Genomic DNA, 72,089 nt, shown 5'->3' with positions numbered 1-72,089 from the left:
CAAACTCATTCTTTATACCGCAATGCAATACTGTCTCACAAATGCATTTTACACGGTGTCAGCACACTATGCATTTATTTATAAGACTATTCATACCTAACTTCCCAGAAGAAAAACTATAAGCTTCAATGAACCAAGAATCATATGTGGTTTTCTACCACCACCTATCTCTCATTATACCTCTCTTTATTATGGTGTCTAATATCAAACATTTATAGTTAAAATCATATGATATTTATTATCATATATTTATTATAAAAATTATTAAATATGATTAAATAAGTATTGGAAAAGAAATGTAGCTTTTGTACTTAGTTCATGAGTGAGAAACAGAACTGAAATTTGTGTCTATTCGACTTTAAATAATCCATGATCACATATTCTATAATCTTGTAAGTAAGGCTATAATAGGAGAAAAATAATGATCTTGCTTGCTTTTCACAGAGCTATTTTTTCTGACATTAAGCAGTGGCCCTAGGGGTGTCACAGAGGAGTGAGCTGGCTTGTGGTTTGGCGAGAGGGAGGGGCAGACTGAGCCACACAGTCACCAGAGACGGCACCTGGAACGGAAGAGAGATTTTTTGCCCACACACTGAGTATCTGGCTTCCAGATGGATCTTGGGCACACATTTGCTCTTGTAATTTTTGTCCCTCCTCCTTATCTTTTCTTTCAGAGAAATTTAAGGACAGATTTTGTGCTATCTTGTCTCCCTTTCCTTCTTCAACTCTACCCTCTCTTTCTCATCAAAGGGAGCTTCACTGACACACCTTTCTCATGCTTGAATTTAAAGGGGAAAATAAGTGCAACTCACTCAGTCACCTTCAGCCTAGACACCTGGCAGTGTCTGAAGCTTTGGGATAGAGACTGATCTGCTCAGTTAGAAGAGCAGTAATCTAACGCATCTACCCAAACCAACTAGAAGTTCTGTGTTGAAGTTTGGCTATGTGTCCACAGACCCTTCTTAGCAAGTATTATGAAACTGACCAGTTCTATTATGACAGAAATGTTTGCTAACATCTTGCCCTCTGACTTAGGGAGCATGTCTTCATGCATTTTGTGACTTTTCTATTAATGTTTTACAAAGACTAATAAAAGATTTGCGTATCTCTTCTCAGAGGAAATCTTAGGATATTCTCAGAAAGTAGTAATTTTCTCATTCACCCACTAACCTTGGTCCTGTGTCCAAGATGGCCCTGACAGGGCACGTCTTCTCTTACAATTCTTACCAGTGGTGGGTGAAGATAGCAATGTAAATGGATCAAGGCAAATGCATTCCAGGCCTCCAACTCCCATTCCCATCAACCCAGTGCTGTGAAGACACTGCCTCTGTCTTCCTCAATCATGGGGTTGAGGAAGGATGAATGGAAAGCTCACGGAAAAATTGCAGCAAAAATTATTTCTCTGAATTCATATCTAGTCTTTGCTACCACCCTAAGTATCTGAGCTAAAAATGCCACAGTTTAAATTGTGACTAGAAGAATTTGGACTATGAATTATTGCTCCAACTTGTTTATAAAATAGTAGAGGAAGAGATTACAGCCCTATCTGCCTTCCAGTCTCACTTCTACAGTAGACTGACATTGTTATAAACATACAGTTCCTCCACATGAAAAAATGACAAATTGTTGCCCTTTCAATGTCAAATTTGGCTGTGTTGTTTTCTTTGGACAATTAAATGTGAGCAAAATCTATATGTACCACTGAGCTATCACAAAGTGTTCTTTTCTCTCTGCCATAAGACTAAAAACAGCGGTGAATAGAAATGTTCCTTTAGTCTGAGTCTTGGAATGAATATGTGATGAAGCAGAATCATAATATATGATCTGCAATGGATGTGGTTGGAAAAAGAAATAAGTTCTTGTTATAAATCTGTGAGATTTGAGTGTTGTTTTTCACTACAATATAGTTCAGTCTATCCAACTAATCTGTTAGAGCTTGATCTACATTTATGTGTACTAAAAAATTAAAAGATAAATTTATATACACTCATATCAACCTCCAGAAAACTCATTGTGCTGGTAGACATTGAAATGCTAACCTAATAGACACTGAGAGTTGCCCTAGCACTTATACAAATGGCAGTGTCTGTAATGTTATAGAGTTCTTTGGAAGTTATTTATTTATTTTTTTTAGAATTGAAAAGCATGAGGCTAGTGTGACTTCTGTACACATCAAAGCTCCTGAGCTACTAAATATCTTCTTTCAAGTATTCTAAGCCAACTTGTCTACTGAAGATTTCCAGGGAGTAACCCTAACCCCAAAATCTGTCAAGGATTTCTTAGGACAATTAAATGTGAACAAAACCTATATGTACCACTAAGATATCACAAAAAGGAAGGAGAGAGAGAGAGAGAGAGAGAGAGAGAGAGAGAGAGAGAGAGTAACAAAAACAAACAAATGAAATATGAGATATAAAGTGGAACAAACCAGGGTTGGAATAAATTTCAAAGTTTTCTAGAGATGATGGATCCTGTGAATACTCAGAGGGTAGATACAGAGGCAGATACTCAAAGAAGTAGAATTTCAACAGGAATAGGATATTTAAATATAAGACAGGAATATCAAATAAACATAGTAAATATGTTTCTGTTATGGTCCTAAATCAAAAGAGTATCAATGAAATAGACATATGGTAACCAATCCTGAAGTGTTCACAATTTCCTTGTGACAGTGAAAAGTTAAAACTGTTAAAATGGTACTGTTGAGCAATAATATACAGACAGAAAAATACATTATAGCAGTGTAGATTAATACATACATTATAACAGTGTAGATTAAGTCTTCTTTTCAAACACAGTACACCTTTGGTTATGTTATCAGATCAAGAAATAGAAAATTATCCATCCCTAGAGATCATCTTTATGAATCCTTCTAATTTCTTTCCAAAGGTAGATATTATCTAACTTCTAATGGAATAGAATAGTTTTGCCTGTTTATGAAATATAATGAAAACTCACTGTGTATATTTTTCCATGTTAGGCTTCTTTGGTTCAATATTATTTGTGTCATTTATTGCAGGTGTCTAGTGTTCATTTTCATCATTGTATAATTAGTATCCCATTGTGCAAAGCAGCTGTGCTTATTTAATTATTACATTGTTGATGCATTCAATAGTTTTCTGTTTGTAATTAGTGTTGATCTAAAAATTATAAAACCTGTCATTTGTTAACATGCATATATTTGTGTTATATAGATGCTTATAATTGCAAATGATGTGTCATAAGTGTCAATAGTAGTTGTGTAGAATCCTAAGTTTAGAAGTTTACACAAGAAAATGATTGGACAAGTTGATTATTTTCTGTGAACAATAAGGTATTGTACAAAGGCTAAGTACATGGAATCCTCAGCATTGGCAACAGTAGAATTGTTCACAATATAAGTAATTCTAGGTATAAAGTTAAATAACAATATAGGGGAATACCAGAAGTCATGGATCTACAGCTATACAAAAACTGATGATAAGTATAGTCTTAGGAGTCCTTTCAAGATTTATATTGTCTTTCTTACTTCTTGAATTGCTTTCATCCAGAGTGATGGACCGTGAGGTGGTTTTAGGAAGTAATGGGTCACATTTGCTATTGCAATCCACTTTCTCCAAGTAAGTTCTGGCTGTCAGTGAAAATATATATGAAAGATTACAAGCAGGATGAGGACAATTTCTTGGTCTCACAGTAAAAATTTGGTAAACGAAATGTATAAATGTATAGGCTTAAAAGTACTATTATTACAAATAAGAACTGCATAACATAAAAATAACAGAGAACAATAAGTAAAATATAAGGTTGGCTCTCTAAAAAAGCTAAACAAAATTGGTCAGGAACTGCGAAAAAAAAGGGAGAAGAATCAAAGTGTTAGAATCAGAAATAAAAGATTACATAATTTTCAAAGTTTAATAAATGAAAGGGATTAAAAGAATATGGCATTACTAAATGCAAACCAGTAAATAACTGAGATGAAATAGAGAATTTATAGAGATATAAATAATCAAAACTGACAGAAATAAATAAGAACAAGAGATATACAAAAAATGAAGAGATTTAATAAGTAATGAAATAATTTCCTACAAAGAAAAGCCTACATTTGGACTTACTTAACTAGTGAGCTACACCAAATATTTAAAAAACAGCTAATTAAAAAATTGAAAAACTCTTCAAAACTAGAAGAAAAGAGAGCATTTCTCATTTTATTTTATGAGGCCAATATTACTCTGATAACTAGAATCATGCAAAGATATCACAAGAAAATAAATCTATAGGTTAAAGAGCAAACCAATCTAGCATCATTGAAAAGGATTATATACCATAATTTTTCTCAGGAATGCAAGACAGCAAACATACAAAAAACAGTAATTTAATATGCCATGGTAATTGAAAAAAATGAAAGCCTTATAATAGATTAAAGAAATGCAGGGGCTGTAAGAATTTTAACAAAATATTACACCCTTTCATTATGAAAATGTTAACAAAGTAGGAATAGTAGGGCACTTTCTTAACATGATATGTATCTATCAAAAATACACAACTAGGATCAAGAACAAAACAATATAACTGTTCTCAGCACCTGTATTTACATTTGTAATGGATGTTCAAATCAGGTTTATCAGGCATGAAAAGTAAAGAAAAGGCACTTAAATTAACCAGATAAAAGTAAATCTATATTTATAAATAGTATTTTTCTGGTACACAGAAAATCCTATAATTTCCCTGAAAATTATTAGAACTAAGGCCATAAAGCAAGTAAGATATTATGCTGCATTAAAAATAATGGCAGGGCCAGGGATTTAGCTCAGTGGTATAAGTGCCTGCCTGGCAAGTGCAATGTGATGAGTTTGATCCCTGGTACCAAAAAAAAAAAAAAAAAAGCACCAAAAAAAATTCAATTGTAGTACAATATATAAATAATGAACAATCCAAAGATAAAATTAAGAAAACAATATAATTTATCATAACAAAATAAGATAATAATGAACAAGGAAAAAATTCTAAATTTGTACTCTAAATATATGACATCATTGAATAAATTTCAAAAGAATGAAATGAACCACAGCATATTTCATGATCATTGATTGAGACATATAATACTGCTAAGATAGTGATTTGATATTCCAGAAGTAAAAGATATGTATTACTAAGATATTGATTCTGTATTCTCCCTAAATCACTGTACAGGTTCAATGGGATCTCTGTCAAAAGTCTCAATTTTCATTTTTGTAGAAATTAGAAAGCTGATCCTAAAGTTCATATAGAAATTCAAGGGATCCAAGTCAGTCACAATAAAAAAAAAGGATAATAAAATTGGAGAATTTCCACTTTCTGATTTCAATTTTTTTTCCATAGATGTATAACCCAGGATACCATGAACTTACATAAACAAAGGTGGCATTAGGACAGCTTGGTTTTCGTTATGTGAACGAATAAAGCTGACATCTTTCCTAACAAAACACAATTGTCCATTTGTATCTGTAGTGATTAGTTTCAGAACACACAATGGATAACAAAAATTAAAGATGATCAAGTATTTTACATAAAATGAGGCATAATTTGCATATAAGCTGAATATTCCTGAAATGTTTTCTACACTATGATTCTTAAATACTGTATAATCTTATAGTAGTGTAAATTATATGTAAATAATTGTTGTTCTTTATTGTGTGAGAATAATGAGAAAAATATATTTGCTCAAGAATGAAGTATTATTTAGAATGTTTTTGATCCACAATTTATTGAATTGGAGAATATAGAATTGGGGGATATAGAGCACCAAATGTACACAAAAATAACTCAAAATAAATCATAGACCTAAATCTAAAAGTGTTACAGAAAACCATATAAACAAATTGCTATAACCTTGGATCACTCCATAGATGACATCAAAATTACGAACACAAAGGAAAAAAATGGATAAACTGAATTTCATGAAAATCAAATAATTTTGGCCTCTAAATTATACCATCAAAAAAGAGTGAAATTACAATCCACATAAGAGGAAAAATATTTATAACTCAAATATCTGACAAGAAACCTTACCTAAGGAACTCTTGAGACTGAGTTTGTATGTAGCTCGCTGTTAGAAAGTATACTTAACAAGCATGAGAACCTAGGTTCAATTTCCAAAACCCTACCTCCCAAAGAAACTCTTATAGGTCAAAAAAGAAAGACAAACAATTGAGTTTTTATAACTGACTTGTAAAAGCATTTCTCCAAAAGTGATATAGACAAAAATTTCCTAAACACATGGAAATTAAATAACACCCTCCTGAATCTATGACCAATGGGTCATAGATGAAATAAAAGAATAAATTAAACTGTAACTACAACTAAATGAAAAATGCAGGTACAACATACTGAAACCTATGGGATACAATGAAAACAATCCTAACAAGGAAATACATAGCAGTAAATTCTCATGTCAGAAAAATACAATGAGCACCAATAATTAACCCTCAAGCTTCTGCATAAAGAAGAACAAGTTAAGATCAAAGCTCATTTAAGGCAGGAAATTATAAAGATGAGAGCAGCAATTAATGCAACTGAGACTAAGAAAACAACACAAAGAATTAATGAAGAGTTGGTTCTCTGAAAGAATAAACAAAATTGATAAACCCTTAGCCAACCTTAACAAGAAAAGGAAAGACAAAACTCAAAATTTATCCACTAAGGGATGAAAAGGGTTACAGTTAGGGTTAGGGTGATTTTGTGGAAATTCAGAAGATTACCAAAACCTACTTTGAAAACCCTTAGTCACACAGGATGTAAAACACAGAAGGAATGGATAGATTCCTAGAAATGTATGAATTACTAAAGCTAAATAAAATTTTGAATAACCCATTATCAATTACGGAAATTTAAAACATAATGAAAAACTTTCCAACAAAGAAAACTCAGGTCATGATGGATTCACAGCTGAATTCTACAAGAAATTTAGAAAAGATTTAATGCCAATGATCCTCAAATTCATTAATGATATTGAAAGGGAAGCAATTCTCCCTAACTCATTTCTAGAGGCAAGTATTACTCTGACACCAAAACCAGAGAAACATGCAACCCAAAAGGAGAACTACAGGTCAATCTCCCTGACAAACATAGATGAAAAAAGCCTCAATAAAATACAAGTAAACAGGGTGCAGAAAATCATAAAGAAGAATATTACACCATGACCAAGTGTAATTCATCCCAGGAATGCAGGGATGCTTCAATATATAAAAATCAATAAATGTAATCCAGCACATCAACAGAGCCAAAAACAAAAATACATGATCATCTCAAAAATGCAGAAAAAAAACTTTCGATAAAGTTCAACACTTGTTCAAGTTAAAAACTCACAGAAACTTATTGTATCTACCTCATTCTGATAAGAGCCACCTATGACAAACCAATAGCCAATATTATAGTAAATGGACAGAACCTGAAAGCTTTCACTCTAAAGTCAAGAACAAGACAAGAATGTCCACTATCACCACTCCTATTCAATACAGTTCTGCAATCATACAGAACAATTAAATAAGAAAGATAAAGGAAAATCGTAAGGATAGATAAGAAGTTAGCACTATTTGCAGACATATGATAGTGTACATAGAAGATTCCAAAAACTCTATCAAAAGACTACTAGAGTTAATAAGAAAATTCAGCAGTGTAGCTGGATACAAAGTCAGCACTCAAAAATCAATAGCATTCCTGTACACAAACAGCAAACTCAATAAGAGAGAAATTTTGGAAAAAACACCTTTCACAAAAGCATCCAAAACAATGAAATATTTAGGAAGCAACCTAACAAAAATTGTAAAAGACTTATATGTTGAAATCTGTAGTATGCTAAAAAAGAGAGAGAGAGAGAGAGAGAGAGAGAGAGAGAGAGATTGAAGAGGATGTCAGAAAATGGAAAGATATCCCTTAGAAAGATATCTTGGTTAGAAAGAACCAACATTGTGAAAATGGCCATATTTCCAAAGTGGTTCTACAGATTTAATGCAATTCTGATCAGCATATCTCACAGATCTGCAAAAGTATTCCTCAAATGGAAGAGATCTAGCATACAAAAGGCAATTCTGGGCAACAAAGGCAAAGGAGGAGGCATCACAATTCCAGACTTGAAATTCTACTACAAAACTACGGTAATAAAATAGCGTGATACTTGCAAAAATCAAAAACAAAAACAAAAACCAGACCTTCGGATCAGTAGAACAGATTAAAAGATAAAGACATAATTACAAAAGCACTCAGCCACCTTTTCTTGAAAAAGGGACCAAACATATTCGCTAGAAGGAAGATGGTCTCTTTGATAAGTAGTGCCAGGAAAATTGACTTTCCACATGTTGAATAATAAAACTAGACCCATGTCTATCATCATGCACTAAAATAATGTCAAAATGGATCAAAGATCTAAAAATTAAAAGAAAAATACTAAGTATACTGAAAGGTAAGGTTAGTAGAAATATTGAAGACATGAAGGTAGGCAAAAGTTCATGAAGAAAATTTAAACAGTATGGCAAGCACTTTAAAAAGCCAATAACTGGGATCACGTCTTATTTAAAAGTTTTTGCACATTAAAATAAATCGCTAAATCACTGACAGAGTGAAATGACAAGCCACAGAATGGGAAAAAATTTAGCCAACTGTCCTTCAGACAAAAATCTTTCATCCAGAAAATAAAGAACTGAAAAATCAGTCTCCCCAAATTCAAAGACCCAATCCAAAACTGAGAGCCTGAGATAAATACACACTTCTCAGATGAATAAATAGAAATGGCAAATAAATTTACAAAGAAATGTTCAACATCACTGTTTACTCAAGAAATGCAAGTCAAAACAACACTGAGATTCCATTTCACCCCAAAAGAATGATTGTCATCAAGAAATCAAACAATAGCAAATGCTGGCAGGACTATGAGGAAAAGGAACCCTTTTCCATTGTTAGTGGAAATGTAGACTGGTACAACCACTGTGAAAATCAGTGTGGAGATTTCTGAAATTCTAGGATTGGAGGTTCCCTTCAATCCAGCTATCCCACTTTTGCTCTTTTTCGGGAAGAACTGAAAACATCATGCCACAGTGATGTACAAACACCCATGTTTATAGCAGCACTATTTGTAAAAGCTCAGTCTTGGAAACAACCCAAATGCCCATCAAACACAATAATGGATAAAAAGAAAGATGTGGCATTTTCATATAATGGAGTATTACTGAGGTATAAAAAGGATAAACGAGGTTTTTATAGGTAAACAGATACGACTTGAGACAATACTCATAAGTGAAATAAATCAGATGCACAAGTGTGAATATTGTATTGTCTCCCTAGTGTAAAAGACTGAAAGAATAAATAAGGTTCAAGGAATACAATAGATATTGTGAAAGGGGAAAAGGAAAAACCTGCTCAAAAGGAAAGAATAACTGGGAAATGGCAAAAAAAGAAGGGAAAATATTAGTTCATCAAAAAAACAGTTTGAATTTTAATTGTTCAATTTTTTGTCATTTTTTTCATGCCTAAATCTTGTGATATGAACAACTACTTTAATGATAACAATATGCAATATATTAACCAGTGTTAATCTCCTATTATTTTGCTTTGAAGTTCTGTATCTACACGAGTCTGATTTATTTCACTTGAGTATGATCTCGAATTGCATTCATTTTATTTTGAAATTCTTTATCACCATTTTTAGTCTTTTGTTGTTTTGTTTTTAAAATAAAAAAGAAATTAAAAATTATGTTTTATCATTTTTATTTTTTGTTTTTAAAATAAAAAAGAGATATAGTAATGGTCAATGAGGCCTTTCATAAAAATACTTAGTTGTTAGTCATTTGAAAAAGGCAAATGACAACCACAATAAGATGTCATTTCTCTATCTCTGTCTGTGTCTGTCTGTCTGTTTGTCACACATACACACACACATACATCCATAACTATGGTTAATAAATATAAACAATAAAATGTGTTAGCAAGGATATGAAAAATTGGAACCTCATACATTAGATACAATAAAGAGCAGAAAAAGAATTTATTTAAAATGTTAAGCATGTATCTACCAAATGTCCCAGAAATTCTACTTCCCAAAAATTGAAAACATATGCCCACACAAAAACTTGAATTTCACACAGGTTTCTGCAAAATACTGTAAAAATGGAAAAGAATCCTGATGTCCTTCAACGGAAAACTTTGAAAAACTTGTACAAATTGAAAAAAATCAACTCATAAAAAAACATATGATTCCATTTACATGAAATCTTCTAGAACAGGAAAATTTATAGACAAAAAATAGATTGCAATTACTTAAAGTTAGGGTAGTGACTAGGAAGGAAATGGAGTGACTGCTGAAGGGCCAGAATATCTTTCCAGGGCAAAGGCAGTATTCTAAATTTAGATCATGATGTTTGCACAACTCTCTGACTATCCTAAAATCATTGAATTATATACTCCATGTGAGTGGGTTTTATGGTATGCAAATTGTATTATTTCTATTAAACATGTTTTTAAAAAGTTGAACATGATGATCATGATGATTGAAAGACTGTCCATGCAGGGGAAAAAGAAACATGTAATTACAGATAAAAGTAGACGTAAGTACATTTTGTGTTGTTTATCTAACTTAATAGGGTCAAATAGTTTCCAATTGACATTGTTAAGGTTAGATTTTTTGGTAAAAAGACACAAAATATACAGAGTAAAATATAGATTTTTGCTGCATGCAATTTCGAATAATATTTATACTCAGCCCAGAACTTTTGAAAATCTTAAAGAGCTATTAAGCTTTAATTATACATATATATGTAATTTATAAATAAGTAGTAAATCTATCAATAATCAAGATATGATTTACATGTGCACTAATTCCCTAAAACAAATGTGAAATATGTATTGAAAACATACATTAATGAAAGGGGAGAAAGAGGCTTCCTTTGTCCAGACAGTAGGAAGCTTAGGCTGGGCTGATTTACCTCTTGAGAAAGGCTTTTCTCACTTCCCTGTAACACCTACACATCTTCCAAGAGATGCTTGCTGCTGCTTGCCCCGCAACGAGTAAGTCAGCCAGATCCAACTAGTTGCTGGTGTGGACAGACTGGGTTACAGTTGGTTCCTAACTGGGGAAGCAGAAAAAAGTCTTCACTGTAGGCTTGTGTTTCCAGAGGACTCTAAAGCCGAAGTCAGTAATACGGAAATACTGGTTTGTATGCTCTGCTAAGTAGAAACTGTCCTTCTTCCCCCAACCCTTCCCTCTCATTTCGTTTTCCCTCTTCTATCTCATTTTTTGGCCTGCAACACCTTGCTAATTTTTAAAGATTAACAGGCCATTTAGTATGAGAGGAATGTGCCACAGGTCACAGATGAATAAATTAATACCCCAAACTTTACACTACGATGAAAATCAAAGCTGTCTGTTTTATTGCTTAAAATTTCTGGGCGTGCTAGGCAAGAGGAAATTGGTATCTCATTAAAAAAATGAGAAAGTGAGGTAGAGAGGAAGCTAAAAACTCGTTAAAAGCAGTGGAAAAGCCGTCTTAATTATGCTTTTCCATTTGCTAACAAGAGGACATTTGTTAGGAGTTCAGGACACTTTCTCCCAAGCAAAACAAACAAAGTTAATGACATTATTTTTGTCTTTTTAGCCAGTGGTGGTTCTGGAGTCTTGTTTCAAAATAAAGGTTTCACTGTGGGAAGTCAATTACACCAGAGAATGCTGGCAAGGGGTCAACTGCTTTCATTTTCAAAGATTGATTTGAGAGCTGCTACCCAACCTTTCACCCTGCCCCTATGTAAGGGGAAAGTGGGCAAGGGCTCCTTGTTAGTGCAGGAATCTGTGTCTGGAGAGGTGTTTAAAGGCCATGCTGAGGGCCATCCACTCAGTTATTGAAAATCAACTACTCCTTAAAGCACCATTTTTTCTCTTTTGGAAAATGGAAATGCTAATGACTCCATAGCTGATGTGATTAAATAAGACATCATATGATAAAAACTCCTAACAATAAGCTAATAGCATCAAAATGTTTTAATAGTATTGGCCACCACTTAGCTGGTTCTTACTATGAGTCTAGGATGTCACTGTACTCAGTTTTCACAACCAACATGTGTAGTACCATAGTTTCTCCTCTGGTGGAGGGTGCAGGGTGGGAGTGGTGGTATATGACTTTATACAAAGTCAACTAATAAGTGAGAGTGGGATTTTGAATTTATGTGTGTTTTAAAGTTTCCCATGGCAAGTCATGAATAAGACATGGTCTCTGACTTTAAGACCTGTAGTGGAGTAGAGATACACATTGATTAAAAAACAGACAGTGATTATTGACCACAATGATTTAATATGCTAAGGAAATTTAGTGAAAAAAAGAGTTGCTTCTGGTTGGAAACTGTCAAGAGGCAATTTTACGATGTCGAAAAGTATACAGTATAGAGAAAAATTTGTTTCAAACCTCAGATCTCTTAGTTTCTCAGCTATATACCATATATATTATTTCATCTAATTGGCCTTCTTGTATAACAAGAAAGTTGAGACATTACCTCTCTATGAGGTTATTGTGATTCTTGATAATAGTGTCTATAGAACACTCATTCATATGAGATAGTATATTAATAGAATTTTATAAAATAGTGATATGTTTTAAGAAAGATTTACACTTGAAAGACTGTGTTAACAATCTCTCATATTAAATATCATGCAATAAAATTGTCCTTTTATCTAATGAATTTATTTAACAATCATTTGAATTATATTTGTAAGTATACAATAATGTGAACTGATTTCAGATTCAATAACGGTACTAATACTGAATCACACTAATCTTCCTGCCAATAAAGATTACAGCTTATATTAATATTTCTGCCAATAACAATTGCATAAAATACAAAACTCAACAAGGCCCAAAAGAATAACTGAAAAAAAAAAATCAGAATCAGACACTGAAGAGGCTTTGACTCTGAAAAGAAAGACTCCTCACAGGGTGAGATTCGTATTTGCCAGACTTTTCTTCTAAGGATAGTCCTAAAGCTGTGTAGTGTGAAGCAGAAACTGTTCAAAGAGAAGGCTGAATCATTAGTGACCACAGGACACTGAAAACAGAGGAGAAATCTAAAAATGATTCTGCCATACTTGAAAGAACACCTATATCTACTAATATACTTTCCTCAAATCATTGATTGACCTGAGTGGGGTTTGCCTAGGGAAAAACATTAAGGGATAAATAAGTAAAAGTCTGATAAACATGGACAAAGATGTTGATGACTTTCCATTGCAGAGGAGACAAACAATTTAGAACTTGAGCCCAGCTAAAGTCTTTGTATTTTCCATTGAAACTAACAGAATGGCCATAGTCTAGGCATAAATTTATGCTATATGAATAAAAAAATTGACCCAAGGCTAAGGAGAAATGGATATAAACTAACACTTACAAACTCTAAAACCAGGCCATCATAAGATAAAAGTGATCCACCAGTAGTTTAATCAATGTAGAGAAAAAAGCAAATTTTCTTAAGAAAAAGAATGAAATCCAGAGACCAAGCAATATGACACATGATTATTGGTACATCATCAAAAACTACTATACATAAAAAAACAAGAAAATGTAATTCATAAGCAATAGAAAAAGCCAGTAATATAAATAGGCTTATGGCTTATTCCACCATACCATATGCTAGAATTAGCAAGTAAGAATTTAAAATACTTGTGGCAGACTTCTACTGCAAGTCAGGAGAAAACAAAGTGATCTGGAAATATCTTTTTGACCATTAACAGCTAAAATACTGGGTAAAATACAGGAAACTAGTCTAAAGTTTTGGACAACTCACCTCTGACCTATTTACATGCATTTTTTTTTAAACCTGGATGTAATGCCTAGATTGAAGTACAAGGGTGGAATATTCAAACACAAATTGTGTGGCTCAAGCTCAACAGAGACAAAAACTGTTAATAAAGGCATTTTGAGGCCAAATATTCAAGAAGATGGGTGTGCCAAGAGAAAAAATTCTCATAGTCTTCAGAAGGACTATGTGGCTCACTACCAATCTGTTTCCTAGAATGAAATGCTGAGAATCAAGATAAGAAGAATTTGTAGAAAAGAAAAAGCAGCAGAAAACAATGAAAGTAACAATTCCAGAACCTTCCGGGGGCTGATAATGGAGTTCTCTTCAGCCATTACTTAAGAGCCTCACCAAATACATAGGAACAACTTCCCTTGAATGAAGGTCTCTCTACATCATCTTTAAAAGATCTAAGACTTGAAAATATCAAATTAACTTCTTTTTTTTTTTTTTTTTTTTTTTTTTTTTGTCTTTTTCGTTTTTATCGGTCCCGGGGATCGAACTCACGACCGCCTGCTTGCAAGGCAGGTGCTTATGCCGCTGAGCTAAATCCCCAGCCCTAACTTCTTATTTTCATTTAATTATTGCTATATATAGAACATATCTTCTTCACATTAATATAGTTATTTGTGTTTTATTTTACTTGATCTCTCTCACCAAACATATATAATTTATTGATCCTTTAAAAGAATAAAATTTTCTTTTACTTGCTTTGCTTGTGGTTACTTGTTAAACTGTTAATTTATAATCGACATTATATTTTCTCTTCAGATATTTTTGCTTTCTTTCTGTCATTTATCTTCAGTTATACACTAGCACATCATGTCTTAATTTTCTTTTTTCCTAATATAATATTTTCCAATATAATCTTTATTTTATAATACAGCCATCACTATCAATATAATTAATACTTTAATTACTGTTTTAGCTATCTTCCAAAAAATTCACATGTAGTATTCTTATTTCTCTTTAGTGCTAATTATACTATAGGTTCTGTCATATCTTTGTCAATGTATATCTTATTTAGAAGATTTTTTCTTTTGTATATTTCTTTTGGTCAATAACTTCTAACTTATTTGGATAAAGTATAAAGTTTATATGGTACTCATTCTTGGAAATTATTTAGGCTTGTTTTTAGGCTAGTATGATCATTTTAAAGGGTGTAGTCTACAAGTGCTTTTAAACAGAAAACAGATTTATATTCACATCCAACAAGATTTAACCTAGAGTAGGCAGATAACAAGGTGAAGTTTATGATTTGAAGACTCAATTTTTAAACCTTGATTAATGTAGCTTAACACTAGTAAGAGTCCTTAAAAAAACCAGATAGCTGGTGTAAAAAAAACAAAACAAAACAAAACAAAACAAGCATCTTGATTTGGTGGTCCCTTAAGACAGGATAATGAAAGAGTCAGGAGTTTTTGGTATACATAAAAGGGATAAATGTGTAATGAGCACTATTATCTCCAGCATTACTCTGAGTTCTGACCCTGGTATTCCATTGCAATCAGCATTTATCTTTCCTCTCTGAAGGGAAATATTCTAATAATCCTGTGTATCAGTGCCACTAGCTATTCAGCAGTGCATCTAAATCCTGATGACAGCAATTAATGTATCCCATCAGCACCCATGTCTTACATACAGCTGTTTTTTCCTGAAATTTGCTAAGTTCAAAAATCAAAGAGCTACTCTTTCTTCCCAGGTCCCATCTTTCTTATCAGCTCCCTTCCTTTCCCCCAGCACTTTGGTCTGGAATAACTTTCACTTAATGATTACTGACTTTATTCAATCCATCAACACTGGTCAGAATTACATCATTCTCCTGGGAATTCAACAAAATCTGACCTGATGGAAAACAGCTTACAAAGGGAATTCTCACACTGAAGGTCAAGGGCAGCGAAAAGAATGAGGCAAAGGACAGAGCAGAGTGAAGCTGAGACACGAAGAAAGCTTTCAGGAAAGGGACTTCACATCAAATTCAGTTTATAGCCAGAATATGAAATGACATTTTTCCCGTCAAATAACAGGTAAACTGGAGCTAGATTTCAAAGAAGGAATGCTTATCTTTTATAAAAATAGGTCGTATTCTTGGTATTTTTGTTTTTGCTTTTTATGAATGCTGAGAATGTTTTTCTGCTCTTCGAGAATGACTCATTTCTACTATTTTCTTGAGCATATTTTAAAAACAGGGATTGAGTTCTACCTTGGGAGACATGGTCTTGACATGTGACACTGGACATGATCTCTGAGAGTAACTACCAACATTTTACAACCTGTGAAACTAAGGGCTGGAGAAACAAGAAGACGTGACAACTTTGCAGCCGAGATGCCAGGTTGCTTTCTTGAGGTTTGAAGGAGGTTAAGGGAAAGAGAGGTGAGTGCTCTCACACCGTGCCCATTCAGTTAGCACTCATTTTTCCAAATGGGCCACATAAGAAGTCATACAGAAGATAAAGAAAGAGAAACTTTCTTTCCCTTTCCGTGGAGTCCTAAGTTCATTGAAGTTATAGTTACTGTATTTTAACCAATAATTTGAAGCACTCTTTCAAATAGTTGCATCACCTAATTAGGTGGATCTTGTGTTAGTTTCCACTTTTGTTCTTTGGAAATTGTTCATCATCACAGACCCTAACCTGACGGAAGTCCTTATGTGCACTTAAGAATTCCAATGGGTAGTCTGTGTTTAATATAGCAGCAAAAAAGCCCATGTGTACTTTCATAATTGGGTTCTTTAATGTCTCTCAAAACTTGTATGTTGAAGATTTGATCCTCAGTCCAAAGAACTATCAAGAGGAGGTGGAAAGTTTAAGGGTAAAGTCATAGCAGAAAGAAGATAGGTCACTGAGGCTGTGGGCTTGAAAGGGAGATAAGGACTCCCTCCTTCCTGACTCTGTTTCCCTACTGCTGAGAAGTCAAAGAGCTTCCTCTGCTATGCACTACCCACCATGATGCATGGATTCACCACAACCCCAGAGTCAAATGGCCATGGGCCAAACCAGGAAACCTTTGAAACTGTGAGCCAATTTAAACCTTTTCTCCTTTTAAATTGAGTATCTTAGATACTCTGTCACAGTGATGGGACATTTAGTAACATGGCTATAATATATCAAGCTATCTACTATCTATAGTAAAACTGTATCTTTTCAGGTATGGTACATTACAAATAAGTGAAGAAGAGGGGTGAAACTTAACAAACAAGAAAGTGAAGAAAACATTTAATTTTTGCCATTTAATTTTTCAATATCATAACTGGAACAGTTACCTTGCCTCTCTATTACTTTCCTATTGGTAGAAAATATTGTATAGTCCCAATGAAGTTGATGCAAGAGGAGAGAGAATCTGTAATTTGTAAAATATACATTACTGTTTTTTAAATTTAACCATTTTTTTGTTGTTATAAAGACACAAAGTTTTGAGGCCAGGGGTTTAGCTCAGCAGCACAAATGCTTGCCTGGCTTGTTTAAAGTCATGAGTTCAATCTCCAGAACTTATCCCTCAAAACAACAAAAAAAAAGTTTTTAAAACATCATTTATAATCTTTAGACCAATATAAATTTAATTGTGAATTTTTATATTTTTATTTGTGCATATACTTATAAATTATATATGTACTATAATTTAAAAATTATAAAACACGGAAGATAAAATAATATCTATGAAGAGAGCTAAAAGTTCTTCCTAGATTTTTCTATTATCAATAAATCAACCCCTATCAGAAATGTGGGAGGGTCTGTGGGGCAAAAGGAACCCTTCCACTGTTGGTGGGAGTGTAGACAAGTGAAACCACTGTGGAAATTAGTGTGGAGATTCTTCAAGAAAACTAAAGTCAGAGATTCCATTTGACCTAGATATTCACTTTCTAAATGTCTTCCCTAAAGAATTAAAAGCAAAGTATCACAGCAAAAGAGAATATAGTTGTTTATAGCAGCAGAGTTTGTAAAAGACAAATCTTAGAAACACTCCAAATGTCCATCAATGGATGAATGGACAAGATGTGAAAGAAGATGTGATTTTGCTCAAAGCCCACATAGGAGAGGAAATTACAAATATCAGAGCAGAAATTACGGCAGTTGAGACTAGGAAAACAATACAAAGAATTCATGAACTGAGTGGAACAATCAAATAGTTGGTTCTGTGAAAGAATAAACAAAATTGATAAAACCCTAGCCAAGCTTATCCAAAAAAGGAAAGAAAAAACTCAAATTCATGCAATGAGGAATGAAAATGGTGAAATTATTATAGATTTTGTGAAAATTCAGAAAATCATCAATACCTACCTTGTTAACCTTTATTCACACAGGATGGAAAACACAGAAGAAATGGACAGATTCCTAGAAATGTATTAAATATTAAAGCTATATAAACTAAATCAATATAAATTACTGAAATTTAAAATGTATTGAAAAACTTACCAACAAAGAAAAGGTTCATGATGGATTCACAAGAAATTTAGAGATTTAATGCCAATGCTCCTCAAACTCATTAATGAAACTGAATAGGAACCAATTCTCCCTCATTCATTACTAGAGACAAGTAGTACCCTCACACTACAGGTAGAGAAAGACTTAACCAAAACAGAGAAATGCAAGCTAATCTCCTAATGAACATAGATGAAAAAAATCCTCAGTAAAATACTAGCTAACAGAATGCAGCAAATCATCAAGAAGATTATACATTATGCCAAGTGAGATCCAATCCAGGAATGCAGGGATGCTTTAAACATTTGAAAATCAATAAATGTAATATGATATATCAATAGAGACAAAGACAAAATCACATGATCATCTCAATAGATGCAAACAAATTTTTGATAAAGTCTAGCACTCATTCATCAATAAAAACCCTACAGAAAATTGTAACAGATGGTCTTTACCACAATCTGTCGAAAATCATCTATGACAAACCAACTAACATACTGAACAGACAAAAACAGAAAGCTTTCACTATAAATCAGGAACAAGACAAGGATGTCCACTATCACCACTCCTTTTCAACATAGTTCTGGAAACATTGACCACAGCTATTAGACAAGGGAGAAAAAATAATAGGAATAAGGATAGGAATAGGAGAAGTTAGATTATCATTATTTGCAAATGACATGACACTGTACACCGAAGACTACCAAAAATGCACCAAAAGATTTCCAGAATTAATAAGCAAATTAGTGTATCTGAATAAAAGGCAGCATTCAAAAATCAATAATATTCCTGTACACAAACAAAAAAATCATAGAGAGAGAAATCAGGGGAACAATACCCTTCACACTGTCATCCAAAGAAATATTTAGGAATTAATCTAACAAAGGAAGTAAAAGATCTATACATTGAATATTACAATATTCTGAAAATGGATATCAACAACAGAAAATGGAAAAATATTCTTTGCTCATGTATATGAAGAACCAACATTGTGAAAATGATCATACTCCCAAAACTACAATGCATATTTAATGGAATTCCAATCAAAATACCATTAGCATGCCTCACAGATATAGAGAAAACATTCCTAAAATTCATTTGGAAACAGAAGAAGCATAGAATAGCAAAGAAAATCCTTGACAAAAACAGTATGACAAGAGGCTTCACAATACCTGACTTGAAATTATATTATAAAACTACTTTGATAAAATCAGTATGGTATTGTCAAAAAAAAGTATACCAGAAGATAAGTGGAACAGGTTAGTTGATGCACACACCATTACAACACACTCATCCACCTTATCTTTGCAAAGGGGCCAAACATGTTCCATGGAATAAAGATAGTATCTTTAATAAATGGTGCTGGAAAACTGGCTTTCCACATGCCAAACAATAAACCTAGACCCATGCCTATCAACATGCACTAAAGTCAAAATTAATCAAATATCTAAAAATTAAAAGAGAAACACTAAATGTACTGGAAGAGAGAATAAGTAGAAGTCTTGAAGTTAAAGATAGGCAGAAAGTTCATAAATAAAAATCAAACTGCATGAAAAGTACTTCAAAGAATCAACAACTGAGGTCTCATCTTATTAAAAACCTTTTAACATCAAAATAAATCACCAAAAGAGTGAAAAGAAAGCCCTACAGAATTGGAAAATATTTAGCCACCTCTCCCTTACACAAAGGATTTCCATCTACAACATATAAAGAATTGAAAAATATCATAGCCCCCAATTCAAAGACCCAATCCAAAAATGTGCATCTGAGATGAACAGACACCTCTTAAATGAATAAATACAAATAGAAAATTAATACAGGAAAAAATATTTAACACAGATAAATGCAAATTAAAACAACACTGAGCTTCCATCTCACCCCAGAAGAATTGTTATCATCAAGAAATCAGTGAATAACAAATTCTGGTGGGGTTGTGGGAAAAACAGAACTCTTCCACTGTTGATGGGAGTATAGACTGGTACAACCACTGTGAAAATCAGTGTAGAGAATTCTCAGAAAACTAAAATTAGAGATTCCATTCAACACAACTATTCCCCTTCTAGGTACTTTCCTAGAAGAATTACAACATAGCACCATAGTAATATATGTTCACCTATGTTTATAACAGCACAATTTGTAATAGCTAAATCTTGGAAACAACATAAATGTCCACCAACTGAGGAATGGATAAAAGATGTGGTATTTTCGTATGATAAAGTACTACCCAGCTGTAAGGAAGGATAAACTCTAGGCTTTTATATGTAAATGGATACAACTAGAGACAATACTCATAAGTGAAATAAATCAGACTCGCATATGTAGACACCATATTGTCTCCCTAGTGTAAGAAACTGAAGATTAAATTTGAGCCAAAACGTACAAGAAACAATGTGAAAAAGAAAGAAACTGCTCAAAAGAAAATTGAGCATGTTTGGCATGTGGAAATCCAGTTTTCCAGCACCATTTATTAAAGAGGCTATCTTCATTCCATGGAACAACTTGGATGGGGGAAGGAGGAAAGAAGGAAGTGCCATGTAACAGGACAGCTAAGGGTCCTACTAAGGCTACTACTCATTTCTATTAGTTCATTAAAAAGGAAGGCCTGTGCTTGTGTTTTTGATCAGTTTTGCATATCTGTATCTTGCAATCTGAGCAACTACTTTGAAGATAACCATATTCAATATATTAACCATTCTAATTTCATATTATCTTGTTTTGAAATTCTGTGTCATTGTTTCTATTGTTTTCTCTCTTTAAAATAAAAACAGATGTGGATTTTTCTTTACATTTTTGAGCAGTGCTCAGCCATAAAAAATGATAAATGAGATATTTCTAGATAAATGGATGGACCTTGAGACTATACTCTTAAGTGAAATAAATTGAATACATATGTAAATATCATGTTATTTTTCTGTCAAGAGAAAACAAAAATGTATAGGACTAAAATATATAGTAGATACTATGAAACAGAAAAAAATGTTCAAATGAGAGGGTGAACTAGGGGTAGGAAGGATGTAAGAAACGGAGCAAAAAAGAAAAACTACAAGAAAAGAAGGAAAAAAGGAAACAAAGTTTTTGTAAGGAAAAAGGTGAAGATGGGTTAAAGGGAAAAGAGGGAATAGGAGGAAAAAATTCTCTGTGATGAACATGGTCATTATGTATATCTAAAATATACTAATAAAGCTAATTAAAAATTTCTTGTTTTAATTTGTAATTTTTATTTTGCTAGTACATAATTGCAACTCATGACCATCTTGAGAATGGTTACATGTAAGCACTTTGCCCTTTCCTTCCCCCTCCTCCAAAGCACTTATTCCATTTTTCATCCTTGTTGATATTATTAATCTTAGCTTATGTTAACAGCATATAATGTTTACATAATTGAGGTTATTAGGCTCTTGCACATGGAGAATTTTTATTTATTTCTGCTTTCCCTTCTCCTCTTTCATGCTTCTTCTCTTGAGTCACTTCCCTATTGGAGAGATTCACCTTCTTGTCCCCTTCAATGCATTCGTTATTATTCTCTTTTCTTTTACTTTTCCTCACTCAAGAAAGGTACCATATGTTAGTTTAAATTGAGTCTAGTTTATTTCATTCGCCATTATATTTTCCAGGTGTATTCAATTTCATACAAATGTCTCAAATCCATCATTTTTTAAAGCAGAGCAATATTCCACTGTGTATAGATATTGCATTTTCTTTAGTCATCTGTTGATGAGTATTCAATTTCTAAAACCATTTAACTTTTTAACTGTTATGAGTCATGCTCTATAAACATGCATGTATCACTGAAGCATCATGTCTTAAACACTTTGGGGAAGATATCTAGGAGAGAGATTAATGGATCAAATGAAATTTCTAATTTCCATCCTTTGCAAAATCTCCACAATGATTTTCTAATGGTTGTACTGTACTATTTTACTTCCCCACCAACAATGAAGGTGGGTTTCTTTATCACTACAGTCTCACCATCATTTGCTATTGTTTGATTTCTTAATAATGCCATTCTTTCTACAGTAAGATGGAATTTTAGCACTTCTTTAATTTGTATTTCTCTAATAGCCAAAGATGTTGAGCATTTTTTTCATATATTTGTTGACCATTTGTATTTCTTTTATGTTTGTTCATTTCTCTTGTGCATTTCTTGTGCATCTTTAATTTTAATTTTAGGTGGTTCAACTTTTTTTGAGTTCCTCATATATTTTACATACTGGTCCTTTGAGAAGTAGCTAGCAAAATTTATTTCCCACTTTTTTTTTTAATTTCCCACTCTTTACGTTGTCTCTTTACCATTTGATTCTTTTGCTGTACAGCACTCTTAATTCTGATATAATTCCAACTGTTGATTTTTACTGTTACTTCTGGTGCAATTGGGGTTTTGTTTAGAAAATCCTTTCCTGTGTCTTATGTTTCAGTGGATTCAATGTTTCTCTTTTAACGTTTATAACTTGGATCAATTTTGATTTTCATTCAGTATATGGTAAGACATAAGGATCCAGTATCAATCTTTTGTGCGCAGATAACCAGTTTCCCCAGCACCACTTGTTTAATATGCTATCTTTCCTCCAACTATGCTTTTGGCCCCTGTTCAAGGTCAGATAGCTGAATGGGTCAGGGAAATCTTCTGTATCCTCAATTCTGTTCCATTCATCCTGGGTTTGTTTTTTTTCACCAGTACCATGCCATTTTTAATCGTTTGCTTTGCCATCTACCTGGCAAAATTGCATGCCCTTTTCTGGATTTCCTCTGGTTCAATATTAATTTTAGGATTAGTATTTCAGGATCTGTGAAGTATGTTGCAGGTTTGTTGATTGGGACTGCACTGAATCTGTATAGAAGTTTTGGGAGTATTGTCATTTTGACAATATTGAATCTGCCTATCCAAGAGCAGGACATTTCTTTATATTTTTAGGTGTCTTCTATACTATAGTAAACCAAACTATAGTACTATAGTTTTCTTTGTAGAGGTCTTTCACTTCTTTAGTTAGGTTAATTCTCAAATATGTCATTTTTCTTCAAGCTACTGTGAAATGTATTATTTCATAATCTCCTCATCACATACTTTGTTGATGTGAACAAATGCTAATAATTTCTGTGTATTTATCGTGTATCCTGCTATATTGCAGAAGTTCAGTATATATTCTAAGATTAGTTCTGGTGTCTTCTATGTACAGTATCTTATCATCTGCAAATAATGATAATTTGAGTTCTTCATTTCTTCCATGTATCCCTTTCACTTCCTTTTCCTGCCTAATTGCTTTGGCTATTGTCTCAAATACGATGTTGAATAGAAAAAGCAATAATGATCATCCTTGTTTTATTTCTGATTTTAAGGAGAATGCTTTTAGCTTTTCCCCATTTTCCCCAATAGCCAGCAGCTATTGGTCACTCATATTTAACTTTTGTTATATTCAGATATGATCATTCTTTCCTGTTTCCTTCAAGATTTGTATCATGAAGCATGTTAGATTTTGTCAAAAACCTTTTCTGCATCTATCAATATGATCATACGGCATTTAAATTGCTTCTGTTTATGTGATGCATTACTTTTAATGACTTATATGTTTTGAATGATCCTTGCATCTCTAGGATGAAAACTACTTAATCATGATGATCTTTTTGAAAATGTGCCACATTCTGCTTAGTAGTATATTGCTGAAATTTTTGCATCAATATTTATTCAGGTGAATGGCCTATAGTTTACCTGTTTAGTTGGGTTTGTGACCAGGCTGATACAAGGTTCTATAAATGACTTTGAGAGCATGCCATCCCTTTCAATTTCTTTGATGAGCTTGAAAAGTATTGGTGATACACAACCTTAAAATTTTATAAAATTCAGTAGTGAATCCATCAGGTGTTGGGCTTTTCTTGGTTGGTAGACTCATTTTTAGTATATCAATTTTTCTGCTTGTTATTCAGTTGTTAAGCATAGTTATGTCTTCTTGGAATAATTTTGGTAACTTTTATGCATCTAGCAATCTGGTCTTTTCTCCAAAATTTGATAAATTTTTTGGAATATAAGTATTTAAAGTAGCTACTCTCTTCTGGATTTCCATAGTATTAGTGGTAATTTCACATTTTTATTTCTAATTGAATTGATAGGATTCTTTCCTCACCTTACTGTCACCTTTTTAATTTCTAATTGTATCGATAGGAGTCTTTTTTCACCTCAGTCTGAGGGTTTATCTATTTTATTTATTCTTTCAAAGAAAGCTGACTCCTCAGCTTGTTAATTTTTTTACTCCTTTTTTAGTCTCAATTGCATTTATTTCTACTCTCATCTTTATAATTTCTCTCCTTAATTTTGGCGTGGAGCTGGTTTGCCATTGTTTCTCAAATATCTTAATATTTCTCATAAAGTTATTTATTTGAGATTGCTGTTTTCCTAATGTGAATATTTATTGCTTGAGTTTTTCTTTTAGAACTGCTTTTATAGTGTTCCAAAGGTTTCTACAAGTTGTACTGTCATTGTCATTAACTTCCATAAATTTATTAACTTTTCTTTGATTTCTTCTGTGACACATGGGTTTGTAGGAGTACATTATTATTTTTCCAGGAGCTTTTGCTTGTTCCAAAATTTCTTATGTGATTGATTCCCAGTTTCATCCCACAGTTGTCTGATACTATATAGAGAGTAATTTCTATTCTTTTATATTTATCTAAGCAGGCTTTATGGACAACTATTTGGTCTATTTTGGAAAAGGTACTATGTGCTGTTGAAAAGAATGTATTCTGTGCTGGAGTGGAATGGGACATTCTGTGTATACCCATTAAATCCATATGCTCATGGGTGTGAGTGAGCTCTGAAGTTTGTTTACTGTTTTGTTGTTGTTGTTCAGTTTCTTTGCAAAGTGGAGTGTTAAAATCCCCTAACATGACTGTGTTAGTGTTTATTTGATCTTTTAATTTCAGCAGTTTTTGTTTTAGGAAGATATATGCTCCAATATTTGGTGCATGTATGTTTATCAACATTATCTCTTCTTGTTGGATTGTTTCTTTAATTAATGTAAATGACCTTCTTTCAGTGTTAGCTTGAAGTTTACCATGTCTCTTATTTGATTTCTACCCTGTGCTTGTTTGGGAGTCCCTGATGCATGAAATATTGTTTTCCATTCTTTAGGTTCTTGTTTACAAATATCTTTTAGGATTACATAAATTTCTTGAGTGCAACTAATTACCAGATTGTTTTTTCATCCACAATGCCTATTTAAATTGGAGAGTTGGTCATGGCTGCCCTGACCACAACGTAGTGCTGAGAATTTCTGTCCCGGCTAGACTGCTTACTGAGACTTCTACGGCCTACAGGCCTCATGGAAGGACTCTTACAGACCGGAAAGACACACAGTGATCTTTTAATATATTATGGAGGATGTCAAAGATGTAAGATCTAGCCAATTGCTCAGTACACATAATTAAGTTGCCATTTGACTCTTCCGGGAGAACATGGCGGATAGATAACAGCAACTACCGGCGGCTCTCTGAAAGACTCGGCTCAGAAGCCAGGAATGGTGCGGACTAAGGAGACATAAGCAGGTGGAGATATGCTCTGCTGACTCAGGAATGAACTGGGCTGAGAGAAGCCAACTTGGAATGCAGTCCTGGTGCTAAAACAGGAACAGAAAAGACTCGGTGTGGAGGCTGGAACCGCGCCATTGGAAGCCGCGATTTGGGTTTCCCGCCGCGCAGCGGCTGGCTGCCTCTACAGCGGCTCAGCAAGGGGAGAGACGTGCAGAAGCTCTGAGAACGGCAATCTGCGAACGGCAGGGAGGCGTGCACTGACTTATGGTGAGGTGAGTGAGAGAAACTGACACTCTACCACAGTTTGACTCCAGCAGAGGACTTTCTGGGCCCGAGCAGTCCTGCGGGAGCAGGGCGCTGTGGCAACTCCAGCCACACATCCCCCTCTCGGGCGGGATTGGTGAAAAGTGCCTGGCCTGCGTGACGCTGCCGGCGGACCTGGTAGACTGTCCCAACCCAGATCCCAGAGCCTGACGGTGGCCGGGAGGGGAGACGCGTAGGCTGCCTGGTCCGTAACTCCCTGGTGCGCAGCGGTGAGCGGGAACACCTAACTGGCGCAATTCGATCAGGCTGTGGCTGACTGGGAGAGAAGCTGGGCCTCTTATATAAGCTTGCATATATAAGGAACAGAGAAGAAGAGGCAGCATGGGAAGAGGCAGCAACAAGAAAGGCTCCTCGGCCCCCAATTCTGAGAAACAGGCAATAGCAGACACCGCACCAATACACATAAGGCACCATATAGAGAGCCTCATAGACCAATTCAGGAATGAAGTTATCAACGACCTGAAGCTAGAAGTATGCAGAATAGTCAGAGAAATGCTAAGCACCACCCAAGAAAAAACAGGTGATGGAATGGAAGAACAGAAAAAAAAAAAGGGGGGGAGAACTGTTTGATGGAGAAAACAGAGAAAGTATAGAATACGTGAAGCAGGTTCAAAGGGACTACCAAGATACTAAGAAGTCTATCGAAGACTGGCATAACAGCTTGAAAGAAACTAAGGACAGACTATCTGAACTGGAGGGCAGACTTGTAATATGGGAGAATGAAATGAAAAACTTCTTAAAAATAACAAAGAAACAAACAGCAATAATACAAAGACAAAAAGATGATAAGAGGATCCATAACTTAAGGATTAAGAACATAAAAGAAGAAGTAGGGATGCAAACAAGTGAACTACAAAAGCTACTCACAGAAATAATCCAGGAGAATTTTCCTAATTTAGCAAAAGGTAAAGATACTCAGATGTATGAGGCATACAGGATCCCAGCTACCTACAACCCAAACAGAGCAACACCCAGGCATATAATAATAAAAATTCCAGAAATTCAATACAAGAACAGAATATTAAAAGCTGTAAGAGACAAGAAACAGACCACTTACAAGGGAACACCCATCAGAATTACAGCAGATTTCTCTGCACAAACCATCAAATCACGAAGAGCGTGGGGGGAAATAATTCAAGCTTTGAAAGATAATAATCTCCAGCCAAGATTGAGATATCCTGCACAACTGTCCCTGGAAATTGATGGAAAAACAAGGTGCTTCCAGGATAAAGAGGAACTGGGGGAATTTGCAACCACCAATTCAACTCTACAGAAAGTATTGCAGGATATTCTAAAAAAAGAAAAATACAAAGAACCCAGAAATAGTGGCGGGGAGGCCACAACAAATGGAGCAGAGAACAAAATGAAGAAGACAAACTGACAGCTACTGACAGAAAAAGAGCATAACAGAAATGAGGCAGAGAAGATTGGATGATAGGAACAGCTATTTTGGAGAAAATGACATCTTAATAGGTAATACTGATTTAGTATCATCTTGTTTTGAAGTCTCATCTAGCTTTTGTCCTTCTGTCTCCAATGGTCTAAATAGGCTGTATCTTATTGGATTTTATTATGTACGATAGTATAAGCAAAAACCTTTTAAAGACAAGGAGATTATACAGAAACCATTGTTCATTTTCTGTTAGTCGATTCTAAATACTCTGTAATGCTGTCATTCTCTTGAATGGTTTTACATTGTTTTGATATACTTAATGCTACAGTATACGAAGTTGTACTCAAGGATTTCAAAGAAAGAAACAATATGGTAACTACTTTTAGGTTAGGATTATCTGGTGGTGAAACACTATTCTGCTTAAATGGTTATGTTTTGATCTGCGCTGTTTCGTTGTTATGCCCTCTTTTATCTCAATCTCCACTCCATTATTTACTTTTTTATCTTTATCCTTTTAATTAAAGGAAAAAATAGCAGGATATATTATAGTAACCCATTTTGACTTTTCATTACCTTGATTTAAAGCCCTGTATTACTCTCACCATCTGGTTTTTAACTGATGTTCCCCTATTCTGTTTTGCTGGATAGTATCAGGTTCGAAAGTTTAGGCATCAGCTGTGAAGATAATGAGATTCATTATGACGCCCATTCTTGTTGACTTTTAGCTACTTTTGAAGACCTACAATGTCTCCAATGTTTTGGTTTTGTCGGTTTTATTCTTTACTGTTTTGTTCAATTGTATTATAACTAATGATATAGGCAATTCTATTAGAGATAGCGGGAGACATTATGGTAACCATTGTTGATCACCTGTATTATGTTTTTACATTATCTATTATGTCCACCCTTTTGACTTGACCGATTCTGTTCTGTTATGTCACATTTGGTTTTACTCTCTTCCAAAAAAGTAATAAGAACCGTGGGAGCAATGAAACCCAAAATGTGTAATAGTCATGGTACAAAAGAGAGGAAAAGAAAGTACTCTAAACTATATAACTGCATGTATATTTAAGTGTATAAGATAGAAAATGATATCACAAAGTTTTATTGGATCAATGAACAGAACTGTTTGCAGTATCATTGATGGAATGTCCACTTTACAAGCTTTAATTTTGTGACTTGAACAATTATTTCTAAGATGACAATATGTAATCCATTAACTAGTGATTTCCTACTGTTCATTTTTTTTCTGTAAATCTGTATAACTTGTACCCTTTCCCTGCTTTTTTTTTTCTTTTCTCCTTAAATAAAATTAAAAAAAAAAATTAAATTGGAGAGTTGCCTATTTAAATGTGGATGCCTATTTAAATTGGAGAGTTGAGGCCATTAACAATGAGACATATTATGGAGATGTGTCACTTTTTTCATTCCATTTACTTCTTCTTTATCTGTTGGTGTATCCTTCATTTTACTTTTCCTGATGGTTTTTATTACTGTTTATCCATGGATTTTCAAGTTTCTTCTTTGTTTTTAGCTGTGTATAATTCATTGTTTTTGTTGAGAATATTCTTAAATATTTCCTTTTAAGTGGTTTAGCATTCAAAATATCTTCTGAGCTGGTCTTTTTCATGGAAACATCTTACTTTTCCATCTATTTTGAAGGGTAACATTGCTGGGTATGTTAATCTGGGTTGGAAGTTATTTGGCTTTCTGACTTGAAATTTGTTACTCCAAGCTTTTCAGGATTTGTGCTAAGAAGTATGCTGTGATTCAGATTGATTTCACTTTATATATGATTTTTTTCTTCTGGCCGTTTTTAGAATTCTTTTTTTTTTTTTTTTTTTTTGGTAATTTAATGAGGATATGCCTAGATGAACTTTTTTCATTATAATTGTTTTGTGTTCCATAAGCATCACTTACTTGTATTTTGAATGCAATAAAATTGCATTTTGAATGCAACAAAATTTTCTTATACTTGGGAAATTTTCTTGCATGATTTATGCAAGTATCCCAGTGAATCCATCTGTACTATCTTCTAATTTTTTCTCTGATTCTGATTATTCTTAGATTGCTCTTGTTATCATCTAGTAGTTCTGAATAGTCTTTTCTTCTTATTTTCATTCACAACTTCTTTGAGCTCTTTATTATAATTCACTATTTTGTCCTCAATATTATGCATTCTGTCTTCACATGAGTCATTTCTGAAATATATCAACACTGTACCATTTGGGGCTGGAGGTCTAGCTCAGCAGCCCAAGGACATACCTGCTTGGCAAGCACAAGGTCATGAGTTTAATCCCCAGAACCCCTCCCACAAATTCAATACAGTTCTTTATTTCAATTTTTTTGTCTGACATCTTTTCAAGGATTCCATATCATTGTTGAATCTGTCAGTCATATTTTAAACTATTTCGTTAGCTGATCTGCTTTTTTACTCACTTCCCTAAGATATACTGTGATTATATTGAATGAAATTGCCGTCATCTTTTGGTTCATTTCTGCTTTCAACTCATCTATTTACTTCATCTATTTTATAAACTTTTTATAGATTTCTGTGACTTGGTATTTGTTTTCTTCTCACTTTGTGACCCCTTGTTCTTTCTTGGGAAAGTTGAGGGATTTGGAGATCTGTTTGCTTGCATTCCCATTCTCCTATATGCTTCTGTATATATTCTTTTTTTTTTACTTCTGCTTTTTGGGAGTAAGTGTAACTGCAGGTTGGGGACCAGAGCAGTGAGGAGAGTTTTGGGCTTACTGGGGGTATAAAGGAGATTTTAAGAAGGAGATTGTCTCCCCATGAACAACTCAGGTTTTATGCCCAGACCTAGTACTTACTTATTCTGTTGTTCATTTTAAATGCTTTCTACTCTGTCCCTGTGTTTTGCCAAAATAATTATTTCTGTTTATAACACTATCAACAGATTGAATTTTACAATGCTTCTGTTTGATGGTTCTTGAAGTTATATTTCCCAACTTTGTCTACTCTCTGTGCATACTATGACACTTTATTGTTGTGGTTCTTCAGTTAGGTAGGAAAGGTGGAGTGAGGAGAATAGAAAGTTTGAGATAAGGAGTGTTAGACACTGAGGAGGAGACTTTATGAGGAAAGTCATGGTAGATGAGAAGAAAAGGTTGATTTGGAGTCTGATTTTATTGGAGTAGTTTTAGTTGAAGTGTTAGTGTTGAAAGTTTTCAAAGGATGTTTTGTAAGGGAAAAGATATGAGAGAACTGGGGTTTGCTTTGTGACTGAGGAAAGCTAGGGGGTAGAACTTGATGATAAGGAGAAGAATAATCTAGGTAAAATATGGTAAAGACAATGGCTTAGTTTGGGGAGTGTTGAGGAATACTACTAAAGAAGATGGGCATGATTGTGAGAGAGCTAAGCATGGGGAGTTTTAAAACTTAGGAAGAGGAGTTTATGTGTTTGGGAAAAGACTAAAGAAGTATGTCAATTATATTTTCTCAGGGTTGATGTAAAGAGATTAGACAGTGAAAACTGAGATGAGGGAGACATCTACTAAATAAGAACCATGCAAAAATAAAAACACTAAAATAATAACCTGATAAGCACAAGAAACCATATAATGTAACATTAACCCTACATTACTAAATAAGGAAACACACAAAAATTTAAGCCTGTAAAATGTCCAGTGTGAACACAGATTATATATTCTAAGGATTCATTGCGTATGTGATTCCTAAGTATATACTTTGTTAGAGAATGCCTTTGTTTACATCCCAATAACAACTCATACTTGTATTACAATTCTGCAACTAACCCAGTCTCAGAGCTTCTTTTTTTTTTCCAATTCCCTCTCTTTTTTAAATTTCATTTTTATTTTGAAGAGAATAAAACCAAATGAGAAAAAACAAAATAGGTTCAGTCAAAACAAAAGGATGGACATAGGACATGACTTAAAATCAGAATGTGAGGTGATCTACAATGGTTACCATGATATCTCCTGTTATCTTCATTAGAATTGCCCGAAAGGCACAATAAAATTTAACAAAGCAGTACAGAACAAAATTAAAAAAAAAAAAAACAAAATATTGAAAACATCATAGGACTTTAAAAGGAGGTAATAGTCAAACCAGAATGGGTATCACGGTAAATCTTATTGTATTCAGAGTAGTTGCCTATACTCTCAGACTTGATACTATCAAATATAACAGATTCCAATAAAATCAATCAAGACAAGATAGTGATCAAGCAAAACAGACTCAAATAAAATAAGTTAAAACATGACAGTGAAAGCAATATAGGGCTTCACATTAAGTTAATAAGAAATTAAAAATGGTTACCATAATACATCCTGCTATCTTTGGAATAGCTATGCATGCCATCAAATCTAGTACAAGTAGACAAACTGTATAACCAAACTACACAGAGTGATTAAAACAATATGGGTTTCAAACCATAATACAAGATTAACAATGTCCACTGCCTTCCCTTTTTAGACAATTCCTCTCCTTTCACTTTCACAGGATGCACTGTACATTTTGTATCCCACTAATTCTTTTAGTTTTTAGATTAGGGAGGCAACTCACTATTCACATAAATGGTTCTGAGTCTTTTTTATTGATCTCAAGTTGTATCCATTTACCTATAAGAGCCTCGAGGTTTTCCTTCCTTATAGCTGAGTAGTTCTCCACTGTATAAAAGTGTTATGTCTTTCCAACCTATCTGCAGCTGAAGGGTGAGCTACCCCTATTTTTTTGATTCCCTGTCACATAGTGCACTATTGATTCATCTTTGACTTTCAGTCTAAACTTTCTTTCAGGTTAATTATATTTCTAGATAGAGCATCTTAATGGACCCTCTCTCCTGATCCACTCTGCCTGTGTTTCTTTTTATTAGTGTATTGAGGCCATCCATGTTAGTGATTATGGCCAATCTTCGCTGCCTCATCTCTGCCATGCTATTTTTCTGTTATTGTTTGTCTACTTTTCCCCTTCATTCTTGGGAATGTTGTCTGCCCAAGAGATCCCTTTGCCACTGTTCCTGAAGCCATGGTCTTTTCTCTCTCTTTAGAATGTCCTTCAGTATTTTTTGTAGGGTTGAACTGGTGGTCATACCCCCCCCCCAGTTCCTCTTTGTCATGGAAGCATCTTGTTTCTCCATTAATTCTGAGAGATGGTTTTTCAGGGTACATCAATCTGGGTAGGAGGTTATTTTCTTTCAGGGCTTGGAATACTTCACTCCAAGCTCTTTTTTATTTCATGGTTTGTGTGGAGAAATCTGTCATGATTCTAATGGGTTTTCCTTTACAGATGATCTGTTTCTTTTCTCTGACAGCTTTTAATATTCTGTTCTTGTGTTGAATTTCTGGGATCTTAATTATTATATGTATGGGTGTTGATCTATTTGGTTACAGCTGGCTGGAGTTCTGTATGCCTCATATATCTGAACATCATTTCCTTGTTCTACACTTGGAAAGTTTTCTTTCATTGTTTCTGTAAATAGCCTTTGTATTTTCTTTGTATTTATCCCTGCTTCTGCACTCACATTTTTTATTCTTAAGTTATAGATCCTCTTGTCATCTTCTATTTTTTGTACTGTTACTTCTTGGTTCTTTATTTTTAGGAGATCTTTCCTTTTGCAATCACACATTGCAAAGCTGTCTTCAAGGTTTGATAGTCTATCTTTAGTTTCTTTCAAGAAGTTTTGCCAGCTTCAATGGAGTTTTTAATTTCTTGGTAATCTCTTTGAGTCTGTTTCATGTATTCTAGATTTTTAAAATATCCTTCATCAAAAGTTTCCTTCCTTTATCCTTTTATTCCGGAAAACAAGGCCACACCAAGAAGCAAGCCCAGTCTCGAACCAGTGCCATGTATAGGCTACCATCTGACTGGGACAGCCAGGCTCCAGCCCCTTCCACTGTGTAGGCTGGTAAACAAGAAGTACCAGTCCCACCACTGGTACCACCAAGACTGGCTTCTTTAGAGAAACACAGGTTGTGATGCTAGCTATTGAAGTAAAATGAAATTTGGATGCCTGTGGTGCCTTGGTGTTTCTCTAACGATGCAGGTCTAGGGCCAGTGGTCTGATCATAGGTTCAGAGGACAGTGATACTTGGTGTGGCATCTAGGAGGATCTCCTTCTGAGGGTTGTAGCCATTGTTGATTGCCTATGGTCTTGTTTTGAGGTCCTATATCATTTCCTATTGTTTTGTTGGGCTGGGTTTTACTCTCTTTTGTTTGATTATGCAAAATCCGATGGCAGAAGCAGTTATTTCAAAGACAGCAAGATATATTCTGGCAACAATTTTAGATTTGTTATTGGCTTGTTTTAAAGTCATATATTGCATTCATTGTTTTGTTTTTATTATTTCTATTCTATTCTGTTCTGTGTGATTTTTACTATGTCTGGTTATCTGCAGCCATTTTGAAGACATCAAAAGGCATTATGGCAACTATTATTGATTTCATAATGTTTTGAATTTCTGTATCTCTTATATTATATTGTTTTGGTTGGTTTTATTCAGTTTTATCCTCTTTAAAATAAAATTTAAAAAGAATAACAAACCTTTAAACAAATGGATTCAATAGACACAGTATATACAAAGTGTTTTACAAAAAAAAAAGTTTCCTTCCTTTTTCTATGCTCCTCCATTCTTCCATTTGTGTCTTCTCGAGAGGTGTTTAGCATTTCTTTTATTATTTTTCTGACATATTCATTTACTTGTATTAGTATTTCTGTTTTAAGTTCTTTTATAACTTCATGAAGATATTTCTTTATGTCAGGTGCTGTTTCTTCAGAAACTACAGATATGCAACCCCTAATCTCTTCTCTGTTTCGCTCTTCTGGCCCAGTACTGCTTGGGTTGGAGGCTGGAGACTTCCTTTTGTTTTTTCCTCTTGTCATGTTTCTAGTTTTTTCCAGACAAGTGAATAGTGGGGTCCCTGGCACTTCCTGTATTGGTTACAATTACTCTGAATTGTGCTAGCTAGGGATTGCTGCCCTCCCCAGTCTGCTGGTGACCACTGCAGTACAAGCAAGGGCAGAGAAGGCTGGCCCCTACCTTCTGAGCTGGTCAACCACTGGGAGTCTTCAACATGTTAGTGTGTACCAAGCTGTCAGGGCCAGTTAGTGATAGCTTCAGGAAAACATCAGTCTTGGGTATTGGATCACACACAGGGGTGGGATTTAGTGCAAGCAGTTCTCACCAATCTGCTCTGCATTAGGAGTGGTTGAATGAAGATGGAGTTTTGATTCCAGGCTTATCCTGCCTGACTCCAAAATGTCACCCAGCCTATTGCCCACTCCCACAGAAGGACTGAATTCCCCACATTGACCACAAGCCGGTGTGGTTCTCTGTTCCGCTGCTTCCCTCCATGACCACGTCCTCCCTCTGAGGCCCTCGGGTTTGCCAACCCCCAACTTCACTGTGACCATGCATCTTTGGATTCCAGTAGCATTTCGCACACAGTGGGTTGGCTCAGGTGAGAGCACATCTGGCTATAGCCTTCTGTCCACATTTTTCTCTTTCTTTCTTTCTTTCTTTTTCCACTTTAGTTTCTTCCTGGGTCGAGAAGAATCCTTCTGTGTGGTCTTCTCCAAGATGCTATATTCCAGCATCTGAGCTGTTTCTCTCAGAGATGCTTTTTACTTTGCTACTTAATGATTTACCATCTTCCCAGCTTCAGTCTCAGGGCTTCTTTCCAACAGATTTCAGGCATTTTTGTAGAGTCTGGTCCAATCTGAGTTCTTGAGTTAGGATCTCTTCTGGTCTCTCTTTCTGATTCGGATAGTGGAATTGATAGCTTCATTAGGATGAAAATGTTCCCTTTGTATTATGCTTATGCAATTAAATCAGCTACATTAGTAACAACCTAATCCATTACAATATTAACAATCAGGGTTAGTTAAGAAATAACCCTGCCATGAGACCATTTTTGGTGCCCTTTAAGCCTAGAAGAGAAATCTACGGTTAAACTGTATCATAACAGCTCAACTGTTGATCCACAGTTAATGTGTATGAAATGTGATGGCTCTGTTTCCTCTAATATTAAAAAACAGCATCCAACAGTTACTTGAATCAGTTATCTAAATCCCTGGGGTTCAGGACTAGGTCATGCTAGAAGGGGTAAGAGAAAAGAAGGGGGAAAAATGTATCCTTAGTCTTCTGCTATGAGATATTGGAAGGAGGGAATAGGAGGGCAGATAGGATCTTAATGATGGTAAGGGCGTGTTATATATTTAGAGAAAAATAGCAGAAAAAAGTGGGTACAAATTTGGTAGTGAGAATGAGGATGGGAAAAGGTTCTATGACTGACAAATATAGGAGAAAAAAGTTAAAGGGAGACAAATGGGGAGAGGAAAGAAAAGAAAAATTGAGAATAAATAAATAAAACACAGAAGAAATAAATTGGGTGCAGAGATATGGATAAAAGTTGGAGAGGTATAAAAGGACAAGGAGAATTCTTTTCCCCTCTATAAACTATATTTGGAGAAAAAAGGCAAGAAGAAGAGAAATATACATACACAGACAGACTCATAGAAGAAAAAAGGGTTAAGTAGTGAAATAAAAATAAGGGGTAAATATACAGAAAGAGGAAAATAGGGATGGAGATTTATCTCAGTGATACAGCACCTGCCCAGCAAGCACAACGTCCTGTGTTCGATTCCTGGTACAAAAGAAGATAAAAATTTAAAAATAATATAATCAAAGAATAATAAGAGAATGTTTTTAATTGTTTTGAACACATGACTCTCTTCCTGAGCCTAGGGTTAAGAAGGAGAGCACAACTCAGAATGTGTTCCTCCTCACGTTGGAAGTCTAGGGTGTCAGCCCACCCCCAGAACAGTGCTGGTATAAGATCTGCTTACACTGAGAACACGGTGCCAGTGTTAGCTTCCAACCCTGTGAAACTCAGGCTGAACCTGTTCTCCGACCATAAGAGCCTGGTCCCTGTTCAGCAGCCTCTGTGCTCAGTGGGACTCTCCTCTGTCTACTCTGCAACTCCTGGCCGTCTCCTATGACTGTCTTTCCCTCATCCACTCTGGGAATCTGACAGTGTAAATCAGCCAGTGGGGCTGCTGTAGAACCCAGGCTCAGACACTCTGCCCTTCCCTACAGCGAGGTCCCTGCCAGCTATTGCTCTGCACTCGTGGCTGCAGGTGCTTTTACTGAGGTGGCTCACAAACTGTTCACTGAAGAAGGTCATTCTTGAAGCAGTGACCAGTGTTTTCCTTGCTGTTTCCAACTGATGATGAAACTTTCGGTCCTGATACAGTTCTGTGGTTCTCCATAAGCAAAAAACAATTTGTTAGCTCACCTTTCCTCCCAGCTAGTTGCTAGCCAGCTATTACTGGTGGCACTGTGCAGTTTTTCATTCATGCTGTGATCTATTTCTTTTATATCATCTAACCCTATTTTCTTTTCCTGTGTCAGTTCCCTCATGGTTCCCAGATAACCTCCACTCACTTCAATTCCTCTCTACTGTTGCCCTGGAGAAGCTGAGTTGCAGGCACTCACTACTTCTTCATTTTTGGACCAGTTCCTATATTTCCCAGCACTGAAAAAAAAGATAAGTATCCATCTAGGAAATTATGTATAAAGTTAATTTTCCATTGTTACAATGACAGTCATCAATCACTTAATTTTATATCATTTCTCATCAAAACTACATCACAGCTACATGTACTTAGAGAATTAACAGTAAAGATTTCAACTGTATGACTAATTTTAAAATTAAAAAGAAAAAAATTGAAAATTTTGATTTTGGAAATTAGTATGTAAATTCACCTACAAAGTCTGTGCTTGAAATGATTCATTACACAAAAATTACAACTCAGAATAAAAGACTGAGAACAATTATTACATAAAATTGTAACAATTCCACAGGAGAAAAATCATTTTAAAGGAAAACAGAGGACTGAGAAAAATAATAGCGAAATGGTGAAACTAGAAGTCAAATTTTTAGGTGACAGATTAAAATTCAATTATGTTATTATTATTATATTAAGTGAAAAGAGACTGAATATTTTCTATTCAATAGCGAATGCCAGTCACTCAGCCTTTCCAGGACAAAGTGCATAGAGACTGGAAATAATAGTTTGGAGAGGAATTGAAGTGAGTGGAAGCTGCTTTGGGGAACTGAGAGAAGAAAAGAATGACAGAATATTTTCCACCATTATTATTACCAGACTGATGATAAAAAGCAAATAGTATATTCTTTACGAAATATACTACTACATTGAAAATACATAATCACTAAATGAATAGAAAATAAAAACAAGTACCAATTGAAACATTACAAAATTATTGAAAAAAATCAAGTAGAATTTATTTTCAGTGTAAAAAGAAAATTAAAAAGACACATTTCATAATGACAAAAGAGTCAGTTCATGAGAAATATACTTCCTCTCATACATGCATGTATACATTATATACAAGACATATATCATCAAGATATATATTCTATCATGTTGAGAATTTGAAATACATATTACTCTTATACAGTATTATATTTTATTATGTTGTATGTTTTATATTGTTATGTGCATATTTGTGTATATTTATATGAGCCTAAATATTATAGCTTAAAAAATAGAAAGCAAATATTTCAGAAGAAAGAAGAAATAGTAAAACCTATGAATTTAAATATTTGTTCACACCACTGCTTATAAGGTATATTTATCATTCAATGGAGTGCACAGATCTTAAATTATAAGTGCATTGGCAGATGCTTGTGTGCACCATGTAACCCACTCCCCTATCAGAGGGTGGAATATCTCAATCCTAGAATGTTCCTTCCTGTCAATCCTGCCTTGACAGAAACTATCAATGTTTTAATTTCTTCTATCATGTATTGTATTTTGTGTTTACAGTTTTATATAAAATAGCATCATGCTGTATTATTCTTTGCATTTTTTTCCTTTACTATATTGAGATTCAACTGTTATGTTGTCTGTAGCGATTTTTCTGTTTTTACTGCTGGGTAGTACAGCATTTCATTAAATTAATAGACTGCTTGCTTACACATCCTCCCATTGATGAACATTTGAAAGGTTTCCATTTGACTATGATTAGGAAAAAAATAGCTGCTATAACATTTTCACACAAGACTGTTATTTTTCCATATAATTCATTGAACTGTGAGTTGTAAGGTGGATGTATATTTATCTATACAAACCACTCCATTTGTTTCCAACTAGTGACTAAACCTTTGTTCCACTGTTGTTCAGAAAAAGGTGAGAGTTCTTATTCTGCAGATTCTTTGGTACTTGATACCTCAGATATTTTTCATTGTAGTCATTCTGGGATCTAAAGTAATATATATTTTTTATTTTTAGTTACCTTTCACTTTGGACTAACAATGCTGAGAACATTTTTACTTGTTCACTGTCATTTCTATATCTCCTTTTGTGAAGTGATTAGTTAAATTATTGTGCACTTCTCAGTGTGGCTGTCAATTTTTAATATTATTGAAGTAAGACCTTGAAAATTTACATATATCAAAAATATTTTTCTTAGTTTGTGTTTTCCGTGCTATTTTTCTTAATGCTGAATTTCAATGAACAAAACATTTTAGTTTCAAATGTTCCAATTTATTAATCTTGTTTCTTTTAGGGTGAGTGTTTCTGAGATTGATGTAAAAAGGTTTTGTCAAGCAAAAATTTTGAAAATATACTATTACATGTTCTAGAGGTTTTATTGTTTAGTTTTTATGTTTATAGGTCTGGTAAAGCTTGAATTAATATTGTGTGTGGTGTTGAAAAGGAATTAAGTTCATTTATGGTATCTTTCTGAAAGAATTAAAAACATCATACTGTAGTGATTTGACCATTGAATTGCTTTGTGCCTATGACAAAATCATAGAGCATATAATCATTCATCTCTATCTGGATTTCTTACTTAACTTTATTGACCAATTTAATTATTTTTTCAGTAATAATAATTACTACAGTATATTTTTCAAAACATTTAAAGGCAGGAAGTATAGATCCTCAAACTTTGCTCTTATTTTGCAAGTTGTTTTGATTAAGATAGATCTTTGGTACTCTGTTTAAACTTGAAACTATCCTGAACATTTCTCAGAAAAAGACAATTTGGTGCTCTGTTTAAACTTGAAATTATTCTGGACATTTCTCAGAAAAAGACAATTTGGTACTCTGTTTAAACTTGAAATTATCCTGGACATTTCTCAGAAAAAGAGATTTTTTTTGGAATTGTGTTAAATTCATACATCATTTAAGGGCAATAGAAATTTTATTATTCAATTGTAAAATATATAAATTTAGTAGCTTTCTTAAATATATTCTCTTTCATCAATTTATACTGAATGTTTATGAAGAAAACTTTAACACAATCTTTTTCCTTATCCTCAATGCTTTATGGCTTTTCACTGCAATATGTATATACATTTTTGTTTGTTTGTCTGTTTGTTTTTGCTTTTAGAGGCAGGTATCACTCTGTAATTCAGACTGGTCTTCCACCTACTATGTAGCCCAGGCTAGCCGTGAACTGACTCTGATTCTTCTCCCTTAGTCTCCTGAGTGCTGGGATTACAAGTGTGCACCACCATGCCAGGCTCCGTATTATAAATAACATTGTTTTCATTTAATATTTCAAGTTTAACAGTACAACAAAACTATTTGATTTTAATTTATTAACCTTGTGTCATGTGACCAAGCTACATTCACTAAAGTCAGACCTCTCTTTCATATACTTCTTTGGTGTATATCATTGTCTTATCTGTAAATACAGCTGTGGCTCTTTCATGTTGCTCTTTTTCCTCATGCAGTCACACTGGTTAGGGCCTCCAGTGAAATTTAAATTGCAATAGCATACAAATATTCGTGCTTTTCCTTATTAAGTACAAAATGTTTAACTTTTCATCACTAAATATGATGTTAGCCATACATTTTTCTTAGATACTATCTACTATTGTGAGAAAAAAAATCTGTCTGTTAGTAAGTTTAGTGTTAGTTTGTCAAGTGCTTTCTATACCGATATTTATTAGGAAAGTCATACAGATTTTCTTCTTTATTTTGGTATGATTGTCACATTGATTGATTTTTAAATGTTAGGCCAGCCTTGTATCCCTGCAATTAAGGAATCTTACTTCATCATGATATCTTATTTTTTTTTTATTTTCCTGGATTTAATTTGTTTCATCAATGAAGGATGTAGCATCTTCGTTTTGTCATGGAGAAAAAGTATGATGATGAAGCTTAATTGTGTCAACCCAATGCACTTGGGGTCCTTACAGTAGGCTGGCGAAACACACTCAGGATGGGCATGAGTGGGCCATGAGAGCATAACCTTGGCTACTGTATCTGGTCCCTGCCCCTTCCTATCTATTCCAGTGCTGCCTAATCAAATAAGCAGCTTTGCTCCCCCACAGCCGTCCATGATGCTGCTGTCTTGGAGACAGTTGACTATGGGATTGAATCCCCTTAAACCGTGAGTCCAAGTGTATCTTTCCTCCTGTAAGTTTTGAGCATCAGATATTTTATCCAGCAACAGAAAAGCTGACTAATACAAGGGATAATACTGTGTTAGATGGATTATATATAATTAAATAATGAAGAGTCTTTCACCCCATTTTGTGAAAATGTATGATAGTGTTAGCTCTTAGATAAGCATTGACAGAATTCACAAATTAAATGAATTTTAAAAAGTGCAAGTGAGAAAGTGCTTAACTGTGAATGGTTTTTTTTAGTGATGATTAGGCTTATTTAGGTTTTCTGTGTCTCTTTTTTCAGTTGCGATCACTTGTCTTTCAGAGACTTTTCAGTTCTTTAAGTTTGATCAGCATAAAATTGTTCATAGCCTTTTTTATTATCTTTTCCATACTTGACTTCATTCTTAGTATTGGAAACTTTTATCTTCTTTTTCTTTCCTCTAATTTTATGCTGAGGCAAACTAAAATTTAGCAATTTTATCGACCTTTAAAAAGAACAAGAGATTTTTGCTGTTGTCTATTGTGTGTCTTTTTTGCTGTCTTTTTATTTTCTTTCCTTCTTCTTGTGCATGGTTTAAATTTGCATTAGTAAACTTCATTATAAGTGAGATACTTCAAAATCTTATTTTAAAACATTTTCCTTTTTAATTCAAGTAACTAAAGCTATAGAAATTTCCCTCCAAACACTGCTTGTGTTTGTCTCAGTTTTGATGTTATATTTTAATTATCTTTGAGATTAAAATATTTTATATTTCCATTATTCTAGTTTCTTTAATTCATAGAAACATTACTTAATAGTTGGCCATTTTCCAGACAATTTCATTATTATTGATTTTTAAGTTGATATTATTGTTAGAAAACGTCCTTTACATGGTTTCATTTGTACTGAATTTGTTGAAATTTAGGCTAGCATATAGTTTAGCTTGGTTCATGTGCCACGTTCCACAAAGAATGTCTTTTCTTCATGTTGTGGTTTAATACTCCCTAAGTTTTGAGTGATTGATAGTAATATTTAAGTAGTCTGTACCTTCACTGAATTTTTACTTTTACCTCAAATATCGAGAAAACAGGGCTAAACTCATTGACTAGCTGTAGATTTGGCTATTTCATGCTTTGGTTCCATCAATGTTTTCTGCATGTATTTTAAATTCTATAATTAGCAGTATAGAAATTTGCATGTATTACCTTTGGTCAAATTTTTCTTTCATTGTTATGCAATATGTTTTTCTTTTGAATAATTAGGTGATTTAAATTTCATGGAGTTATTTATGTGGTTGAATCTAGATACTGCTCTATAACTCCTGTCTTTTCTATTAATTGAACAATTTCAATATCACTTTATTAGTTTTGTACCTCTTTTATTGATCTAAGAGTTATATTATACAATTTTAATGTATTGTTTTACCTAATAGCAATCTACATTGAGTTACTATTATATCACTTCTCCTATAAGAACCTATAACAGAATACCATAGCCAAGGGAATTATGAATAATGAAAGTTTATTTCACAGTACTGTCAACTAGGAAGGCAGTATCAGGATGTGGAAAGACTCAGTGCTTTTTCTTCTCAATCTACTCTCACATATTTTAAGAGATAATAAATATATGAAAAAAATATTCAACATCACTGGTCACTTGAGAGATACAAATTAAAACAATGCCGCAACTACATCTCACTTCTGAAAGAATGGCTGTCATCAAGAAATCAACCAATCGAAAATGCTGAAGGGTCTGCAGAATGCTTGTCCACTGTTGGTGAAAGTAGAGACTCATTAAAGCACTGTAGAAATCAATGTGGAGATTCCTTAAAAACCTAGGATTAGTGTTTCCATTTGACAAAGCTATTCCTTTTCCATGTATCTTCCTGAAAGACTTAAAAACATCATACTGTAGTGATATAGGTACACCCATACCTATATCAGCACAATTTGGAGTAGCTAAATTTGGAAACAACCCAAATGCCAATCAACTGAGGAATTAATTAAAAAGATATGATTTTTCTCTATACAATGAGTACTACTCAGCTATAAAGAAGGGTAAACGAGACATTTATAGGTAAATGGGTGGATTTTGAGACCATACTCTTAAATAAAGTAAATTGGATACACTTATGTAAATATAACACTGCTTTCCTAGTGAGAGAACTGAAAGCATAGATAAGAACCAAAATTACAAATAGATTTTGTAAAATAGGACTGAATTGTTCAAAAAGAAAGTAAAACTAGGGAGGAGGGAGGAAGTAACAAAAAAGGAAGAAAAGGTTAAAAAAGAATAAAATGGAAACAAAGCTTGTAAATAAGGAAAAGTAGAGAGGTTGAATGGAGGGGAGCATGTTGGGGAAAAAGAGGAATCAAAATATACCATATTCAGGTACAAATTCCCTATGATGAATATGACGAATTTTATGAATATCTAAATTAAACCAATAAATTTGCTTTAAAATAAAACATTTTAAAAAGTACACATAACATCAAATGTATTGTCTTAATCATTTTAAGTATATCATTCATTGGCATTAAATACATTCTTATTGTCATGCAAAAAAGAGAGAGAAGAAAGCTCTCTTAGGGTTTCTGCTATAAGGACATTCATTCCAGGTGGAGGGCTCTAATCTCAATGCATCATAACCTTCTGGAATCCTATCTAACACTAGCACACTGCAGGGTTAGGCTTCCATATAGGATTTTAGGGGGAACACATTCAGCCCATGGCAATGATGTTGTAACTTAACATAGTGGCTATCTTTTGCGGGGGAGGAAGCAGGCATGACAGAACTTTCTAGTTTATTCCCTTATGAAAATATTTGAATTAGACCATCTCTGTGCATTTCTGTATGTCTACTGGATGTGCATTTTTCAGTATGTCCATCATAATTAAATAGAAAGTTTAAGAAATGAAGTAACTAAAAAAGTAGAGCAATAAATGCTTGACTCCGGCTGTGCTTTGCTACTAGAGCAACATTAATTTAGAAAAAAGAATTATAAAAAATCAAAATAATTACAGCATTAAATAATTATAGTGCACAAGGAACACACACACTTTCTTCTACTTAGCCTCCTTTTAATTTTAAGTAGTAGAAGTATATATTTGGTTCACATATGCATCAAAATTTGCTCAACTTTACATGGTATTTCATCTCTAAATAGTCTATAATGGGCTTCTCCTATCTTCCAACTCCAGAAATTTTTTGTCCTTTTTGGACACAGATGTATGTAGGAGGAAGGAGGGGTGTGTGTGCGTGTGTGTGTGTGTGCGCGCGTGTGTGTGTGTGTGTGTGTGTGTGTGTGTGTGTGTGTGTGTGAAGATATGCTGGCAGAAGCTCTCCAGAGAACTGGAATGCAAAAGCAAAGCTTTTTCTCCTCCTCCTTGCCATAACCCCAACTGCAATTCCCCACCTCAGCCCACCCCCGCACCATATGTTTCAGAAGACCAGATGAAATTTGCTGCTCACTGTAGAGAAGGAATGTGAAAGAAATAGAGAAAAAAGAAATTTGCTTTTGTGAATTAGGATAGGAATAATTCAGCTTTTTTGGTAGAGTAACCTAATAAAGGCTATTTGGACTTTCAAATATCCCTTCACAAATTTTTGTGTGGTCATAAACCACTTCAAATCTGTGCTCAAAATGAATTTTCAAGTGTATTCCCTTACCTTTATTCTGTGTAACATTTGAGTACTTTAAAGAAAATATAAGAGAAAAGAATCTATGCTAATTGGAAAGTAATACAAAGAGGTTTTTTTCCCCAAAAGAAGATAAATATAAGAGTGAGAGTGACTGACTTCTCACCTTCAGAGAAAAAAACAGAAACTAAGACGTGAACTTGCAGATATTTGCTTCAGCTAGTAGTTTCTCCTGAGAGTTGAGAAAAAAATAAAATGAGCAGAGAGTTGAGAAAAAATAAAATGAGAGGAAAAATACTAACTAATCCAGGCTAAGCATGAAACTCCAAACTTAACTGTTCTCAGATATCACAAAGATTTTTTATTCTAATCTCATCTGAAACTCATCTAAAATCTCTAATATATAGCACACTTATGAAAAACTGTGAGAGGTATTTTATTGTAGTCATTTTTTCCAGGTTTAGGATTCTAATTACTTTGATTCTTCTTTTTTCTATAGCAGTGTAAGCAGCACAAATAGGAATCAAGTTACCAGCTTTAAATTAACCCTCAAAACTCGGTAATTCTTTAAAAACAAGATTTTCAGGTAGCCCTAACTTAGACAACAAAGGCACCACCTCAAGCCCAAAGTAGTTTCTTTCCATTTCCCCAGTTTAGTTCGTGAGATTAGTCTGACCTATGTCTACAAAATGGGTCTTAGTCTATTTGATTAGCTTACAAACCTAGGTACAAAAAGAACAGAGAGTGTAAGAGAGAGTAATTGGCATTCAGGCAAATGTCTGACAGGTGTTTAAGCATGGAGGCAGGAAGTGGGAGAAAAACTTGTGAAAGCGAACAGAAGGAGGCAAGATTGAGGGGCACAACTGTCATATCACAATGCAAACTCAGCAAATGTCTCTTCCAGGCCAACAAAGAGAACTGTAGCAAAGAATGACCATTATGGCAGAGGACAGAAATTGCAGGCCTCCATAATGCATTGGCTGGATGCCACCCCTAAAATAGATACGAGCTGCAGGAGAACCTTAAAGAGATAAGAGCTATAAATTGTAAATAAGTCACACTTCTGGACACTAAGAGTCCTTTTTCTTCAAAAGCGTATTTATTAATCATTCTATTTGTTTCTATTGACAAATAAAATTTTATATATCCATGGTGCACAAAGTGATTGACAATGCAAAAGTCTGTATTCTAATACTTAAGATTTATCTGAGCTGTGCAGGGAACTCTAGGAATTTAGGAGGTCTTTGTTCCCAAAGCCTATTCATTCCCTGAGAACTCAAAAAAAGTCAAGTTTAAGACTGGGAGTTAAAGGATAACCTATTTCTGTTTGCTTTTCAGTTTTAATCATCTACTTCTAGATAGAAAACAAATTGACCATGAACAAAATAGTAGAAAAGATAAATATCACATCAGTATCATTGTGTTTGCTAAATGTTTTTCATTTTCCTTTTCAAATCCACTCTTCACATTCTCCACTCTCCTTTGCACCCAAAGTGTACCTTTGTTGCCTTGGGCTGTCTCATCTTTTGGGGTCAGTCAGCTAGACACACAAGCAGGGCATTTGAGTTGGAGGTGAATGAGGTTTTAATTCTCCGCCTTCCTCTCAGCTTTCCCAAAATCCATCATCCCAGCATCTCCCTTGCACAATCACAGCTTCCATCACCACACAAGCAATTTCTTCTCTTTACACTTTCAGATCTAGGAATTCCTTAACCATTTCCATTAATTTTTGTGAGGAATTGTTTCACTAAGCTTTTGTCGAGCATCCCAGTAAATGTGACATTTGTTTCCTTCAGACACTATCTCCATGTAATTTTATGTCAGTGTGATTTGTTTTACAATTATATTAGTATTCCTTAAAGGTGGGAATTGTAATTCTTAAACTCTCTTTTATGTCCTTCCTCCATTACCAGTTTGTACTAAATGTTCTTATAGCCTTCATTTAGTCATGCATCTATAACTTTAGGCAGTATGAATAATAACAGAGAAGATGGACTAGTGCATTTTGAAGTCTAAAACCACTTGAGATGACAGATTTCTCATTTTAAGTTTCAATTTCTTATGCACATCAAGAAATATGTGTAACTGGTCATTGACAGTCCCAGGAACAGCCTTCCTAAACAGATCTACCCTACCCACATCTGAAGTGACTGATGAGACAGACTTAGGTGTCACCTAAAATTGGAAGATTTAGAAACTCTAAGCACTGGTAGTTTGTTAGTATAATAGCAGAGTAAGTATAACTATAAATAGTCACAAAAGAGATATAGATGTGATGATTAATTGGGAGACTATTTTGTCACACTTCTCATTAGAGTTTCTATGAGGCTCTAGTCTACCATGATTTTTTTTCTGGGGTTCTTCGAGAGTTCCACATTGACATTTTACAAGCAAACTTCCTTTTCTTAGGATACTTTCAGCAGCAACTAGTTCTTTACAACCAAATAAATCTGGAAAAATACATTCATTTGTCTCCATGAACTTTGAATTTGGTGTCTCTACTGCTAATGGCATCACTAAGCACATGTGGGAAGAAGCTGAGCAAGTGAAGTCCAGATTTACTCTTCTCACTGTGTCCAGTAAAGGCTGGCCTTGTCTTGCAAAGGAAAGCATTGTTTTTATAATCTGTTACTGCATTTCTTCTCAAGCAAGGCTTTTAGGCAATCCTGCTTCATGAATCATGGCCATGCAGCTTGTTTTTCCTTTCCCGACCCTCACACCCCACACGCCCTCTCATCAATATTTTTTCCTGAATGATGAAAAACTACCAGATGAGTCCCTTGCTTTGCTTGATCCCTGGATCATTTGTGCACCTGCTGCTCCCGCTGATACTTGCCACTGAAATTCTTTTGTTGAAGAGGACAGACAAGGAACATTTGTCATAGCATGCCACTTTATCACCATATTTGAAAGCTGGTCCACATCTTGAAGCATAACAATTGAAATTGCCTGTATGAGTCCCATTAAGCTCACTTCAATGTTTAAAAATATCTGAAATGACTTACTAGCTGTCTCCTTTTCATAATTTTTCAGTCTTATAGCTGAGAGGTCACTTGTGTATTCCCAACCTAGCTTCATGCTTTGGTACCAAATTTGTCAAGGTCAGGGAAAGAGTCACTGTGATAAAAAAAATTAGGCCTATGTGATCTTTGTATGTTTTAGTCTTCTCTTAACAGTCTGCTGCTAATAACTAGACTTACACTTTGCTCTAAGTCTCAGTGTTCATACGCCTATGATCTAGGAGCAACCATTTAAGTGAAGCCACTTCTGTCTTTATTGTCATGTATTTTGTGGACATTTGAGAAGTTCCATGTAAAAATTTCTTTAATTTCTTATGGTGCTTTGTGTCCATTGTATCACTTGGGTTTCACAGTAGCCCCATTGAAATCAACGTGCCTATATTTATGTTGAAATAAGTATTTTTACCTACATTTATATAGAAAAAAGCTATCATAACTCCAGAATCAGTGCTTCTTATTTTTAAGGAACATTTATCTTCTTCCTTGACATAAAGTCTTCTGGAATACATGGCACAACACACATTATGAAGTGAATATCTAAATCACTTTGTATCTGACTGTCCCATTATAAACTTGGCTGATATTTAGGGGTTTTCAATCTGTTTACAGTTTTTACATTGCTGAAGCCATCCTATACATAAAATACTGTAACCTAAAACACAACATATGACAAATGTGGAATTTTTTTGTATGATCACTTGTTGATTTTACCCTCATATGAAACAGGCTTCAAACCTACAATCCAAATCATTTTAAAATGAGAAAAGAAAACATTTAGACTGTGCTCTATTTTAAAAACTCCTTGGCCTTGGAATTGTACAGACCAAAAAGTAATAGTCTGTAAAAATAGTTCCATGAAAGAAAAAATACTATGATGGTCACCTAAGTCTTCCTAGCTCAGCATATACCTTATTCATTTCTTTAACTACATAAAATACTAATGGTTTTTTCATAGTATTCATTGCAGAGGAAAAACTGAGAAATCGTCCAAATGGTTACTATGAGATAGTGTATATAGAATGATACATGAACCAACTGAGAAAAGCCAAGCATGCCTCCGAAAGATGGATGTTCTTGACTGGGAAACTATGGCTTAATGCAGTAGAGATCTGTGAATAATGCCAATCTAAAAAGCAGGTGTAAGTAACAGTACCGGAAGAGTTTTGGAACATAATCTGTCCCATTCCAAGGCTAAGTTTCCAGTTTTCATGGTTAGTATCTCTTTTCCATTAAGGAGTTAAAGAGGTACTGCATTGTCATAATGGAAATGTGTCATCTCAGTAAACCATTGCTTCTTTTGAGCTGCCATCATTGATTATTATCTGAAGTACTATAAAGATCTAATTTATCACAACCACAGGCTCAAGACCAAGAGGACTCACAAGTAGAAAAAGGATAGAAGAGAACAGGATATAAGTATCACAGGAGGCTTTGCCCATGAGATGGGACCCAGAAGACCCTGGCAGCATGTTGATATTAAATACTCAGGAGCAGTGATAAGGACAGGAGAAAAAACAGGAGGGAAAAATGGTACCTGTAATAGCCTTCGTAGCATGAATTCTAGCCTTATAACTTCTTAGGAAGAAATGCAGATGAGGTAAAGCAACCTAACACAAGACCTTCTTTAAAAAGTAAATTTCTACTTGAAGGGATAAAAAAGAAATAAAAGGAAAAATTACAATTCATGGACCTAAGAGGAACAAGATTTTCATGCCTAGAAAAACTAATTAGGCCAATGTGTTTTTCTTGATTTTACAATAGTTTCATCTGTGGGTGAAACAGAAAACTCTCCCTGGGAGTGGCGGTAAGGTTTAATCATGGTGTAGGGTCCAGACCACTGGGCAGGGATCCTTCCCATTACTCACAACAGCCATAGGACCCAAGGCGGCCTGAAATGTGCAGACTACATAGTTCAGTAAAGAGATGGCCAACGATTTTTGGCTGCTTTTTCATGTAGCAAAAATTCCATTTTTCCCAGGATAGTTTATGTTTTAATAAAAAAAAATTAGGAGATCTTTAGTTTACTTGGCAAATCAAAGTGTGGGTAACAACAGTCCAGAAGAATAATTACAGAGCTTACAGTCCTCACTAAAGATCGCAGAGCACCCATCCAGAGCTCAAGTGACTCAAAGAATGTCCAAAATCTATTGAATGACACTTGTTCAACTCATCAAATCATGGTACTACACAAACTGTAAATTTAGATGTTAGGCCTCAGATGGTGAAAGGAGAAAACAGTTCTTCCTCAATAAATCGAAGCCCACAAGCTTCAATAGTGTTTAATCCCTATTCCTGTGCCACGCAGCTTCTACCACAATTTCTCATGGGAAACATTAATATCAGGCAAGAAAAGCTACATAATTGAGTACTAAATTAAACTGTAAGTTGATTTAGCATGTCTCATTGTATTCCTTAAAGAAACTCTATACTGCTAGCATAGATGAGCTGCCCACACCTACCCACCCCAATTCTAGCAGAAAATTTGTACTAATATTTTAAAAATTATTCTTCCAGGCATATATAGGGATCTTTTTTTCCATTTTCCAAACATAAACTTCCACTTGAACAGCAAAATTTTCTTAGGGTGAAAACATGTCCAATTTATGCTTGCAATCAGCATTCCAGCCTGACAGTGATCACAATAGGTCTACGGTGTGAATCAGCAGAAAACAACCATTTCTGTTTGTATTTTCCTTGTTTGTATTTCTTGTTTGTATTCTCCAGATGACAATATGGAAGCCACTATCAAGTATGGCATAGATTTGCCCATCACACACATCTGCTTGAAACAGACTTGTTGGCATCTGTCATTTTGTTCTTGGCTATATCAAATTAGTGCAATTTGGACTCAGATTCTTTTGCCCCATGCCTGAGTCTACTCACTTAGCAGTCTCATTTTAGACACAGAGAAAAGGTTTTAATCTTTTATATCTCAATGATTATAAATTTCTCTTCTGAATTGCTTTGAAATAATGTATGAAATCTTTTGATCAAATGTGATTACTCAAAAATGATTAAAGATTGTGTAGCTGTCACTCTCCATGGAATCGATAGTATATCCATAGCTCACATAAATGTCCAGAAAATTGTTTTAATGAATGCATGGTTAACATGACATAGTTTATGAGTTCGTTCACTTAAAATTAGTTTGTGTGTTTAAAAGACTATGCCACTATGGTAGCTATTAATCCCAAAAACCAAATTATTTCTAGTTCTTTTTAAGTACATAGAGAAATTGACCAGTGAAACTTGAGTAGAATAACTTCATTCCAGGTTTTTAAGAGCTGAGGCATAACAAACTGTTTTATTCTTGATCCTCTCCACTGGACTGGCATCAACGTTCCAGGCAGTGTTACTCCATGATCATTCTTGCCCCAGAGTGAGGATGATGCAGAATCCTAGCCAATGCGTCACAGATGTGCTATGAGAAAGACAAATAAACTTTCTTGTTTTAAGTTGTTGGTAGCTTATAGGTTCCTACTGCAACATAATCTAGCCTGTTCTGACTAGTATAGCTACTAAAGCTCTATCTTGCATATGTGAATGTAGAACAAAGAGAGGAAAGGGGCACTATTTCTTGGTTTGGGTTCCTGTTGGAATCAGATGATGTACACTTGCTGGTCTGCTAGCCCCTCTTTGGCTCAGTAGCCACCTCTGAGCATCACAGAAGCCAAACAAGTTATGACAGTGGCAGAGGAGAAGTAGGAATTAACCAGATTTATTTTCCTGGTGTCATTGTTTTGATTAAAGTAGCTACATGTACAGGAAAATTTCAATGAACCACATATTTAAGGGTTAGAGCATACCAAATATATAAGACAAGAACCATCATCAATATCATCAAAAACTTTTACTTCCAATGAAAAGATAGTGAAGTAAGTCATTTACTTCACAATGAAAATAATTATACATTTATTTTGCATAAAATATTTAAAGCTAATTTCAAAGTTTCACACAACATAGAAAAACATAAAGTAGCAATTGTCTAAAACCTACTACCTAGAGAAAGCCTTACTTACACTTAGAAATCATCTCTCTGAACATCTCTCTGTTATGTACAAATATGCATACATGTTTTATATAAACTGGAATCTGCTATTAAAGCAATATCCATTTAATTGTATCCAATATTCACAGAGCTAACAATTAAGATGCCAGTATAAACATGGTTGAAAATCTTGACGAAGGTACAGACACAGATAGTCAACAAGGATTTTCAGGAGGAGTTAGTGTTATCACAGAGAATATCTAAACTTCTATGTATGTGTCAAGGAATTTTGCCTAATCTAATGGACTAAGAACACCTTCTTGAGGAAATGACATTTTTATAAAATTATTTTGCTTTGTAGCACATCAAAATAGTTCTGCATCATAATTTTAAATAGCTGCATACTGTTTGATTTTATGTATCATAATTTCCTTCTAAATCTATGTTAGGAGAGATTCACTTTGTCTCCTGTCTTGATCTCCTAGTAAAATTCTATATCAAATGCCTTTTTATGCATTTCTTTTCCCTTATATTAAGGTAAGACACAAAAATGAAATTAAGATATCAAAAAAAGTTATACATAATTAGGTTATATATAATTGTACATTTGTACCAAATAGATAAATTCATGTATACATTATATATATGTGAATATTATATGTATGTACATTATACATGACATAGATATATACTTCTTACAGAAAGGTACCATTTTATATTCTATTTATATTATATCAATGCTTTTATGACAATTTTCCAAATCCTAAAAAGTCAAAACCATAAATCACTAAATAATTTTTAAACACTAGTTAATATATTATATATTGTTATCTTAGAAGTAGTTGTTCAGGTTACAAGATCTAGGCACAAAAATAATCAAATAATGACATTAATTTTGCCATCACTGTAGGTTGGAAAACTTTAATTTTGTGTACATGCCACTGTTTATTTGTAAATCTAAACATTGGATATAGTGAGAAGGAAAAGTTTCCTTAGATTTCCTAATTAGATAAGCTTAGGCCAGAAGTTAGGAATATTCTCATGAAAATTCAAGATCTTTCTACACTGTGAATTTTGGGGGGGTGCTATGGTACATGACACACTGAGACATCTCTATGCTAAAGTACAAATTCATGGACCTGCCACTTAGAAGTAGTGTTTTGGTGGTCCTCTATCAAATTTGAAACATGTAACAAACTTAGGGTAATGCTATAGTTCATTTATCAGGTTACTCAGAGGATGTTGGTTTTGACTGGGTTACATCCAGAACAAGAAAGGCACTCATACAGTCTTGGCCATATGAACAAGCAGAGCCAATAATTCTAGAGATAGTTAAGGTGATGATGGTATTGGATAAGGATGATGTCATGGTTTATGTCAGCGGCCCCTAAACCTCATGAATTATGGACTGGACCAAATCTAGCATTTGTGATTGGTTCATTGTCTAGTGCTTGGATTGGAGGTGTGAGTGTTTCACCCACCCAGGGTTGGAGCCAGGATATGATGTAATCACAAGAAGATTTGTCTTTCTCTCTTGCCAGCTTGCACTTGCTGTTTGCAGCCAGCCATACATGGTAGCCCACCATGCCACTCTGCCACCTGGAGCCAACTGAGTTTAGACTGAAACCTCCAAGATTGTAATAAATAAACCTGTCCTTCCTTCATATTAGGCATCAGGTATTTAGTTTCAGCAACAAGTAAAAAGTAGAAAGACAAAATTTGGTACCAGAGGAGTGGCATTCTGTGACTATACCTGACCATGTGGTTTGAGAGCCTTTGGAAATGGCTTGCAGGAAGAGTTTATAAAGGTTCAGAGATGTTGTCTGAGTGCATAGACCTGGAAAATCTTAGGCTGTTCTGTAGAGGAGATTCAGGTCAGAGCTCAGGCGACCAGAATGCAGATAAAAAGCCTGCCAGTAAAGACCAGGCTCAGGTGATTTCTGCTGGGACAAAGAACTGTACTCCAGATTGGACTGGACTCCAGTCATATGTGTTATGGCTTGGCAGAAAGTTTGTCTGCATTTTGCTGATGCCCAGAGACTTTGCCTGAGACGGAGATTAAGGGTAAGGACTGACTAATCTGGCAAAAGGAATTTCAAGGCAGCTGAATGTTGAGGTTGTGGTGTGGCTATTGTTGAGGGTTTTGGGCCAGATTTATGTTGAAAATCAAGAGCAAAGAGCCCAGCAGGATAATTTAAAACACTGAGAGTCTGGCCAGAATTAAAACTCCAGTAAAACTGTGGACTGTAAAGATAGAGCCAAAACCTCCACTGCTGAGAAGGAACAGAGAAATAAAAAAATGTCCTGGGGCATCCTAGAAAGCAGCAGGTCTCCATCCTTTGCAGCCCCAAAACTGCAACAGTGAAAGAATTTGCTCAGAGTAGCAAGCTGTAGAGCACCATGCTCGAGACTAGCATTGGAGGCCACATGAGGTTTCACAATGGTGGCAGCCATATGATGTTCCAAAATGGCGGCAGCCACGTGAGGTTCCCAATGGTGGCAGCCATATGAGGTTCCAAAATGGTGGCAGCCACACCAGGTTCCAGAATGGAGGTAACATAGAGAAGCTTTTCTTCATAATCAGGTTCACAGAGCCCAGTGATTCAAGCAATTGATCCCTACAACCAAGAGAGAGCAAAGCTTGGCTACTGCTCTAGCTGGCAGCAAACCTTGGTGGCATTCATGTGGTAATGATTTTAGGTGCAAAGAAAATGTACAAATTCTGTGGTGCTGATTTTAGGTGCAAGGAAAATGTACAACTTCCACTCTAATTGCAAAAGGCCTGGGAGGCCAAGTAGTGTGCCCTAAGAGGGCAATATGTAAAGATGTAAAGGTGAAGCCAAAGGTGCAGTGGAGATCCCAGAAGTTTGGAAAAGCCAGGAACATCGATCATCCAAGGAAAGCTGAAAAAAGCCAAGCAAAGGGGGCTTAAAAGAGAAGCTGAAGAAGCCGAAATCCCTAGAAGGGCCATGAGAGTGGAATCACCCAAGCCTTTTGGAGCTTGCAACCAGATTGCTTCAAATGCTGAAAATGGAACTCTAGGACTTAATGTTTGCTCTGCTGTATTTTGGACTTACTATGGTTCTAATGCTTTGTATTCTCCTGTTTGTAACTTTTGGAGTGGTAATTTTTGTCTTGTGCCTTTGGATTTTGGAAATTTTTAACCTTGTTTCATTTGTACAAGGGGATACAGTTAAGAGTTTGTGATAGATCTGGAGGAGACTTGGGACTTGGACTTTTCAGCAATGCTGAACCTATTAGGACTTTGGCAACTCTTGGAGATGAACTAAATGTCTTTTGTATAAAGAATGTGCATGAGTCTTTGGGGGCCAGGGGTAGAATGTTATAGTTTATGTCAGTAACACACCCTCAAGCCTCATGAATTATGGACTGGACCAAATCTAGCATTTGTGATTGTCTAGCACTTGGATTGGTGGTGTGTTTCACCCACCCAGGGACAAAGCCAGGATATGATGTAATGGTGGAAAAAAAGGTGTGTCTTTCTCTCTTGCAGGCTTGCGCTTGCTGTTTGTAGACAGCCATGAATCGCAGCCCACCTTGCCATCCCACCACTCTGAGCCAACTGAGTATGGACTGAAACTTCCAAAATTATAAGAAATAAACCTTTCTTTCCTTCATTTTGGGCATCAAGTATTTTGTCTCAGCAACAAGTAAAAAGTAACTAAGACAATGAGATCTGGAACTTGCAGGAATGTACACTGGGAGATAATAACAACATGTTCCTAGGATTCTAACACAAATATACATTTTATGTAACAGACAGTTACTCACTATTTGATAAATAACTATGGACCTTAGTAGACACAAAGAGCTCGACCATAGAAAAACAGTTAACTGTGTAACAAGGGTATTTTGTTATGACTGATATATCTTTCAATTTACCAAGTTACATGGACAAAAAGGAAGTATCCATGGTGCAATGGAAATGGTACATATAGGATAAAGTATAAACAAATTGCTAAAGCAAATAATTAGAGTCTTTCAAGACTGGAAGGATTCCTTTCCTCAATTATGATCTCATCACAGGTAGTAGAGGGACAGGTTATTACACACAATTTAAAAAGAAGGGAAAACTTCTGGGTGGGCTCACAAGTGAGTTGACCTAGCACAACTAGACAACTGACCACACTGTGGCCCTACTCAGGGGAGTCTCTCAAAAGTAGCAATGAAAGAAAATTTCCCAAAGAGCTCAACTACATTTTTAGATAGCTGTGTACTTTTGGTGGTTCATTTTGTGTAGAAAAGGGAATGGTCTGTTGTCTGTTTCTTCATGAGCTTCCAGACTACAACAGAGAGCATCAGTAAATTTCATTATCTAGGAGGAACAAGATTGAAAAATCTGAAGCAGCATATTTGAGGGGAAGAAGCATGTGGTTGGGCTTATGTGAATGGATGCAAGAAGCAATGCTGAGAAGCAGTCATCTCCTGGACAGTAACTTTACAACTTGGTTTGGAAAGGATAAAGGTAAAAGAATGACTGTCTACTTTTGACAGGCTCTGTAACCAAGAGGGATTTTTTTGTCACTGACTCAGACTGCTTTGTTATTCAGAGGGTGTAGGGCAGGAATCTTCTCAAGGCAGTACTGGGCAGTGGCAAAATTAGATTGGACTTACTCCCCCAGAGCTTAGTTGTGATCTCTTCTCCCAAGTCTTCTGCTCCCAGGTCAGTCTCCTCAGGGATTTCTAACAGACTTTAATTGAGTTCCTAAAGTTCCATCTTGTTTTTGTCTTCTATACTTTCTATAGGATTGATTTAGTGATAAAGAGTGGAGCCTTTTCTAGTACACTCTTTGTGAATCATTGTTTTTCACTTTTCCATAATGGGATTGGGGTGAAAGAAAGGGCATAGAAAAAAAGTTAAAGCACATTCAGAAAACAAAGGAAGCTGGAGGGAACGGGGGGAGGGAGAAGATGCTGAAAGAAGAGACAAAATATATATAGTTCCAGGAGTTTCATACATTTGTGGTTCAAGTAAAGTGATTCCCTGACTTCATTGGAACAAATTAGGTCCAGTTTCCCTTAGTCTCCATGGTCATATGGATGACAACTAATCACCAGATCATTTCTTCCTGCACCACTGGGACCTTGATGCTGACCTTTGAGGCTGGATTCAGAAATTTATGAAACAGTGGGAGAGGAGAAATACCCTGTAGAATTACAAAGAATTACAAAGAGATTTCCCACAAAGTTTAGAAAGTACTTTTTTGTTATTTTCCCATGATTTGTAGAAGATATTTTCAGGTGTTTTTTTTTATAAGTCAAGCCCAGCCTGTTGCATAAAATTAAATATTTCAAATATTTTTCTTTTCTTTTTATCCTTCCCTATGTGTAGTCATGGAAAGCTCACACCAGGGAAGTGTTTTGATTTCACTGTCAGTGTGCAGGATTTCATTATTGTCATTAACGTGTTTATCACATTCCTCTAGATACGGACCATTAACATTCCACCAAAAAAATATAAATTCTGAAATGCAAGGTAATTCAATGGGTTAGATATCCTAGAGACCCCTATCCCCATCCCAGCACGCATGGGAGGCCTCACCCATCTGGCCAGACCTAGCAGCTGAAATTCTCCCCTGGGGCTTCCCATTCCTGTCAATCACAGCATCCTGCTGTGAACACCATGCAGCCTTTCCTCTCACACAGACCCTTAGCTCAGACTGGCAGAACAAGTAACTGCATGGGCTCCGGTCCACGTTGCTAAACCCCATGACATTACAGGAGACAGCCATGAATCATTGCACGTCACCACTATAGCATCTCTGCTCTGCTTAGAGTCCTTCATCCCAGAGGGTTCCCAAATATTTTGCAAGCTGATACCTTGTCCAAGCTGTGCATAAGCCTCTAGCTTCATCCACCACTAGAATCTACACACAGCACCTCTGCAGTGGAATGCAGCAGCTGTTGTGTAGCCGCATCACAGCCCCATGGACCTCAGCTTGTGACAGGAAGCCAAGAGGAATACCATATCCAATTGAGAGTACAGGGGAGAATTTTAGAAGGTAAAAATTCACTGAGTCAAACTTGGAGGCTGGCCAGAACACCTGGTTAACACCCTTGTTCTGCCCAGGAATCATAGGTCCTAGTGATCACCAACAGTCTGACTCTAAACTCCACTGGCCCCCAGGCACCAAGCAGTGTCTTCCTAAGAATAATTCTATGCTCTAGAAAGAATAAGAGGAAAACAATAAAATATTGTGGACATTAAGAGAATTTTATCTCACACCTGCTAAGCTTAGCTAATGTCACATCAGAAGGAATAGGACCATCACTGCGTTAACAGTGAAGGTGTGAGAAAAGGCCACTGTCGGCTGGACTTATTTCATGATGTCAAGGAGCATCCAAAGCAAAAAGAACATCTGATGTTTTGAAATGATTACATAGGACAGAGCTACAAAACTGGTTTGTCATCATGATGTCAACTTTAAAGACTCTGTGAGAGAGAAGTAATTCATTAGTCTGTTCCTTCCAGCTTGAAACACTGGTGGTACAGATGGATATAATCACTTTTATCAGTATTTTACTAATAAAATTAATAAAAAGCTACCCAATGGAACAGTCCTGGCTGTGTCACTATTGGTTTAAGCCACACCAGAACAAGGCATATGAATTACTGCCCCATCATTAATGTGATAAAAAAAATTATTTTCCCCAAATCAAAGAGAAAAGTCTTTATGAATGAACTGTTTGAAGAATTACTCAAGAATTAGAGGAACTGTAACTATTACAACTATAGCTAGGATGATGATGATGATGACGACGATGATGATGATAAACATCTATAAAACACTTCTTTTGCAAAAGATCTTCTGCTACGCACTTCACTTAGGTTCTCTCCTAGCCCTCCCAATAACTGTAAAATAAGTATGTACTATCATTAGCTCCATTTTCTACAACAAAACTGAAACACAAAGAATTCAGGTAATTTGGTATCTCACAGAGCGTTAGTCCTGCCGCTATCACGTAAACCCAGACAACTCCACTCTGTGTATGGTCATTCTAGCCAGCACTGTCCTCTCACTATCTAGGTTTATTTTAAATGGAAAGAAGAAAAGGAGGAAGGGAGGAGGAGGAAAGGAGGAAGAGACCACATGTTATCACAAGAACCAGGACACTTTGTGGCCCTAGAAGGCACCAAATCGAGAATTTAAAAAATAAGACTGGTTTAAAAATAAGCCCACTCATTCCTTTTACAAATTCTATCTAGTATCCACAAAGGACCAGGTCCCATGCTACAGTCAATGGTGAGTAAGACAGACATGGTTCTGAATTTACTGGCACTTACTCTTTTGTGAATCTATATAAATATCTTCCACAAAATTTGGTAACTTATTCATGAGGCGTTTTTAAAGAAAACTTACCATAATATCCCAAAAAAGCAATTTTTGACCCCTCTTTGAATTATCTGTGTAAGTATTCACTTGGAAGCCTTGAATGATCTCTCAAAGCTCTTCACATCTTACACATATATGATAATTTAAAGAATATCTTTGAAGGAAAGAAAAGGCAGCACAACACATAAGAAAGTACTTGAGGAATATTTACTGACTGGAATAAAAATAATATAATTCATATAAAACTCATCTTTACTTGATGGATTTTTGCCTTTTCTAAAAGACACTTGTTTTTGTAATGATAATTTTGTAAATGTGTCAGTATGGCTAGGTCCCAGTACCCAGATATTTAGACAAACATTATTTTGGATGTTTCTGGGAAATACTTTTTTGAGATTAAAATTAAAACCAGCAGACTTTGAGTAAAAGAGAATACTCTCCATTATTTGGGAGGAGCTCATCTATTGGTTGACTACTTTAATTGAAAAAAGACTGACCTCCCCTAAGGAAAAGGAATTTTGCCAACAGACTGCCTTTGGAATCAACTTTTGCCTGGATCTCTGCTAGCCTACTTTGTTTGGGATAAACCAGGCTTCATAAGCAAGAGGACCAATTCCTTAAACATCCTCTAACTATTCTTCTTCCTTCTATGTACTCTTAAAAAGTCATGAGTGGGAATTTCAAGCAAGAGGGCAGGCTTACAAAGGACACATCTTCAATTAAGAGAGCTTACCAAATGACTCTTACATAATTCAGTTTAGATAACTGCATAGTTTTGTCAGGTGAGCTTGCAGTATTCTGAGACCAGATTGAAGTCAAAAGACAATGTGAAAAACAACTGAAGGAAAAAAGTGTAAACAAATTCCAAAGTGAGTAGGAAATTCAAATCCTAATCCTGAATAACAAGAATATTAGAGGAAGGTACAGATATATGAGGAAGGCTGGAACCACAAAGTCAGGAGGGAATGATTCAGGTCTGGTGGTAGCTTACAAGGCACCAACAGATGAGCTAGCTTGGAAGAAGGGCTGTCTCTGCCTGGTAAGTGAGGAAAGCTTCACATCTCAAGTTGTGAGGAAAGATAAGAAATTTTACTTGTACCTTGCTTCTATTATTTCTACCTGGTGGCTTTCAAATTGTGCTCCGTACAGTCCTGAGTTTACTGTATTATAACTAAGGCCACAATAGTTTATCAGATGTATGGATAATTAACTTTAAAGGAATAAAAACTGAAGGCAAAATGATGATCCCAGAACAACTAGTCATATAAGCAAAAAGCCATGACTCGGAAATGGGCAATAGTGTTAAAAATGCTAAGAAATAGGTGGAATGAGGAATTATTTACAAGGCAAAGCAGCTGGACTTAGATTACTTAGAAATAGATTGTGAAGGGAAAGGAGAATTAAGCATAACTACTAGTGTAAGGGCTTGAATGCACGAATATTGATGGCCTTTACTAAGAGGAACATTGCAAGAGAAACAAGTGTCAAAGAAAAATGAATGCTATTTTGAACACTCATGTTTGAAATATATATTAGAACTGAAAATACCAAGTATCAAATATGTATCTGTTTCAGTTAAAAAAAAATCAGCCAAGGCCTGGAGCATATAGTTAAGGATCCTTAGTTTATATATAACATTCAACTTCATGAGATTAAAATGATCATCTCACGTAACTCTCTGCAATGTTAGCAGCCCAATAAAATCCTCTGAAGAAGTGTGAAGGAATACCATTGACCTTCATCTACTGAGGCACCAGGGATTTGGCTCAGCAACATGAGTGCCCACCTGGCAGGTGCACAGTTGTGGATTCGATCCCCAGTACCAAAAAAAAAAAAAAATCAGAATTTTTATTAAAAGTATTTCAGTTATTTATAAGTACTGTACTTGTCATACTTCTAATGATCACACAGAATTAAGAGCCTCCAAATAAATATTAACAAGAAAGTAAATAGGTCCAGATATATTTGGAGCAAGGAAAGGAGCCTTGTTAAGATTAAGATTCAGATGAGATTTTCAAGGTAAAAATTTGAAATTTTGAAGGGCTGGGAATATAACTTAGTGACACAACTCCTCCCTGACAAGTGTGAAGTCTAGAGTGATTCTCAGTACCAGAGAAAAATACAAAAATTTGAAATTTTGTTTGTGATTATTCAGATATACTAATAAATCTAGTACCATTTTGTAAATAGAGTAATTCAGACTTTTGAAAGTGTTTTATCCTGAAGCCATTCATTCATCACACCACAAATCAACACAACAATGAAAAATTTTTAGACACATCATGTGTATGATTTCCACATATTTCTTGCATATCTAATATTTATTTCAAACACAATTTTTACTGATCCCTGTGCCAGGCAATGTGTAAGACTCTTAAGGTAAAAAAATGAATAACATATAGTTTCTGCTCCTGAGAAAGTCAAATTATTGAAAACACAGATGTGTTACTCATAACCATACTGCAGTGAGAAAATACACACTAAGTAATACTAATTATTTCCTTCAAAGACTTCATAAACTAGTGTGAATCTTTAAAAATGGGATCACTACTTCCAATGTTGACTTCCATTCTCCACCTGAGAAAAATCCAGGGTCAGGCAAGGGGTAATAAAGGAAGCAGCCAGGCCTACTCCTGATAAAATCTCATCAGTACTACGGTCTTTACTAAAACACTGATGCCACTTCCCAAAGCCCAAGTTCTCAAGTGTATGTATTTCTGACAATCTTGAAAAAATAATGTAAGCCAAAAAGGTGGAAATTATTTTAGACTACATTTGCCATATCAAAGAAATGTTCCTATTGGAAAACATCTTATCAAATATTTTAGATTCATCATCATGAGGGCTAAAGATACCTTGATATGTAGTGACAATGATTCTGTAGTCAAGCATGTTTTGAAAATTTATGGGTCAGAAAAAAATTAGAGGAGATAAAAAAGAGAAAACTCCAATGTCAAACGATGCACATGAAGTGTTTTTCAAATTCACAATACGTATACCATGTTGTCCACATAATCTGGTAAAATAAGTCAGCTCACCAGACCACATGATCTGGCAAAACAGAAAGGATACATATCTCACACAGCAGTTTTTACAAGACCCCATTTAAAGCCACTTAAAATCAGCCAGTCAGATTCTGACACAGTGACTATACCCAGTGTTATTTAAGATGTAGAGAGGTGCCACAAAATCCTGTTCAGTGTGTTCAGAAAGAATGTGCATACCGGGAATGGAATACATAGGCAAGATGGCAGACAATTTGATGCAGCAGAAAACATGCCAGAGAAGAGTTAAGATGCAATATAGAAAGAGAGAAACATGGAGACAAGGGAAACTAACTAAAGAGATCCAGTGGAAAGCTTTAAAGATGATATTTTTTAAGGGAAAGTAACTTTTCTAAGCAAACTAAAGTGTGTGAAAAGTTCTAGTGTAAAACTATTTGACAGGAACAGAGATAATGGACACAATAGGTGAAAGGTAAAACTATAGGAAAGAGCTTATATTCAATACTTGGGTCTCAGGCATGAAGGATCTTGTAGGAACACGCTGCAAAAGCTGGACTTTGTCATTTGGAAGTCAAGGAGGAAATAAAGTGTTTGTTGTTTTTTTTTTTTTTTAAGTCACTGAATGCCTTGATTTCTTTTCATAAGATAATACTGGCAGATATAAAGAAATGAGACAGGAGAAGAAGTTACTGCAAGAAGGCTGGGGAGGAATTAGCTCAAACAATCTAAAATTGAGGGAGCAACAGTCTGAGCAAGGTCAGGAGAGAGAAAGAGATAGAGAGAGAAAGAGAGATAGAGAAAGAGAGAGAGAGAGCCAGCTAAGAGATCTCACGCACCCGCTCTTTCCTCTACTCACCTAAGTATTACAGGAATTTTCCCTGCTGTTTTCTCTTGCTGACTAACTTGTTTGCTGTTCTGACCAAGAAATAGCACTGGAAGAAGTCTGGAAACTAATAGATGGAGGAAGCTGAGATTGCCCTATTCTCCTTTTGGTCCTAGCAGTGAAGTGATACTGCCTTCCTGCTTTTGCTGAATATTCTGCTCTGTGTCTCAACCCCACTGCCTGCTTAAACCAGCTTCCTGAACCACATTCTTATGGTTAGGTACACCTGGAGTGGTACTGATTTTCCTGAATGGATGATAGAAAAACCGATACCCAAGGAAGAATCAATACAAAGGTGAATGTGCCCAAATTAATGAATTATGAAGATGATGACAAGGTTGGCAGTGAGTACTGCTCTGAGATTTCAAAGTTAGTAACTCTGGGTAAGAAAAATATTGCTATCAATTACTCATGAAAAATTAGTGTCCCAGGAACTATTCAAAATATTTTATGTACAGTATCTTATTTAATTCTCACAATAACATTCAGGAGTGAAACTTACTTCTTACATGTCAGAAAAAACTAAGGCCTGAGGAGCTAAAGTAATTTAACCACAGTAATGAATTTAAAATGAGAATCTGGTGCCCAATAATGGAGAAAAATAATGGAGAAAACAGATCAGACAGTAAGTTCATATGTGGGCTCATAGCGTACAAGGCATTTGTTGAAGTCTAGATGCTGTTAGGAAGATGAGTCTTTGGGAGCCAGTGTGAAGCTGGAGATGTGGAAGGGCGAATCTCTGTTAAATAACCAAGTGTTGAAGCTATAGAATGTCAGGTGGATAAAGACCAAAAAAGATTTACAACTTTGGCAGTGCATATTATTATATAAATAAGGAAGATGAATTGACTCATTCTCCCTAATGTAGAGGCGATGAACAAGATGACCACCAATAAAATGCTTCACAAATTACTCTACCATGCTTTTATGATATAATCCCCAAATTTCCCTGTTGAATCACTAACTTGTCACCACTTAATAAATTAGATTGGGAATTTCTTGGCAGCTCTGACTGTATGTATTTCAACCAGTCAATCAAAAAACAAGTATTTACTAAGCTCTTGGTAAATGGCTAGTCATATATTAGGCCCTTTTGGGGATTTAAGAAAAGTTCATGATACTTTTTCTTCTCAACAAAACTTCATACAGAATTGTTGAAAATCATGTACTTTATGACATTAAACTCTACACACCCTGGAAATTCATTAACACTCTTGGAATAGGTTTTTAATGACAAGGATGTACCAAATACTTACACATTTTTAAAACTGTCAAGTTGTAATAATTTGGGATACTTTAATATGTCTAAAATTCTCCATATTCTTAAAAACTTCTTTGCTGTTAAATGGTGTGATAAGCTGACATTCGCTTGACATTTATTGAATATCCCCTCTGTTAAGACAACAGAAGAAATCAAGAGGATACGAAAAAGAGACAAAGCAGGTCTTTTCCTGTTGAGATCTGAGAATAACACATGACAAAAGCAATGACTACAAACCAGTGCATAAAATCCTGCAATGGTGTAACTCATTGGGCACTACCAGAGGAGCTGGAGAGAACACCTAACTCAGCCTGGGAGGGTGTCAGGGGATGACCTAGAGAGGAGCAGGCCCTGGAGCTGGAGTGGGGCTGGAGATAGAGCTTGGCAACCAGAGGTACATGCAGAAGAGGTGAGGACCTCTGGGTACAGGTAAGAACACTACGTGACGAGGAGGAATCAGGGTACAGGGAATATTTCGGACTGTTTAGGAGTCTACCCCTGGCAAGGAAGGAAAGTGCTGGGTGCCATGCAGCATAGTTCTGGAGAGTTGCAGAGGTCAGTACTGAAGGGACTTTTTAGTTCCACACAGAGCAGAGTCAGTGGAGGATTTTAATTAGGAAAATGACACAGATTGACTTTTAAGGACAATCATTTTGATGATATACGGAGAATGGATTTACTTCTAGCTATAGAGTACAGGGGGAGTGGACTATGAGAGCGAAGGGGTCTTTAGGAAGTTGTTCCACAAAGGCAGGTGAGAAATTATGAGGCTAGTGCCTTTCTCAAGTCAGCCAAAAATCCCATCCACAATAACCTTTGGTCTGGATGTATAAACAGGAGAAAGTTATTTTCTCTATCTTTCCCTTTTAATGATTATTATTTAATGTAGGTTATAACCCTTCCTGGAACCGTTTACTAAGACCCCCGGAAAGAGGCAGCCATTAAAATTAAGCTGAGTGAGATGGAAAGTGAAGCTGTAAAAAACCCCACCGCAAGCACCTGGAAACAGAAAATGTTAGGCGTGTGTGCGCTGGCAGGCTGCATGGAACTGTGTGCCTTCAAGGCAAAGGAAGGGACTGGGAGCTGGAGTCTTTGGATTTGCAATTTTATTTTCTTGTCTTGGTATTTTTAGACTCTAACCTTAAAGTGAGAGGATGTAGGAGAGTATGGAAAGGGTCAAAATCTGTCTTTCTGAGTTCTAGGACTCTTGTATTCTCTAGAAGCAATGAATAATAATGTTCTTAGGGAAAAGTCTTCCAACTCAATAGTGTTATAGTTTCTAAAAAGATGAAATCGTGACTCTCAAGCAGTTCAAAAGGAACAAATGTCAAATCCCTCATTTAGATAATGGATTAATTATAGAGGGAAGCAGTAGTATCTTAAAACTTGTCCTAAGTTTATTTGAGAATCTGAGTATCTGTCAGAAATTTAACAGATTGTTGCGTTAGAAGGAAACTGATCAATGTACAACAGGTCCATGAGCAATTGGGTCATGCCATACCAAGCAGAAATTATTTGCTTCCTTATTGGGCAAAAATTTTTCATGATCACTTTGCTTCTAAAGAATTGTAGAAGAGAATCAACAGAAAATCATACCCTGTACTGCCCTGAAAGAATACTCAGCTAATAAAGGCCTGTTTCTAACTGTTGGATAGTTTTTGTGACAATAGATAGAGCTTTCCTTCAGAATGTAATTTTATATGGCGTGTGCAAGAAACTACTAAGTACAATAGGGTTTATCATGACGTGATAGAAAAATAGTTAAGCATATAAACTGACAAGTCCAGATTAAAAAATAAAAATGATAAAAAGACATTCTAAAGTTGTTCATCCTCACAGAGATTTAAAGAAAAGGTAGGACAGACCATATCAGTATTCGCTCACAGGCTAATAAAGACAGGCTTAAATGATGATAATGTGTGAGTGATTCTATGAGGAAACAACACTTTCAAAACAGGTGGGAGTAAAGCAGAGCAGTTTACCTGAGGGCTCTCACTGTGTTACTCTCTATTGTCATAAAGCAGAGGCTTCCCCAAGCATCCACATCCTGCTTCTTAATAAAAGAAAAATCTTTCAGCCACATCACTTTGGAGAAGCCACTTTGGAAAAAGCCCAGAGAATTGTGGGGTGGGGGAGGTTGCCATGCCTTGGACTCGGGAGATCTGCGCTGCTGCCTTGATTCCTGATCCCCCCCCATTCTTTTCTTCTGTTGTGTCCTTTGGTCTTAGCCTCCTCTCTAATTATTTTTCCTTTTATTACCTTCCTCCTATCACATTCTCTCTGTCTCTGTCTGTCTGTCTGTTTCTCTCTCTCTCTCTCTCTCTCTCTCTCTCTCTCTCTCCGTCTCTGTCTCTCTCTCTCTGTCTCTGTCTCTCTCTCTCTCTCTCTCTCTCTCTCTCTCTCTCACACACACACACACACACACACACACACACACACACACACACACAGAGTCCCCTGACAGCAATCTCCTAGGGACAAGAGAAGGATCTGGCAAACTCATTCACATGATGTTTCCTGCTATTTGCAAGAATGTTTGCATTTTGAAAAAAATTTCTATTGAGCACATGGCTGGGTAATATGTGACCCAGTTCTATATCTTCTGATAAAATTCCAAACTCTCTTTAAATGAAGATTTTTTAAAAGGTCAGAAAAAAAGGCAGTGTATTAGAAAACAAGTACCTAAGTGATGTATTTTATGAATACATGATACAGATAAGGAATGCAAAATAGCCCTTTAGTCTTAAAAGGCTTTCTCACAGTTTCTGGCAGATAATAATATATGTCTGACCAAACTGTGAGAAAAATGGTTAGATCAAGACACTATCCTGTAAGAATAGTGATTCTAGGGAGGAACTTGCTGTTTTCTGACTTTCATTCAGAGAGCCTAAGGATAGTAAGTAAAAAAAGACATAGTCCTTTGGACTTAGGATGCTGAAAAATGTAGAGGTATCAGCTTATAATAATAAACATAAAAAGGTAGTATTTATTAAGTGGCTACTATTTTCTAGATATTGTAAAATTTTCCACATGTTAGTTCATTCCTAGTGTGAACTGAAGGAAAATATGAGTCATATTTTGTTGTTATTTCCATTTTACAGACAAGGAAACCAAAATCCAGAGACTTTCGTAAATTGCTAAAAATCACACTACCTATAAAAGGTAGTGTAGGCTATGACTAAGAACAGAAATCTTTCTGCACATGTATATATGTGTGTGTCTTTGTGTGTGCATTTAATATGCATACACAGAATGCCCTTTATTTGGTATACCAGATGGATATTCTGGAATTTGCCTTATGGTCTGAACTCAGAGGCCTCATGGGTTTAGCAGTAGGGATGAGAGGTTTGGGGCCAAGGAAACAAAAGCTGTGATGTAATAGAAAGCTCCTAAACCATGCAAACCATACCATGCTACATGTCACAGTGTCATGCCATAGTCATGGCATATTAGGTAGCACTGGCCCAGGCAGCACAGCAGAAGCCAAGGTGAGTAGAGATGACTCCAGCAACATCTGGAGGGGTAGGAATTACACAGTCTAGGAGCAGATCATGAAAAAGCTGAGGTAATGAGTCTTGTGTGACAGGTGGACAGAGATGTTCCAGTTTGGGAGGTAAAAAGAAATCTACAGAGAATAATGCTACCCTAATAATGACAGATGGACTCATAATTCAGACAGAAGAAGTTCGACTTCACTTTTCTTTTCACTCAAATACTTAGTGTGTGTACTTTGCTGTTTTTTGTGTTTGCTTTTGTCTGTTCATTGCCAACAACTGCAGTTTGAGGATGAGTACTTCTCGGCTAGTGTCAGTGCCTAAGCACACTGTTCACAAGCCCAACTGGCATCAACTCTGAGCTGCTTCTGCACTTCCAGAGACAGAAGCATAGCTTAAAAGTACAAACACCACTAGTTTGGTCCGCAGGCTCTCCAGAAACAGTATGGGAGAAGTGCAATCCAGTCGTTGGCAAGCTTCTCAAGAGCATCTCAAGAGACTCCCTGTCAGTAAATTGTGACCCTCTGACAAGTCAGCTTACTGCCAGACTGTCTGGGATTGGGGAGAAACTGATACTGTTTACTCGTTCAGACTGGAAGAGTAACTTATTCATTGGCAAATACGCTTTGGAAAGACAAGACTAGTCGTTGTGGTTAATGCTTTCTGGTATTCTAGTATTGTTAATGATTTTATTTTTTGAATTAGGATTTTCATTAAGCAACAAACACACACACACCCTAATCATGTGGCTATTCACTGACTCCAAAGTCCAGAACCATGAAATAATAGTTAGAATTTGTTTCTCTTCCAGAAAAAAAGGGAATAATCTTTCAGAGACAGTTTGCTGTAGTTTCTTCAATAAAACAACTTTTATTATAAAGGTTTCTTTTTTAAGAAATGTAACAACTCACAGGAGTAAGTCACTACTCATCACACTAACCTTGAATGTAAATGAACTCATTCCCTAGGTAAGAGATTTAGAATAGCTGAATGGATTCAAACATTGACTTAATGATTAAAATTCAGTGACACGTTGTCCGTAAGAAACTCACTTCACTGACAAAAACACGCAGAGATTGTAAGTGAAAGAATGAAAATAGGCATTCTATGAAAATGTAAATCAATGCAAATAGTAAATCAAAAGAGAACAGAAGTAGCTATACTTATATTTGATTAAAAAAATAAACTTTCAGGGCCTAGAATATAGTTCAGTGACATACCACCTGCCTGGCAAACATGAGGTCATGAATTTGATTCCCAGTACAAATAAATAAATAAATAAATAAATAAATAAATAAATAAATAAATGCTAGATGTAGCTCAGTGATAGAGCTCTTGCCTTGCATGTACAAGGCCCTGGATTCAATCCTCAGTACCACAATTAGATAAATAAATAAATATTTAAAAAATAAACACTATATCCAGAGCCAACATCATATTGAATGGGGAAAAATGAAAAGCTTTTCCTTTAGGGCCTAAAAGAAGACAAAACCCCTACTCTAATGATACTTATTCAACATACTACTAAAAGTGTCAGAGAAATCAGGCAAGAGAAAGAAATAAGAAGTATAAAAATAGGAAGAGAGCAAGTAAAACTAATCCTGTTTGCAGATGATACCATTCTATATATGGAAATATTTAGCAACCCCACTAAAAACTATAACTGACATTAATTCAGTACAGATACAAGATATGGAATTGCCCTAAAAAGTAGCGATTTTATATACCAATCATGAACATGCTAAGAAATAAATTCTGAAAACAATTCCATACACAGTAGCTAGGAATAAATTTAACAAAAGATATAAAAGAACTCTAAAATGAAAATCACAAAAAAGGAAGAGATTGAAGAAATTGAAGAAGATAAAATAAATGGAAAAAACATTACACGCTCATGAATTTGCATGGTTTATATCATTAAATACCCATACTACCCAAAGCAATTTGTAAATTAGATACAATCCATGTGAAAATACCCGCTACATTCTCCCACTCAAAAAACTTGGAGCAAGGACTAGGAAAATTTGCAAAAATACTCAAACAGCTAAGATAATCTTAAACAAACAAATAAACAAAAAGCTTTAGCTATACATTACTTGACTTCAAAGTATACTACAAAGCCACAATAATTAAAACAGAGTCATAAAAACACAAATACCAATGGCATAGTACACAGCGCTCAGAAAAAATCTGCATGGATTTACAAAGAATTGATATTTTTTATCAAGATACCAAATAAAATACAGTGGGAAAAAAAGTCTTTTCAATAAACACTGGTGAGAAAACTGAATGCTGGTATGCAGATGACTGAAATTTGACCATTTCTCACACAATAAATGATAAATATAAAGTGAACTAAAGACCTTAATGTAAGCCTTGAAACTATGAAAGTACAAGAAGAAAAGTTAGAGAACGTATTTTATGACATCAGCAAAGAAAAATTGAATTGGGTAAAACCAAAACAGCACAGGAAGCCAAAATAGACACATTAGATTTTATCAAACTTAAAAAGCTTTTGCATGACAATAGAACAGCAGTGTGAAAAGACAATTTATGGAATGAGGAAAAATTACAAATAATTCATCGGTCAGAAAACATATATGTATATGAAACTCAAGAAAAAAATAACACAGGTATACACATTGATAGACACAGCAATTTAAAAATTGGAAGTGAATAGTTACTTTTCAGAAGAAGAAATTCAAATGGATATCAAATTTATGGGAAAAAACCTTAGTATCACTAACCATCAGGGAAAAGTAAATTGAAACCACAAGGAGCTATCATCTCTCCTCAGAATTACTATTATTAAAAAACAATAAACAATGAATTTTTGTAAGGATGTGGAAAAAAGTGAATGTTCAAGAATATCTTTAAAGGGCTAAAAACAAAACAAAAAAAAAACTGCACCTAGAATTCTATCTGTTACTAAAATTATATTTTCAGATACAAAAGACTGTATTTACTACTTTCAGTTCCTTGCCAATAGAATTACAAAAGATGGTCACTTTAACAAGAAGAACTTGGGCCTGGGGATGCAGCGCCATGGCAGAGCACTTGCTTCCACCCACGAGACCCTGGGGTTGAACTGGAAAAAAAAAAAAAAAAAGCGGGGGGAGAAGGGAGGAATGGAAAGAAGAAGAGAGGAGGAGACTGAAATGGGAGGGAAGACAGAAGAGAAAGGAAGGAAGGTGGGAAGGAAGGAAGATAAAGATTTAGTCTAGCTAGAAAACAAAAAGAAACACGGAAATGAGATGGGTAAACACAGTATTAAACCTAAGTATTTGATATCTGGCAAACATGATAATTACCAGTGAAGAGTATGTTAAAGTAAATTTAGAATTCAAATTTCAGATAATAACATGAAAGAGTTAAATTAAGTCCTTCTGTGGTTTAGAAATAATGGCATTAACTAACTTTGTACTTTGTTAATTTTGCGTGTTAAAGATCTTAAGGTCTCAGTGTACCAAAATATGTATTCTCATATTATTGTTGATAGACATTTAGATTGTTTCCAGCTTAAAGTTGTCATAAATAATATTGTATTGTTATGAACATTCCTGTGTGCCCCTGATACACAACTCCATATGGCAGTGGAAATAGGTTCAATGAAGCAATTCACAGAATAGATTAATCTCAGAAAAAAGAATTTATGCTTTATAAACCTATTTTTTAAAAGATGCTACAAATAGCAGAACCAGTTTATGGGTTTGTTAGAAATCATGACAGTGGAAGAAAGGGTTTATGACAGAAAAGAGGGATATCTATGGTGTAAATACTATTCTAGTTTTTGGTCAGGTAGTGGTCACTGTTACATAGGTGTATTTATTTTAATGATAATTCTTATAGCTATATAATTATTGTGTGTATTTTTCCATATGTGCACTGTGCCTCAGCTAAAAAGTTTATTTTTAGTGTAAAATTATGACAAAAATAACATAGAAAGTTACATAACTTAAAATCTAATAGAAGAATAAAGGAAAATGTAGAAACCATGATTAACAGAGATGAGGAAAAAATAAAAATAGAGTAATGAAAACAAAATAATATGGCAGAAGTAGTTTAAGTAGAACAAGAATCATGCAACTGAGTGGATTATATATCTACTGAAATTGATTTTAAGAAACTACATAAGTATCACAAAAGGTCCAGTCAAAACAAAACAAACCAAAGAAATGATTCAAAATAAAGGATTAGGATAATGTTAACTTTCTTCTCTGCTATAACAATTCACCCTAAATTTAGTGACTGAAAACAAACAAAATTCATCATTTAAAAGTTTTGTAGTTTCAATGCCCAGCTTGGGTCCACTTACATAAAATTACAGTGTCAACAAGACTACATTTCTGTCTCATGGCTGCTGCTTTTTCCGGCCTCTAGAGCGGCCCTCATTCTTGGGCTCACAGACTTCCTTCTCCCCTCTACACCAGCATGAGTTGTACACTTCTCAGATCACTTAATTCTGAATTTGTTTAGACCACTGAATCTCTGACCCTGATTTCCCTGACTCTTTTTATTTGTATTACCCAGGACATTCTCTATAGCTTAAAATCATCTAATTAGCAAACTTGATTCCGTGTGCCATTTTAATTTCTCTTTGCTGAGTGATAT

This window comes from Cavia porcellus, unplaced genomic scaffold (genome assembly GCF_034190915.1).
Source record: "Cavia porcellus strain 051 isolate PalLab524CR breed Dunkin Hartley unplaced genomic scaffold, mCavPor4.1 scaffold_1, whole genome shotgun sequence".
Classification (NCBI taxonomy): domain Eukaryota; kingdom Metazoa; phylum Chordata; class Mammalia; order Rodentia; family Caviidae; genus Cavia; species Cavia porcellus.
Note: the sequence above shows the minus strand (reverse complement) of the source record.